The following is a 71,382-nucleotide window of genomic DNA, read 5'->3' as shown; positions in this document are numbered from 1 at the left end:
AGATACTGATCTTACTCGTCATGATTTTGTTTTCACATTCAACATCTGTATTCCTGGAGTTCTTGCTTAATCTGCTTTCAGATAAGCGTGTAAAGTAAGGGTAGGTCCAAACGATGTTTTTGAACGGTGTATTAACAGAAACAGGAAGTGGAGGTGACCAGTTGAAGAATGTCTCTGCTTCAAGGTCCCACCCACAGGAAATGCCTCTCCAGCCTATTTGAGTTTGCCCCAAATAAAAAGAAGTTTCCTCGTAGTGGAATCAAACATGTGATGAAGGAAAGGATAGACAAATCGGTTGAGGAATCTGGTCCTCTGCTCATTTTGGATAAGCAGGCATCTGATAGTTTTCAGAGGTATTCTGATGATCTGGTTACATCAGGGGTTGACTGCGCAGGCAAGCTTAGGACTAAATAACAAACACACATCCCCAAAACTGAAATGAATCATTTTCTGTTGGAGGCATGAATCAAAAAAGCTCCTGAGAATATAAAATGCCCTTCCATCTTCTACCTTAAGTGTGGGTCTGGCATCATGTTCTGCGAGTTCTCATCCAGCCTTTTCCTTTCTCTCTGTTATTATTGTGCTGGAAATATTTTCCACTGCACCCTTATGCCACTGATCTAATTATACAACTTTGTAAGTACTTCCAGATATCTTTGGTTACACTATTTGAGTGCCTTTCCAAACTCAGATGTAAAAGACTAGTGAATTGCTAAGTGATGAGTTTTATTGCTTGAGTTCAATCAGCGTACAAGTCAACTTTACAAAACGGCTTCTTCTATTTCATGGGAATTTTATTGAGACTCTTTTAGATGGTTGTAATTATTTTCAAATCTCCACCAAAACTGAGCAAAAAGCATGAATCAAATAATAATTTTAAGGCCTTTCTGTTCGTTGTGTTGCCATCAGTCTCAAGCAGGTGATTACAATTTTTGTGCAAAATAAACTCTGGTTATTGGTTTGCAGTTCCTCATTATCTAACGTCTTAAGTGCATGCATTGGGACTAAATAAAAGGGAAGATGCGCCCAGAATCTTGCAGGGCTTCTGACTTGCACCCTTCAGGTCATAAACCACATTGGAGCTCTTATTCTTATTCAGTTACTGTCTGCATGAGGCGGGGGGAAAAAAAAAGGAAATTTGTATCACTCATTAACAGAGTAGAATTTTTTTCTGGCTCTATCAGTTCAGTTTGATTGTATATAGGTTAAATCTGCAACACTTAATCCATATATTTTGATGCATTGAGTTCATCCATCGATCCATTTTCTATAGAGCTTATTCGTCAAGGGTTGAGGGATGCTGGGGCCTATCCCAGGTGTCACTGGGCAAGAGGCAAGGTGCCAGTCCTTCGCAGGGCCATCAGGAGCAATTAGGGGTTCAGTATCTTGCCCAAGGATACTTTAACACGGTCACTGGGGGAAATGAGGATCAAACCAGCGACCCTTCGGTTACCAGCCACTCTACCTCTGAGCCATGCAGTCTCTGCCGCAATTTCTGAGGTATCATAAAATCTTTGGACCAAAATAGGATTGCATTATTATTAGCTTGTGATATACAATGTTAATTTAAGCTGAGTGTTATTATAAATTGTAGTAAAAATATTTATTCTTTCAATATTTTTGCCATTAATTCTTTGGATATCTGTTGCTCTTTTCAGTGCCTTGGAAACTTCCAAACTTCTGTTAGATCAATTACAGTGACTTTTCTGACATTTGCGCAGCACGGTGGTCAGCACTGTCCCCTCACAGCAAGAAGGTTCCAGGTTTGAGCCCTGGCTTAAGTACAGGATTTTTCTGTGTGAGTCTCCATGTTCTCCCTGTTCCTGTGGGAGTTCTCTCTGGTACTCCAGCTTCCCCCCACAGACATCAAGAGAGGACGAGGCTGATTGATACTCTAAATTGACCGTAGGTATGAATGTGAGTGTGAATGGTTGTTCGTCTCTATGTGTTGGCCCTGTGAGGGACTGGAGACCTGTCCAGGGTGAACCCCGCCTCTGGCCCAGGGGCTGCTGGGATTGGCTGCAGCCCCCCATGACCCTTAACAGGACAAGTGGTAGAAAATGGATGGATGAATGGACTTTGTTTTGTAAATTTTATTATCAATTTCTCATTACATTTTACATGGTCAGATTATTTTCTTGGGTGGCACGGCGGTGCAGTGGTTAGCACTGTTGCCTCACGGCAAGAAGGCTCCTGATTTGTGCCCCGGCTTGGGAACGGGATCTTTCTGTTTGAAGTTTGCATGTTCTCTCCATGTCTAAGTGATGGATGGATGGATGGATTGATGGATGAATGGATTTCTAACATTCGAAGTTCCCATGAGATAAATCTGAACGACATCCAGAATTACACATCTTTGCGATTTTATTTATATTTAGTTTTGTCTTAGTTCATATTTAAACTTCTATTGGGTGGACTGGCATACAACAGACCCTACCGGTTCACAGAGATATCCTGATGATGTTTATGTACTCAGGATCATTATATCATTTTATTCTTGTCAGAAATGCCATACAGTAGTTGGTTACAACTGTTGTGAATGAAATGTGTGCCTTTTTTGTTGTTATAGGAATTCTCTTCATAGAAATGTGACTTTCCAAAAGGAAACAGGCTGTTGTTTTTTTCTTGAAAGATAAGAAGATGCTCTTAGTTTGATATTATTAATACTGCTGTTATAATTATGTTTTATATATAATTTTTCCATTTTGTTTTGGACAGCACAGTACTGCCGTGGTTAGCACTGTCGCCTCACAGCAAGACGTTTATGGAGTGTGGAGTCTCCATGTTCTCCCTGTTCCTGTGTGGGTTCTCTCTGGTACTCCAGCTTCCTCCCACAGTCCAAAGACATCAAGAGGGCACGAGGCTGATTGATACTCTAAATTGACCGTAGGTGTGACTGTGAGAGTGAATGGTTGTCTGTCTCTATGTGTTGACCCTGCGAAGGACTGGTGACCTGTCCAGGGAGAACCCCGCCTCTGGCCCGGAGGCAACTGGGATAGGCTCCAGCGCCCCGCGACCCTTAACAGGATAAGCGGTAGAAAATGGAGTGTGTGCTCTTAAAGTAGATTCTAAACTGAAAACCCCTATGACAACATACAATGTTGCCATCAGTTTCACTTGTTTTTTGCATTGTGCTTAATTAGCTCACGAACTAATCTAGATGGTACAGTAACTGCCAAACCTCAGCATGGTTCAATTGACGTACTGCTACGACTACCACAACAAATCATTATCATCATGATAATTAGACTAATGCTAATTACATCAGTTTAAATCTATTATCATTATTAATGTTATCATGATTATGATAATACTATTGTTATCATCATTAGTATTATCATCATCATAATACTGATGACAGTAGTTTTAAACTGATGTAATTCACTGTTTGTAGCGTTTTCTTTTCATGAAATTCAAATTAGCGAAATTGTTTTGTAAATATGTACGATCACTTATAATTTTTTTATTTGTTCATAATTCAGTTAGGCAGTTAGTTAGGCAGCAGAATAACCCTTTTCACTGAACATCAGTTTGGTGCAAGTGGATTAAGAAAAGAGGAGGAGAGGCAGAGGTTGTGGTTCAGATATGTCGACAGGATATGCGTTTGCTTTTGGCCATTTAGTTTGAGTGTTGGTCCTCAAGGATTTTTTTCCTATATTATTTTAACTGTAAATGACCTTTCATTGAGTTTAAAAAAATGGTTTTAATGTAATAAAAAGGAGAGAGAGAGACAGAGAGGGAGAGAGACAGAGAGGGAGTTTAAAAAAACAGGGGGAAGCTGAGAAAGGTCTGTATGCGTGGCTCTTCTGATCCAGTGTGGCTGGAGTTGCAGACTGAGCCAAACTTTGTCCTTCCCTCTATACCCACAGTCTGACTGCTGCATCTGCCAGCTGCCATGAGAGGAGAGCAGAGAAGCACACACACACACACACACACACACACACACACACACACACACACACACACACACACACACACACACATTCCTGCAAGTTTCACCACTGACGTACACACATGAATTGAAGTGCTAAGAAGAAATAAGAGCTGAAGAGCAGGGTGGAGTTCATTCTGCTTTCTCAGCAAATCCTTCTTTTTTTTGGGACCTCAGCAGCAGGATTATAACTCACCTTCAGGATTTCTCTTTCCTACTGTGAAATAATAGAAAATGTAAGCATTTGTACGCTGTGTGTATTTCCATGGAGTCCTACATGATCAAACTATGTGGGCATATTGTGGTCTAAGTTTCATGAGCATCTTAGAAGGAGCGGATGTGACTATAAACAGAAAAGTAAGGTTTATGTCGCGGGGGCACTCTCAAAAAGCTGGAGACACAACAAACAATTGCACTTGTGCCTTGTCACTTGAGCAAGGTCACAGCATGGTGGAGCGGACATACAGTACAACATCACTCTCTATGTCAGCTGTCATTGACCTTTCTCCCATTCACTCCATTTGTTTGTTTCTTTCTTGGTCTCCTCCTTCCAATACCCCTCTCTTCTCTTTGGCTCAGGGTAAGGAATGCTACCCAGTGGTGGCTGGGCATCAGGCCATGAGGAGATAGGCAATCACAGCAGTGGAGCACGAAAGCAATAAGGAAAAAAGAAAGGAATGAAAGAGCATGGATGAAAGAGTTATGATGTGCACATCACCTGATTTTTTATTGTAAAGCCTCAGTAAACAACACACTGAAAGACCAATCCTGTTGTGGTTGAAAAATATTCTGATGCATATGAGTACAAAACAGGAAATTTAAAAAGAAATCTAACTCAAGACGTTGAGTGTCTTGGCATACAGTATAACATTGACCTACCTCAGGCAGATATATCACAAACCTATGAGAATATTTCTGGTGAGACAGCTTAAAATGCAATAAAAGCACAAAAGTTATGGAATTAACAGATGTGTTTCTGGTGAAATTACTGCAGATAAAACAAACAATAACAATAAACAAGTAAAAGCAAAAATAAAGCAAAGAAAAAATGAATCATGGTGGTTGGGGGCAAAATGAAGTTAAAAGGAAAATGAATATTGGAGTGTTATGTATCACACAACTTTAAGGGTCATATTTGTCATATTGCCTTGATCATTTGATGTTTTGCCCAAAGTGCCACAAATAAGAAAGTTAATAATTGAAGTTTTTTTTAGGAAAAGTCATTGTCAAAGACTTTATCTGGACACTCAAATCAGTTGTTGATTGTATCTCAAAGTGATATACCATGTTCACTTGCAATAACAGAGAATGTGAGACATCCTCCTCATTCACAGAAAACCTTGGGCCTGAAAAATCTTTCTTCATTGATCTTAAAGACACACTGTCCACAGACAATTATTTCCACACCTAAAAAAATGTCCACAGCCACCCCCCCCCCCCACACACACACACTGCTGGGATAAAAACAAGCAAAGTGCATGAAATTGCAAAATATCATTCCCACTCTGCATAGACTGACTTGCATCAGTGTCTACTTGTTGACGAATATGTGCACACAAAGAAAGGATGGTTTACAGGCTTTTAGTTTCCATAAATATTGGGGTTGGTTTGTGTCTGAGGTGTGTGTGTGTGTGTGTGTGTGTGTGTGTGTGTGTGTGTGTGTGTGTGTGTGTGTGTGTGTGTGTGTGTGTGTGTGTGTGTGTGAGTAAAGCCAGGCACACATGGGGTCAATCTCTCAGGTCAGTCGTTGATGCCCAAAGAACACAAGGTCAGATGGACATTCCTCAAACCCCCCCCCCCCACACACACACACACACACACACACACACATACTCACACTCCTGTCCTGACCTGTCTTCTTTTAGGGCCTTGGATTCCACTGACAAATGGATTAACTAAGTAAAAACACAGCACAGTTTATATAATCACCTCTGTTACCACACCTCACACTGACAGGCTTTGGAGAGAAAAATCATACACACAGGGACACCTGTTTGATTGAGTTAATACTCTAATCTGAAGCTCACATAACTTTATCTTAACCTGAAGCTAAAAATGCACCTATTACTTGGAGATTGACAATATATGGCCCCTGAAGTGAAGTGAATCCTCACAATGATACATAAAGTGATTTATGCTGCCTCAACATGACGAATTCAAGTACACACACACACACACACACACACACACACACACACACACACACACACACACACACACAGAAACACAGTAGCAATGGAAACTGCACTGGTCTGGGATGTACTTCCAGTTTGGTAAATAACGTCTCCTCTACATTTTTGCCTCTTTTTGACAGCTGGTGTGAATCCATAGATCATCCGACCTCAAAACCCACCATTCCAAGCTGAGCTGAAAGGTTCAGAGGTTACAGGCTGAGACATGGACTTGGTGAACAGGGAACTGTGTGTATGTGTGTGTATTAGACAATGGCAGTACTATGTAGAGAGTCTACCCAAAACTACTAAAAGCTTTTTTTTCCCATGGATAATCAGAATCAACATCAGGAATAGGAAGCACAGTGGTGCAGTGGTTAGCACTTTTGCCTCACAGCAAGAAGGTTTCGGGTTCAAGCCCCGGCTTGAGCTTGGGGTCTTTCTGTGTCAAGTTTGGATGTTCTCCCTGAGGAATATCAGGAATATCCACCCCCCCCCCCCCCCCCATTTTCTATACCGCTTATACATTAAGGGTGGTTATGGGTGTCCCAGTTGACATTGGGTGAGAGGCTAGGTACACCCTGGACAGCTTCCCAGTCTGTCACAGGGAAATTAGGGGCTCAGTATCTTGCTCAAGATTGATGACATGGTCACTGGGGGAAGTGAGGATCAAACCAGCAACCTTTCAGTTGCTAGACAGCCACCTCTAGCCATACCGCCCCTGTATCACAAATAATCTACTCCTCAAAATGTTTGTGTTTGCTAATGTATAGATTCCTGTTTTGTAGATGATATTTTCATAGGGATGGACATAAATAAAATCCTGCAAAATGTGAACGCTTTGCAGCTATTCATTTTTTTAAAGTTTATTTTTACTAGGGTCTTTAGCTAGGATGAGGGTTTTCTTTCATGGTCACTTTAAAGATCAAGATTAGATTTAGAGAGGTTAAAGTAAAGGAAGGCACTCATTGCAAACTGAAGGCAATCATTGATATAGCCTTATACAAGTCAATAATTCTAGACATGATTGTCAGGTGGAGGTGGCAGAGTAGGAACCACATGCAGGAAACAAAGGGCTTCAGTTACTGAAAATACAAAGTCAAACATGTAACATGAAAACACCAGGCCAATTGAAGGCATACAAGTCAAGCTAAATCAGTTTTATTTAATCACAACAAAAGTTATCTCGTGATATTTCACAAGTAGAGCAGGTCTAGCACCAGACTCCAATGAATTTACACCAATCGTTCTCCATGAGCAAGCACATCTTGCAACAGTGGCAATGAAAACTTTCTTTTTAACACACGGGAACTTTGAGCACATCCAGGCTCAATGGAAACGGCTATCTGCTTTGACCGGCTGGGGGGAAGAGAGCAGGAGAGCGGGAGAGCAGGGCAGAGAAAAAGACAGATCATGGAGAGAGACAGATATGCAGAAGGAAAGAGAGGGGCAGAGATAAGAAGGAAGAGAAAGGAGAAGAGAATGTTTGACAGATGGGGACGTGAACAAGTGATGCTAAGGATGGCAGCTTGAGCCTCTTCAGGTCTGTAGCCCCCTCCAGCAGCAGCATCAGTCAGGGATCTAGAGGAGTGATGAGGAGACATAAGGCTCTGACAAAGACTGACATGAGAAACTGAATTGAAATAATTACTCTCATTACCATGCAACAAGAAACAGGTGGGAGAACACGCGGGCAGGGAAAAAGCTGATAGAGCAAGAGATGCTGCCAGTGGCTGACAAGGACTGATTGTCAACCTTGTTGACAATCCACAGGTGATTCACTCAAAAAAAGGGGGAGGGGGGCAAAGACAGGAAATGTTTAGCACAAAAAGACATCGGAGGGAATAGCTTTCAAAATAGTACAGGCACTAACAAGAGTGCACTTAAATTCATTGATAAACAGACAGCAAACAGACTGAGGAAAACAAGAAAACAACTGGAACAGAATTACAAAACTTAAGACCACATGATGATACAAACTAAAGTCCAACACTAAAGTCCACAATTAAATTAAACACGCTCCTGATGGGACTGTGTCAATGATGGTCTTAGCTCAGGGAGTGTGTGCCTCTCTTAGTGTGTTTTCTTTTTTTAGCCTCACAATAGCCCATTGTCCCATCTCCCCTCGACTCTTCCTGTTAGGTCAGAATTCACGGAAATAAGGACACAGGGCAAATAAACAGCGGTGGCTACAGCTCTCCATCGACTGGCGGGACCTCCAGGAGGAACCCAGCTTCAGCTCGGAGGGTGGGTGCCAGGAAGCTAATCAGCATTGCATCCCAGTTTAACAAATGCAAGAGAGCCAAATGAATGTGATGTGTGCAAACATGGAATGATGGGGACTGGAGTAGGTGGTGAGTTTTGGAGGGTGGAGAGCAGATAAGTTGGGTCATGAGAAAGCAGACTCAAAGTAGAGGGGATTTCCAACAAAGGCTTTTACACTTGGTAAGACATCTGCAGAGTCGTTTTTTTCGGTGGGAAAGTGGACCTTTATATTTTTGGCTCGTTACCCAATATGTTCACACATTTTTCAGAAGTCCGGGTCAAATATAAATAAAATAAGTTGTTGATAATGATGATGATAATAAATTTCGAAATAATCACATAAATCTAATCACCTTGTGATCATACAAATCTGACAGTGCACCAGGAGTTTCATCCATACTTCAGTGGGAAGAAAAGTCAAGGTTGTTATGTCAAGTTTATCTCACACCTTAAATCCCAAATTGGGGTACACAAACCAGCACCCAAATGAGAAAACTACCCTCTAGATGCTGCACAGGTGCATTTCAGCTTGGCTACTTAGTCAGTCAGTCAGTGACCACAGTTTGGGATGTTTGGGAACCACTGCGCTTGGTGATGTATTGAGCAAGCATTCCATTGTTTTGGAATAAGCACGAAATACGGGCAGTAACATCCTTGTCTTGGCAGCATGGCTGTGCAGTGGTTAGCACTGTCACCTCACAGCAAAAAGGTTCCACCCCTGACTTGAGCATGGGATCTTTCTCACAGTCCAAAGACATCAAGAGGGGACGAGGCTGATTGATACTCTAAATTGATCGTAGGGGATCGTGAGTGTGAATGGTTGTCTGTCTCTATGTGTTGGCCCTGCGATGGACTGGCGATCCATCCAGGGTGAACCCCACCTCTCGCCCGAAGGCTGCTGGGATAGGCTCCAGCCCCCTCCCCGCGACCCTTAACAGGATAAGCAGTAGAAAATGGATGGAACATCCTAGTCTCAATAATTTGCTCCAAAATGCTTGATGCAACCACAAGTTTTCTCTCCTTTTGTATTGCCGTCAGTACATCACGCTCAGTCAGGGCAAATTTCTGTCAGTTAATGAGACAAAAAACCTGCTTCACTTCTGGTGTTGTCAAGAGTGGCAGTGGTGATGGAAGAACCTAAATGCAGAGATATGGAGAGCAGGCAAGGCGGGACTAGATTGCAACTTAGGGCATGTTTCCACTGGCTCACTTCGGCTTGGGTCTGGTGGGATTGGGTTGTTATGGCTTGGTACAGCTGTGTTTCCACTAGCACTGGGTACCATGTCAACATGGGTGGACTCAACGGCCATAATTTGTGTGCAACACAACAACAAAAACAATGAACCACATGGAGGCAGTGGCATACCTGTTGCTCGGTCAATGTTTTTTCTTAAACTAAAGGAAGGGGAGACAGACAGGCAAGGCTTCAAGCGGTGAAACCAAACACTCAAGAAAAATATAAAAGACTTCACCAAGAGTCACCAAGCCATCGACCAGTATTCCGAGGCCAAGATGATATGAAGTCGACGACGTAAGCGGGTAAGTTACCCAATCAGCAAGCAAAATGAATGAAATTGCAAAATGTCATTCCCACTCTGCACAGACGGTGTCTACTTGTTGACGAATATGTGCACACGGAGCAAGGATGGTTTACAGGCTTTTAGTTACCATAAATAATAAATACCATAAATTGTAAGTTACCCAATCAGCGGCCGGCTATGTGTTTACATCACATTTTAGCCCGACTCGGCTTGCTTGGAACCCCAGCGGAGCAGGGACCAAAATGTAGCGGTTTGTATCGTGTTGGGACCCGTGGAAACGGGGCCAAACTGACCTGACACCACCTGACCTGAAGTAAGCCAATGGAAATGTGCCCTTTGATTCATTTCATACATAAACATATGCAGAAGCCAAAGTGAAAAACTAAAAAAATTCAAAGATACAAATTTAATAAGAAGTAGGTTTTTTTCCACATATACAGTATGTACTTCTTGTTCTGTTGTGAATTTGTAGTTAAACTAATAACCCCAGCTTGTTGAAATAAGGGCATAAGCATAAAGGGAAGTTTAATTTTCACAGCTCTCATAATCTAAGGATTAACGGCGCTGTGAAATAAAACACATATATATTTTCAACATGCAATAACTGTTGAATCAACCAGAATGTAAATAATGGAGATGTTATGAGCAAAAGGGCAGAAGAGACATGTATAATCTGTAAGTTTGATGGACATTATGCTTTAGTTGTAACTATCAGTATTGGGAATGTCTCCTACATTATACCATACAAACATACACTTGAGATCTGGTCAACTTCTAATTGCAGCTAGGCTAAGCATCAATGCAATGGTCGGGCTCATTTTCAGCTCTAAAAATGCATGACACATTTCCCAAAAAGTTGGCATGTTTCTTTAAATGTGAAAATAGATATCATTCACACATGTAGGACAACTGGAAATATGACACTAAAACAAACGGTTGGTTAGCCTATCTTCGCAAAACAATGTAACAAGGAGGAAAAAGAAAACCTGGAAAAAACATGTACCAGTAGAAATAAAGGTCATAAATATGTACGTTTGTTTTATGACTGCTCTCATGTATTTTTTTCGACCAAGGAAAAATGTCTTGTTTTAAATTTCTGACATGATATTTTTTTTTCTCCCCAGAAAAAGTTTTCAAATTTTTTCTCTGCAAATTCAAAACAGTTTTACCCAACTCCAGAGCAGGTATGGCATGTAAACAGGATACAACGGCAGTACGCTCCTGCCCAGAGTAACAATATATGAAAAATACTCATTAGCACTCACAAATGCATACATTCAATTTGGCAAATATCCCGACAAAAGCAGTCTCTCCTGAGCACATAATATAAATTCATCTAAGTCCCTGAGACGGAGAGAGACCACTCCTGTTTCCATTGAAGACAGACACCCCAGACGGACTTTTGGTTCCAGACTCCTGGAAAACACAGAAGCTGCTGTTATTCTAGGAGTCAGATTAGCAGCCAGGCTGCTGATGGTCAGAGAGGTCTAATTTAAACCATTCTGGCTGCTGGGGAGCAGATCAGGCTGCAGAAATATGATTTATCAATGTTCTCTCTTTTAATGTACGACTTAAAAAGATGTGGTTTAAAAGCGACCATAACACTGTGACTAAGTGGTTCAAAAAGGTACTTGGCTGTCTTTGAAAGTGACAGTGCGTACCATTTAGAATCTTTGTAACATTACTCCTCTCCCCATTGTGCTTTTCTGTGGAAAGTCACCAAACATCAGAGACGTGACACTGATATATCTCACACACACACAAACATATATATATTTATATACACACACACACACACACACACACACACACACACACACACACACACACACGTATCTACCCACATATATATCTTTAGCTCTGTATCTATATCTCTATCTATATATCTATCTAAATATCTATATGTCTATATTTATCTACATATATATGGGGTGTATTTGATCAGCAGTTAAGTTTAAATATCAACAATCTTTCCAGACCTGCCCATCTTGGAACCCCTCAAGAGGGCCAGTGGTTGAGGGTTACGGTGCACCCACATTGGGAGCAAGACTTCCTTTTTCCATATTTTACAGCAACTTGAGACATTTGCTCGGGGTTGAAAGATGACAAATATCAACAGATTGTGTCAAAAGTAGCTGTTTATGCTCAGTTAACAGTTTAAAACATCTACAATAGCTATGTTGCATTTTCAGGCGACAGCCATTTTTTAACCTTGCATTTGGGCGAGCGCATTCTTTTGCATTCCATACAGATTGTCTAAATGGACATAACTGAGGCCCGCTCAAATGTCCTAGGTTAAAAAAGAAAGAAAGAAAGAAACTGATGACGGAAACCAGAAGCTTCCCAGTCCCAACATTTCATCCCTTGCCTCCAGATTCTGTATTTATATTCTGAATCTGTTCATAGAGATTATATAAATGTGTAGCTGGACTTCAGTGAAAGGAAGCAGTGAAGGTTGCCTTATTAACGTCTCAGTATGTGATTTGAATATTATGTTAAATTGTGAAATTATTCTGATTTAGCTTAATTCATGCATGATAATTGGCTCAATTTGCAACAAAATGTGAATAAATCACTCAAAACTGAGCTAGTCAGACATTATACCAATACGTTTTGTCGTACAATTTGATGAGACTTCTCCTTGCCACGGCTGAGAATTCCAGTGGGCTGGTGTTCATTACTCCAAAATGTGTCAAATGGAAATACCAACACAAATGGTTCAGCAGTGGTTTCATTCAAAAGACACTGGTTATTGGTTTCACTTCCTTTGCTTGTGCTGCTGTAAATGGTTCCAACATAACCGGCAGACGTGCAAAGGTTGAAAGTCAACTTCCTGGAAAGACCTCACTCCCTCCTTTCCGCTTCCAATCCACTCCTCAGCATGCTTTTCTTCTCACCAACTTCCTGTGCTTTTCTTCTCCCCTGGTCTTCCAACCATATCTAATTTTTACAAACACTGTTTCAAATGAGTTGCAGTCGCCTGCAAACCTTCCACCTTTGCATAAAACAGATTCAGCTCTCAAATTTATTTGGTCTACCTTCATCTGATATGTGGTGGACAAAAACTAGAGTTACAAAGTTAAACTCATGCAGACATGAGAAATGACCGTAACTTTTTAGCACCATATTCCATTCAATAGAAATTCAATTTGGATCGTTTTGTCATGTTGGACGCAAAATCTCCAAATCATCAACGCTATCAATGCCATTATTGAATGTATACACTGTTTTCTCTGGTACAAGTATGGTGTATGAAAGTATTACTATTTGAATGCACTCTATCTTAGCTCACATAATCCAGCAAATGCCCATCGGCCTGGTCTCACAGCACACACAAAACACACTCTGCATACATTTACCTATCCATCTACTCACTCCTCTCTCGTTAGCATGTCTTTTTTACCTCACTGTCAGGTCGTTTTGTAAATTTTCAATGAGATCGTCTGATACCAGAGTAAATAAGCCAACCTTATGTCCACTAGGTGGTTGAAAATTCTTTGCTATATTACAGCCCATAATAGGTTAGGAGATGGCTGTAAAGTCCTACCAGACTCTGCTTGTAACTTTTTGTTATAAATTCAACCCATCTGGGATCAAGCAACAGTGTGCTCTAATATTGTTTAGTAAGTGTTTGGTTTGAAAAACTGACTGGAGCGAAACATACGACAGACGCCCCATTAGTCTTCCGCGCAGTTTTTACTTGCGCAAGCCCAAGATACTATACTTCAGTGCTGTTATGACAAAATCTTTCACCTTTTTTTGGCATAGTTACTGCATTTGTGAATGGCTGCACTGGCGAAATATATCTCCAGAAAGGGGCCTCCTCATCTACTTGCAATGGGAACAGGATGAATCTGATTTTTAAATTGGGTTTACTCAGGTTGGTAAAAACCTGCATGTTACGGGTGTGTGCAGTAGGAAAGGGGAATAAATCAGCCTTAAAAACTACTGCTACACCCGCCGATGTATTACACAGCAAGACCTTCCACACTCCATCTGTCATGGTTGAATCGCCTTTCTTCCAGATCCCACGAAGAAGAACTTAGCAAAACTAAAAGCCAAAGACAGGTAATTTGATGGTGGAAAAACCGCTTTGACACTGTTGGCACCATGTAAATCAGAGTGTGAAGCTGTTTGTTGTGACACACCTGCATGTGAGGTGGGTTTAATCTTACTGCCAGACACAAACTGAACCTCAATATCACTGCTGCCACTGATGGCAAAAAAGATTTCCCATCGTACATGCTGACTGTTTGGCCTGTGATGTAAAAGGCCTCCTTCTTGCACACACCCCCCCCCCCCCCGCCACGCACACACACACTTCACCTCCCTGTTGTTTTCCCTCTGGTTAGATACAATTACCCCTTCATCATGCTCAGGAAAGCAAAACAGTGATCTGTATCTCCATATAGAAATGGTAGCCTAGTCTAAACACTGTCGTTGCGCATATGCACGTACATGCGTGCGTGCGTGTGTGTGTGTGTGCGTGTGTGTGTGTGAGTGTGTGTGTGTGCGTGGATGCAAAAAGAAACAGATTGCAGTGTCACCGGTAGCTTTCACATGATTCAGAAGAAATAAATTTGAACTTTTACGTGTGTTAATGCACTGTGTTTTTGTATGTGTTTGTGCTGTTTGCTCCTGCAAAATGTTGAAAAGGGAACATCAAGCAAAAAGTGTACATGCTGCTTTTAGAAGAACAAATAAATAATGACACATGAAGGATAAAATACTTCAGTGATCACGAGGCAGATATACTGTACATGCATGAATTTGTGTGAACCAAAAGGCATCTTATATCTTATCTTGCAATGGAACATCACATCCTGATTCCAGTAAAACACAAACACACTCTGCCAGGTACCAAACGCTGTGTTGACATTAGACAAATGTTCATTTCAGGTCATTACTCTGAAAAGCTTTCTCAAAAAATTCAGCAATAAACGAATGCCAAATTGGGAGTGTTTTGCCACAGAGTCACTCAAGTGCGAGTTTATATGTGCGCGTTTCTCAAAAGGGGACTTGACGCAAACAACCCACAGGCATGACAACTAGTGTTTGGTTCTCCCCTTGAGCACTCATCAGAGGAGAGTGACGAAAGCTCTTGACAGTTAATAAATTATGTTTATCGAGCATAATGGGAATTTGAAGACCCTTTATGGACAAACATGTTGGAAACAGGAAGAAAGTATGGTTGAACATGAAGATGGTAGGGTGTCGAGACTCATTTCTGGAATTCAACAAGTTTCTTATGGACCACTAAGAGATGTACATATTGTGAGAATGTTGGAAAAAGAACAAAAAAGAGCAGCCACAACCAAGACAAATGAAAAACAGAGGGAGAGATTGTGAAAAAGCACTAAATATGTGATCTTGCCTCCAAAGTGGGACTAAGCACTGAACAGCATCCAAAAACTTGTGCGCTTTTTTTTTTTTTTTTTTTTTAACAAATAGCTGACATGCCTCAGAGCAGAGGTTGTTTATCTTGGGTTGGAGTGAAGGCAAACGAGAGGAGGGATGTGAGGGAAGCCTGGGAGAGAGAAGAGGGGAAGACAGGACTAGAGAGATGGTTGGACGGATTTGAGATTGTACAAAAGAAATAGACGAGAGGCAGAAGAGAGATGAGATGCTTGGGAAACTAGGCAATAAAAAAACAAATGACAGTTTCAGCTAAACTGCAAAAATATTTTGCTTCACGAACAGCCCCAGGCACTTCACACATACACACACAGACATACACACACATATATACACACACACACACGCACACACACGCACACACACACGCACACACACAGAGGAAAGATGATTTAATACACTGAATATATCACCTTTGGTTAGACATTAAGCATGTCAGTACAAATGCACACCTTGCCATGTTAATTAATTAATACTCCACCATTGATTGGACCACATCAAGTTTTTCCTTTGTTTAAGTGGGTCAGACTTTTGAATGTTCTTTCTTTTAATAGTGCATTTGTGGTTGTTAAATTTTTTTTGAGTAAACAATCATATATTTCAGGAGTGAGTATTTCCAGAGGTAGGAAAGTGAAAATGATCAGAGCATGGCTAAGCCTTAGCGTTGACTCAGTCAGATGTCTGTCAAAGGTGAAGGAGAGAAGGTGTGCTAGCCCAGGAAGAGACAAAGCAAACGAAATACAGACATATTGTTCATGAACATGGATTGCACACACACACACACACACACACACACACACACACACACACACACACACACACACACACATTCAGCTTCTTTGTCACTAAACAAACCATGAATCACTGTTAAGTATTGAGTCAGCTCTCCCTCCTGGTTGTTTTAACCTCTGTTGAAAAATGTACATTCCTCACATAGTCATCCGTGTGAAAAATGCCACTTTGGAGCTGTCCATTTTTGCACTTGGTTATATGGTGCCAAAACTGCCCACAGACCACAACATCTGTCACTGTCTCTCATCTTGTGTTGGGACAGACCAACAACAGGTATCAGTGCCTCGAGTTCCAGTCAGTGGGGTGGAGCCCAGAAGTTAGGTTGTCATGTGGTCCCTTTGCCACAAGAAAATGGGATTCAAAATGGATCAAAATGGGTCTGTTCTCCAGGGGTGCTCAAGAGCGGTGACATGCACCCTTAATACACCCATTGAGGGAGAAAGTTATGAATTGCAATCCCTGCATCACTGTAACATTTCGTACAACTTAAGAAATTGTGATGGGTTTTGGAAGAGAAGAATGAGGTTTTCATGATGATTAAATAATTTCAAATGATACTGAAATGAATTTAACCAATTTGACTATTTTTTTTACTCCATCTTCAAAGATGTTTTTCATGCAAACACTAGTACAGTGAAATGAATTTCTAGGATGTAAACACTATTCCCTAAATTGTAACATTTCAATATTAGTCTTCAAATGATTGTGAAGACACTGATGAATTTTAGCAGGAGAAGATGGAAAATATGACGAAAATTAAGTCTCCTCATTTGTGCTGCAAACATGGGGGACATATGCAAGTCTGTCTCAAAGCTGAAACTGTGGTCCCTTGAACACTGTGTTGCTGAAATTCACATTTCGTTCATGTCAGTAAAGGGAGCGCTTCGAGGACTCTCAGGGCTCCTTTTGGAAACGGTCCAAAGGAGTAAAGCTCTGGAGTGAATAGTCCAGATTAAGAGGAGGATGAACTACAAGTGTGAAGGGAGAAAAAAAAACCAACCACAATCTTGACCAAATACGTGAACTAGACAGAGCACAAGTTTCACAAAGGAGGAAGGGTGTTGTCTGACAGAAGCAATGATGGCGGTTTTCCAGACAGTGTATGATTGTATTTACTTCCGTCTGCCTGCGTGTGAGCTGGATGTTTGCATGCGTGTGGGTGTAGCAGGGAAGTACTAACTAAAAAGTGGCATGTGGCCACAGTGTCACTGGTCCTGGTTTGCACTGGCAGATTTACAGGCAATCTCGCAGCTTTAATGATCTACAACCTGTTACAAGCATTTGAGGATGAGGGTGAGAATGCTTCTGTTACTTTTGATAAGGCTCAGTTTCCTGTAGGACCGGTTGGCCTAGGATGGGTTAAGGGAGCATTTTATGAAGTATAGAGCTGTGATGCCTGCTGTTCACTGAGAGCTGAGTGAAGCTGTGAAACAGCCAGTCGTTCAACAGTTCATTTTATTCTTGTCAAGACGGACAGGACAAACTCTTGTAGCCTCCTTACAGGTGAAAGAAGTGAATCTTCAAGACAGGAAAGTTTCCCATTCCCACTTTTATGCATTCTGTTTTACATTAAAGGTACAGCTCAGAAAAAAGTTCAGCTTTTTTGAAGTTCTTCATGAAGCCACGCTGCCAGAGGAACATGCTGGCATTTGACACTACAGCAAATCTTGACACATATAGAAGGTCTGTGTTTTCCGACCAAAAATATGCCACTTATCAATTTTTCTGACGAGAACAATGCGATAATATGATCTCGTTCATATAACGAGAAAATTTGCATTGGAAGGCAAGTCGGACTGGTTAATTGAACTGACAAACATTGTTAGCATCTCTAACCAAAGCCGCATGTTGAAATCTAACCAGACCTTTAATGTAGTCTTTGATGCATCATAAAATGCGATTATTTTCAGAAGTTCATTTCGTTTCTACCACCGGTGGCCCCACACAGCCTTGTCAATGCAGTTCTGTTTGTGGATATTGTGCTTTATTACTGTATGGAGATGGAATGGAGGAGCAGAATATTCTGCTTCTGCCCTGGCAAGCTCTGTATAAAACGGGAAACTAGACTGGTGAAAGAACTAACTCAAAACAATGTTGAGTTTTCATATTTTGCAGGTACTATGGAATGGCAGAATAATAATAATAGTGGGCCCTTTGTAATTGCCAAATTACAGAATCTCAGCCTAAAAGAAGATTGTGTTGCAAGTACATGTTCTCCCAGAATGCAACAGTTTTTTGGTCATAATGTGGCCGGCATCAACACCACAAGTGCGTCTTCAGTCCTGCAAAATATGCCTGATAGATTATAAGTCAAATGTGCCTTTAACTGGGGTGTGTCGCCTGTGAAATCAACTGACATTCATTTGTGAGGAATTTATGGTCAAAAAACTACTGTTAGAATTAATGCATATTTGATGAAAGCAAATACTTCTCGTCTACAACATGGCTTTTGCCTTTCAAGTACAGCACTCACAAATAGGTGTCTGAGCTCAAGAACAGTTTTATTCCATTCTGTTTTACACCTTTGTGACTCCAGAATGGAGAAACAGTGAGTCATGTATATTAAGCTTGAAACTAAACAACAGCTGCAGCAAAAAACTGCTCACAAATATCGATTGAGAAACTCTCAAGTCTAATATTATCCACGCCTTCTTTATACAACTGTGTGCTCAGTAGTTGACATTTTGAATTTAGCACGAAACGATACAACGAATAACGCTTTCAGAACATTTTCACTCATTTTTTTTTGTTTTTAGTCATCATTTGCCATTAACTTCAAGGTTATTTGGTACTAAATATAAAGTAACTGGTATCTCTAGTTGAAGACCACATTGTGCGAAAGCAGATAAGCCTGAGCAAGTTGGCTCAACTGACTGTGTCGGTGGTCACTGGGAAGGTTTTTGTTTCAAGCTTCAATCAAAGTGTGTAATTGTGGATTATTGATCATACAGCTGGCTGATTATACCAGATGATAGGCTGTGTTGTTTTAATTGCTGTAGCTGTTGTTAGCCATCTGTCACCATCAGCTTCAAGCGGAATCTTTGTAGCTGTCTTTTTCTGCATTCTGGGCTCACAAAGTTGGAGGAGGGAAAAAACATCTTCATGAGCTACAAGCATCTGCTCGTGAGTACTGTAAAGGCAAAATACAAGTTTCAGATGAAGTGTTACTTTAAATGTGAAAGGCCAATGTTTTATTTTGGTGACTGCAAAGCTCTATGGCAGTAATCACACATGATGAGACTGTGTACTCGTCATCAGGAGTCTTAATAAGTTTATGGATTTAAGTACAGCTTTTCAGTCTGAAATCACTGGTGCGATTTCATCAATGGAATGGTGTCATTACGTTCAAATTTATGAGACGTTAAGGTGTCGTGAGGCATGAAACTGTTTCATAATGACTGATGACATGATGAGCATGTATATATATATATATATATAGAGAGAGAGAGAGAGAGAGAGAGAGCATCATTATTGTGTCAGCAGATACTCAGCCGATATGTCTGATAATTTGCACTTGATCCAAGTGTCAAAACCTTCACCACACAAAAGTGTTTTCAAGCACATAGCTGACGTCATCGCAGTTCAAATCTCTCATATGTTCAATTGCCCTCTGGATTGCACCCCATTTCTGCTTTAAAAGGTGTTGACAAGTCAATTTGCGTGTTGCAGCGAGACATCAATTAGAGGTGCGGACCGTGCTGGGAGCCCCTGCTGCGGCCCTAAATTATTCCGTTGGTATTCTGATCTATGTCCCGCCCCTTTCCCTGTTCCTGCCCGCTGCTCGACTCCGCACACCCGATGCTTCAGCGGATCAGTTCGGCTGCTCCACCAGCTCTCTCCGGCCGACCGACATCATTTAGGTTCTTAGTGGAAATTTAATAAAAATTTCTACGTGGCACGTTGTCTATCGGTGAGTGTCCGTTCCGTTTTAGCTTAAATGCCAATATAATATTCCCTTTAGAGACGTGCAGAGAGTCTGTCTCTAAGCGGCACAGATTACATTCTGTAATAATAATTAACATACTTTTGGTGAGGTTGCAATTTGTCGGTGGCAGTTGTGCTTCTTTTGAAGTTTACATCAACTTAATAAAACCTCAATCAAATGGCATTAATGTACCGATGGTATTTCGTTTCACTTTACGGCATATGCTGCCGCTCTGTAGGTTACAAAGAAAAACTTCATTTTGCAAATTAAAAACCTTGTCGATTTCAGTGCGGCAGTATTTCGATTAATGATCATTAACGTTATCTTTTTCTAACTAAAATTAATTCTTACTGAAAGATCTTTGGGCAGGAAGGCCCCCTGCTGAGTAACCGTAGTGCCACATTAGCACATTAGGGTTTTTTTTTTCACGTAGGTCAAAACATTTGACTGTGTAAAGCTGAAAAAAGTCCTTATTAGATGTGTTGTTAATGGTTGCTTTTGTGTTAGTGCTGCAAGAGTCCATTCTAAAATCTGACATTCCTTCTCTACAACATATTTATACTCTGCAAGCAGCAGGAGCAGCTGCAATATGTTATTACTATTTCCTGCAAGGCGGTCAGACTAATCTCTGACATTGCTTTGATTTTTGTCACCCCACCTTGTAAGTACTGCAGTTACATGACATAACCTATCAATTTTGTCACTTGAATCACCATGACACCCTCAGAGTGAGTGGTGAAGTTGAGGTTGGTGGCCCTAAGTGTTCTAATAACTGAGACAAACATTCAGCACAGTGTTGCATTCATTGCAGGTTGGGGGGTTGTGGCCGACTCACCCCTGCAACCTGCTCGCGTGCCATGAGAGAGGCCACCATGTGAAATATCACACACACACACACACACACACACACACACACACACACACTGATAAGCAACTATCGTCTAACTAACAATTAAAGCAAACATGTCATCAATAAAAAGCCAGTCTGCTTCTGTGATTATACTAAATCTAATAAAGAACATGCAGTGGCAGCGTAGCTTGTGTGTAGCTCTGTAATTCCCTCTGTCACCAGAGGAGGCATACACTATATCCTCACGGGAGTAATCTTGATGTTTTCTACTCCTGCATGGATTGCATGAGTCACAAATGGATGTAATATTTCGTATACTTCATATAATTAAATCTCATCCCTTCTCAAAACATTTGATTTTGTCAACAAGTACAGTCATTCCGTGTAGTTTTCATTTGATTCGATTTTTTTTTTTTTTTTTTTTATACCCCAGACCCAAATTCTTTTTGGAGGGACCGTCTGTGACCTTTGGGTGTCATTAACGTAACCGAGGGTCTGTTGCAGAGGTGCTAACTTTGAATCAAGGTGGTGCATTTGATTCTACACCACTGGGTTCCATGTTAATTTTGTTTTGTGTTTTATTTTTATTTGGCTTTTTAGACCACATATGGTGATGTGAGGAGAACCACCACATTTTGTGGTCACCAAATGGTCAAAACTCCCTCATCTATTCAACATCACACTTAAGATGGATGACCAGTGACTACACAAATGGCTTGCTTCTATGCCTTGTGTGCATTTACATTTACTCATTTGGCAGATACTTTTATCTTAAGCAATTAGTAAGTGAAGAACAAGTCAAGTCCAAGACCCAAGCTATCTATTCAAGCAAACTGGTTAAATAAATGCATCGAGATTGAGTAACGAAGGGCACAAACAAGCCCTTTTCCCGCTGACCCAAAAACTTGTTAATACTGGCTAACATCTGGCTTGTCCACAATGGTTTAATCAGTGTTCGATCTAGAGCCAAATGACCCTCTGATTGGTGTGTATTTATCGAAACAATTTTCTTCCCGTTTCTGCTGGTAACGCCTGCTTCTTTCTGTCGTCTTGAGCACAAATCCAACACAAGCACATTCAAGCATGGATCTAACATTGTTCATTTGAGTTTGAAAAACTGACTTCAGCAAAATATATAAAATCACAACCAGATACGCCATAACTGCCCTCCATTCAGCCATTAGACTGTTTGCTCTATTTTCAGGAAGTAAGTAGCAACTGTGATGCACAACAAAAAAACAAGCAGAAAAGCAACTTGTTTACTCTAAATGGGAAAGGGGTAAATCTGCTTTTATATATTTTGTATGTATGTGGGTATGTGCAGTGGGACAAGAGTACAAGTTTGAGTGATGCGTGTTAGTGTTGTTCAGAGAGGGGGTGCTCTTGGAAGAGATACAGTATACAGTAGATGTGCTCTGACTGGATTTCATGGTACCTTGGACCACCATCAGGGAAACATAATCAAGAGCATAAAATGTTGTCTCGTGGCTTCCTGTTTTATTTTGAAATTTAACTCTCCTTGCATTTCTGGTCACTTCCCCTTCCCCCTGGTGTGTTTCCCACCAGTCTGATTGTCTTCCCTGCCCTGATGTGTCCACCTGTTTCACATCACCTCACGTGTATACGTGGTCTGCATTTCCTTTTGTCTGGTGCTAGTTCATCTTGTCCTTGATGTCAAACCGTGCTAAGCCAATCCATGTCACGTTCCATGTGACACTAAGTTTGTGTTTTCGTTCCATGCTTCGTCAAGTTTGTGCTTTTGTTGATACTTGGGTCTGGTTAGGTTTGTTTTGTCCATGCCATGCTCGTTGCCTTGTTTGAACTTTGAATTTCTTTGTTAACTTTGTTTAGCTAAGTATTCCTCATCAGAGTTACTTTGAGTTTTTGCTATATAGCCTTCTTCCCTCATTAGAGCGATTTTGATTTGATACTTTGTTATTAAACTTCCTTTGTCTTGAACCTTGCCTGGGAGTCGCGCATTCAGGTTCTCCTCCAAGCTCAAGTCGTGACAGAAACTTCGTAGTAGTCAGGGTTTGAGTTGCACCAAGAGTTGAGTGGTAAACCTGGTTTGTTTGTTTTTTTCTTCTTCTGTGTTTTACAACTGGCAGACCCAACATTGTCAGAGGAGGAAAAACTTATCCCATGCTCCAGGTGAGGCTTGAACTCTCAACCGTGGCTCTGCTTGGCTGAATACTGTCACTGAGTGATTGAGCAGCTGCTGATTTGCTTTACTGAGAAACATTCATGATCAGCTCATCACTTTTCCAAATATTTTAGTCCTCTTTGTCTGTAAAAAAAAAAAGTTTGACAAAGCCACTTTTATCCTACAGTTCTGAAACTGTAAATCGGCTCTCTTTGATGATTGGCTGTTGAACCAACGGTGATTGCATGTCAACTTTTCAGATGAAGATTAATGAAGACAAAATGGTTTGATTCATCTCTGGCTAGTCTGGAGTGATGATAACGTTTCCATCGTTTGTTTCGTGTGTGTTAGTAGAAGAAAAATAGAAGAAAAGTCTTGTAGATAGAAGCGGAAAGAGCAAGGCAACAAAGAGGAGATGTAGGAAGCTGTGAACCTCATAGCGTATGGATATTTGTTGAAGCATGAAAATGTTTTTCTAGGCTGAAGAGTCACTGTAGCCATGTTTTGCTTGGATTCAGACTGAGCATGGATGGTGAAAATAGAAGTGTAATAGAAAATCAAAGGGTGAATCCAAAAAAATGTGGCCTTATCTTGTATGTTTGTTCACCTGGTTAGTGGGGTTAGTCACTGAAGGACATGAGAGGAGTGAGAGAGAGGAAGGAGAGGGTGGAGGAAGACCTTTGGTGAAGCCTGCTTTCCTTTTCACTCTAGCACATTTTTAGCATGAACAAACTTGTGTTACAGTCGCGACAAAAACAGTGTTTTCAGTGTTTACAACAACCTTTTCAGTAGTCCAGGAAGCAAAAAAACAATTAAAAAAAACAACGAGGGATAATTAAAAAAACAAAACAAAGTGCAGACTTACAAATAAGAAAAGCAAGAAAAGAAAAGGAGTTAGGAAAAGGATGAATGAAAAGACACAAAGACCAGGACTGAGTCTTGAAGGAAAGGATGATGAAATGAGAATCATTTAAAGAGGGAAGATGTAGAGAGCCAGAATAGAAATAAGAAAACAAAAAAATGTGAGCAGCAGTGCGAGAAAAGGAAGGTAAGAGAGAATAATTATATATTCAGGCCCAAAGATGGTTTCAGTCAATGAGTTCAAGAAGAACAATATGTAATGGCCATAATCAGGAGTATGTAAGGTGTGTGCAAGGACACAGACGCACACACACACAGGCGCGCACACACACACACACATGTTATGTAATGTTCAAAAATCATTTATAAATATATAAAAGCATTATCCTCTAATACAAGGAGAATTTGAGTGTTAAAAAGCCTAAAGACTCAATAATCCAAAAGACAAGCAAAGCTGTGCTTTGAGCTCAATGCGAATGTGGGCATGCTAACTTGATCACAATGACATGAATATGTACTGAATTCCAGCTGCCACATTACCCGGCGTGTTATCAGGCGAAAATACATGTTTTTCTTTGAATTCATTCACTTTGATTCAGTTTCATGGAAGATCCTCTGGGGATCAAGTAAACCTGGCCGAAAGTACGAACGTAGAAGATCCACAAGAAACATGAAGAATGTGAAAGCACCCGAAGTGTTCCCAAAAAGCATCTTTGCTCTGACTGCACGTCTCTGGTGTTTTTGGCTTCAACCTCAATACTCTATCCTCAGTCTATGTTTTCACTCTTTTCTCTACTCCTGTCCTTCCTTGACATCATACCATTTCATATTTGTGAAAACCAGAGTTTTTGATCTCTGGCCTCCTTCCATTCCTTACCTTGCCCTCAGATGAAATCAGCTCCTTCCATTGTGCAAGTTTGCATTCCTTTTGACTTCTGTCTGACAGTAGTCAGTCTATGCCATGGGAGAGCTAGGGCTGGAGTGGTCAGACTGTTGCCCAGAGAGGGGTGCCATATTAGGAGTAACAGAGGAGATAAAGAATTAGGAAATAATCCCTTATTTATCATACGTTAAAGTCCCCCTTGGAGAGTCCCGCCCATTCTCTTTCAATGTCAAAGGCAGCCTTCACTTAGAATAATAGTATTAAATTTGCTCGCTAAACTAAATTGAATTACCTTTTTAAAGAATTTTCAGACTTGTTATCCTCCTCAGACAATATCTGTGACAAATTAAAAACTCAACCACAGTATATAGGGGGGGTCTGAATACAAGAGGAGAGGGAGGAAGTGGTTTGCTCACAGCTGATGTCAAAGGTACATCAAAGGATCACAGGCAGAGACAATAGATCACAGCTTTCTGTGAACACACCGTCAGAGTGAGTGATGGCCCTGTGTGTGCCCCTGTAATCCTGTATATCAATTAGAGTTTCTTTGGGTTTAACCTTGATATAGCAGAAGAAACCTTTACTTTGCATTTAAGTCTGGGGGCTACAGTACGTTCACGATGTGTTTTTTTTAAACCACAGAGATGGGCTGTCACTTCAGTGCAGTTCATGCGAACATGCACATGGTCCCTGCAGGCTCATGCCATCTCAGATTCAGTATCACAGCTCAGTATACTGGTCCCTGGTGTCCTTTTATGAGCCCTGATATGGTTCTTCTCAGCACTGGTATGTGACATGTTTCCACCCTGTTCACTCCCCCATGCCCCTCTTAAAACACTAGCCAGGGGAAGTAGAATGGAGGGCCTAGGACTGTGGACTGTGGTGGTGTGTACCACATTAGAAGGACTGCCTTGGATCTGGCACAATCCACATTGTATGAGTCATTCATGAAAGCGGACAGGGCTGTGCATGGGAGGCCAACCACTGTTTAGATGCAGCGGGGAGCTTTTAAAGCAAACCAGTGGTCCTTGTCAGGGCTGCCTGATGCTGTTAAAGTATTTTAGAATTGGGATGTACACTAGTCTGCTGTCAGAGAGCAACACATGAAAAAAGACAACTTTTTTTGGTTGAAATAGTGTTTGAAACCCAACAAGACGGTAAAAGCTATCAGACAAGTCACATCTATAATCAGATACAGCAATTAGATAAGTTTGACTCAGCATGATGATGCTAATGAGGTATTAAATTCTTCCTTAACATCCCTAACCTCCTCAGATAATATATTTGAGGGCAGCTCATTAGAGCAAGCCGGCTTTGTTCGTTTTTTTTCTGTTCGCTTGGAAGTTGACATTGTCTCACTTTTAAAACAAAAATCGAGTATGCAACTGTCAAATTTCACGTATCTATGGGAGGTATGTAGTCATTTTTCATAAGTAACATTCAGTTGTGAGCTAAAATGTCAACAAACACACATCAATTCCTTTCTCACTGGAAGAAAGCTGTCATGTTCCATGTCATATTACTCCCCACCAGAGAGTTGACAATTAGAAGGTGGATGCATTCGATCCACGACTGTCCAAGGAAGTTATGTTTTCAGTGCTGTCTGTTTGGCAGCTGTGGGCAGAATTATGCAAAAAGCTATACAGGTGAATTTCACCAAAGCTCAGCTGAGGAAAAACTTAACTACATTTTAGGACAATTCCACTGAACATGGCAAGAAAAAAATGCATTTATGTAAATTGAGTTTGGCAGGTATTACCTTGATGGAGGTAAGTGTCCTCCGAGTACCCTCTTGTCTCCTTTATCATCCAAGATATGCAATAAATTAATTTTGACATCCTAGAGAATATGGAGGTTGCTGTCCAAGGGCAGATCTTGTCTGTTTGACTCCACCCAGGCAGTAGTGGTGCTCATTGCATTGCGTAACCTATGAACAAATGCTGCTGCGCCTCTTTAAAAAGCATTTATTTTCTGTGAAAAGTAAGATGAACTTTTGACCTTCATGTCTGGCAAAAATGGGACAAAATGGAAGCAGGAATCCCCTGAAAGTCCTCCCATTTCTATTAATATGTAGCAGACATTGGGCGTGTTGCAAAGAAGACTGTCTATGGTCTTAATTTAGATGGACCAGTGGATCTTTGGAACATCTTTGGAAAACCTGAGGAAAGACAGATGAGGTCAGAATGCAGTGAGGTAAATATAGTATTCGGAATAGGAAGGCATCTCTCAACTTCTCAACTACTGCTGTGGTACTTTACAACTTTTCTGTCTACATTTTAAGATAGATGTTTTGCCTGGTTTTATCCTCCATAGATGGTTCCGTGGTACAGCTGGATTCCAACCTACTCCTGGGCTGATGTTGATAAAAGGACAGCCCAAAGCAAGTGGAGGAAACCAGACAACTTGACTACACTCCAACTGGCTGCTTCCAGACTCATCTCTGGACAGTGTTCTCCTCAATTTATGTCAGTTTAATTCAGCCAGTTATGCATAACAATGACTTGTGGGTTGGAAGAGTGGGAAAGATTCTGACGAGATAGTATTCCAGTGAACTATTTTGGTGCTGAAACCTCTGAGTTCATTTGTTCGGCTGTTAAAATCACATGCAGAGCTTGGAATAATTACCAAGAGCTATTTTTTGGATCAGTACATTGGACTGAAACTAAGAAACTAGACAGCATCCAGTAGGAATAAAGGCAACTGACTCTATTTCAGGTTTATATCCAACAATTATTCACCCTTTTTTTTGTGTGTGTGTGTGACCATGAATCTTCAGGAGAAGCTCTCAGGCCTAAAAGGTCTGGTGTCGCACTCCCACAGTAAACGCCGTTTTAAAAGCGACCTCACGGTGGACATGATCAGTCCCCCGCTTGGTGACTTTCGCCACACCATGCATGTTGGCCGCGGTGGCGATGTGTTCGGGGACACTTCCTTCCTTAGCAACCACGGCGGTACAGCTAATGGGAGCAATGAGGAAACAGATTCTGTTTCCACCCCTGACAACAAGCTCGGAGCATTCTTCTCTCGGACACTTCGACAGATCAGGAGGAGCTCTGACAACCGGCCCAGAGGAGGATCCAAGGAACTGTCATCGCCACCTCCTGCCATTTCTCCCATAATCAAGAACGCCGTCTCCCTTCCAAGGCTGGATGTTGACATGCATAATGGGCATCCCACAAACAAAGTGCTCTTCCCCTCTTCTCACAGCACACCAGAAGAGAAGAAAACCTCCTACGGTGAGTATGGTGGGTTGTTGTTGTTGTTGTTGTTGTTGTTTAACTAAAATCACAGTTTTACATCAACAGTTGATTGGCTGCATCCAGAGAAAGAATTATTATTAAACTTTGGAGTTTCCCACAGCTCTGTGGAGCTTTTCAACTTCAGCTAACTGTTTTGTTTTTGTTTCCACATGAAGCTGTTTTTAGCAATATTTCCCCTCAGGAGTTGGTGGGGACCACTGAGCCAAAAAGGACTCGCTTTCATGAGGTGGACAGAATCACAAGTCAATTTCAGTAACACTATTTTAACTTTACAGGATAACATTGTGTCAAATTCTGTCCTCTAGAGAACACGGAATCTTTCTGTGATATTAACTTATCCAAAAGTACTTGTGTATTTAATATGAGTGTGTAACACAAGAGGCATCAATTTGAGTGTCAGTGTATTGTGTAGCGCAACGGATATCCCTTCTTACCAGAAAGACACTGGGAAACATTTTGGATCACTGAAAAAAAAAAAAAGGAAATTTCCAGACATGATGTCATATCATGTATTTATGTTCAAGGATCAAGCCAAGTGCACATCCAAATCCCAAACACTCCCTTAGATTAAGGCTGGATGTTTTCCTTCACCATAAATGTTGCTGTAAAACATAGTCAAAGGTCAAACTAGTTAACTCGTGTTAAAATGCAGAGAAGAAGCAACTATTTGTTGTACTGCAGCGATACTCACATGGGATTTCTACCCAATGATGTAGATAGATTTGCCCCAGATGTCCTTGTGAATTACCTTGGCTCCTAATCAGCAACACTGATAACATCCAGAGAGCCAGACAGAGCTGCCAACAAACTGTATGAGCAGCTCTTTGAGTGACCCACATTAACACCAGACTCATGGCTCATGCAGTCTGACTTTCCCTGTGCGTTCCTGTGTTTTTGCTGCGCTGATTAAAAAAAAAAAAAAAGTTTCACATATCACACTTACGTCACTGGATCGCTAACTTGTTTGTTTATCTCTCCATAGTCCAGCTAAAAGAACAGTTTGACATTTACCAGTCTGACAGGAGACATGTAGCTTGAGTGAAAAGATGACTTTTACTTGACTTAACAACCTAGCACTGGTCCATCACCTTTTGTCCCTCAAGAAATGATAGTGAGTCACTGGAACATGGAAAAGACATGGCTGCACTGTGTTTCCATTTCATTGACAAGCAAGTTTTAAGCAAAATGTTGCAAAAAGGAAATGCAAATTTCAGTCAAGTAGTTTAGAGCTAATAAATGAGGCAACACAGTGTATTTTTTTGTCAGAAGATGGCAGTATTGTCAACATTAGGCGTAGCTGTAACATCCAGAGTAGAAGCAGAGATTGAAACCCTGCAAACTACTCATCTTGGCCATGTACAGTTTTTTTACCAGCAAAAAAATTGAGGTGATCTTTAGGAATTAGATTCAGCTGGGCAAGTTGTAATTCTCTATGAATGTGCCAGCTAGTATCAGCCATACTGTACACTTTCTGGAGACAAACTCAAAGAAATACATGCAAGACTCAGTCAGTCCTGTTTGGGTTTTGCCGCTTCAGAGATTATTTGTAAAAATGCTCTCCCATTTTGTGCACTTTTTTGAAAACAAACAAACAAACAAACAAACAACTCAATGGAGAGTAAAAAAAAAAAAAAAGCTTTTTACAACTTGTTGCAAATTTTGCTGTGTCCATCAATCTTTTTGACTGTGCATCAAAATACATTGACAGAAATACTGAGGTTTCGGTATATAACTAACTAGTGGCTGTAGCAGCGGCCCTAGCCAGTCACACTGCAGACAAATTTATCAGCTGGTTACGCCTGCAATCTTGTTCTTTCAGTAACAATAAAACTTGTTGTGGCCATAGATGAAACTTGGAGCTCAAATCGACGAATAAAATATTTAAGGTTCTAGCCTCCAGCTTATTTAAAAGAAGTTGGGATTTCCATGTTTTTCATTTAAGCGGTAGACAGAAAAACTTTCTGGTAGTGTGCTGCCACCACCATGATGGAGTGTGAAATATAAAACACAGGTTTGATCAGATTAGCTGTAAAATGAACATAAAAGCAGGAAACTGGAAACAGCCTGAATGTCAGCTCTAAAATGACAACTTTATTATTCGTATACGTCAGTTTGTAAACGCTAAACAAAATATATGTTAATGAATAAACTTTTAAGAAGTAGATAGGTTTGTTTTACCTTTGAAAGAGTCATGGAGGCTGTACATTTAAATGAAACTAATCGGAGCTAAAATGTCAGCAGCTGCATATTAAACACTGATACATGGAGAGCATTGTTGGCCTTTTTACTCCACTCCATAAATAAGCGTATTAATGCTCTTGACATAAGTAAACTCAGAGATGTGAATATTTGACCTTGTTTTTGTAATCCATGAAAACATGTTTACGTTTTGATATGACAATTATTGTGTGTGGAAAAATTTCACAATTCAGTCAGTCTTTTTATGTGGACGTAAGTGTATTCATGGCTATTTTTTTCACTCAAATTATCAACGTGTATTATACATTCTATTTTTTAAAGGGATTTTGAATAATTCTTGAGTATAATAGAGTCTAACTGCACCAGGACAAATAGAGAGACTATCTATCTACTATCCTAATTTACCTGTTTGTCACACATGCAGTGTTACTCATTAAATGAGATATTAAAGATTACTCAATGTCAGGAGAGCAGAACAGCTCAGCACTTAACAAGCTAGAGATTGCTGGTTTTGTTACGTTTATTTATTGTGAATGGGATGTTCACTGATAGAGACACACTGCTGCCTGTTGGAACAATATGCCAAATAATACTAAACCTGCAGTGGAACTGCATGTGGATTTAAATGATACTGCCTTCATACAAGACGTCGTACCAGATGTTAAGATACTGTGCTTAACGTATGAAGAGAGAAGCAGGTAACAGGAAGAAATATAATGGTGATTAATAAAATCCAGGTCAGTGCCACAGTGTTGCAGTGATTAGCACTCTCATCTCACAGCAAGAGGGTTTGGGGCTGGAACCCGGGGTCTTTCTGTGTGAGTCTCCATGTTCTCCCTGTTCCTGCTGGGTTCTCTCTGGTACTCCAGCTTCCTCCCACAGTCCAAAGACATCAAGAGGGGACGAGGCTGATTGATTCTCTAAATTGACTGTAGGTGTGGCTGTGAGTGTGAATGGTTGTCTGTCTCTATGTGTTGGCCCTGTGATGGACTGGCGACCTGTCCAGGGTGAACCCCACCTGACATCCAAAGGCAGCTGGGATAGGCTCCAGCCCCCTGCGACCCTTAACAGGATAAGCAGTAGAAAATGGATGGATGGAACGAAAATACAGGCCATCCAATGACGATGAATCACATCACAGATTAGGTAAAACATTAAGTCTGACTAAGTGTGGCATTGAAGTTTTATTTTTGGGTCCTTATGCACCAAGTAGATATTCATGAACCTAGAATCCATGAAACTTGGGGGCCAATGTTATTATGAATTACCATTAATTTCTCAGGTAAAATTATATGGTCCTTGTTAAAGTTTGCATTGTCTGAGTGACCTTCTGATTTTAATTTCTGAAAATATTTTGATGTTTAAATCCTCATATAGACATGCAAGGGCTCAGAGGTAGAGTGGCTGTCTAGCAACCAAACAGTCGCTGGTTTGATTTCCACTTCTCCTGGTGACCATGGCAAAGTACCCTTGAGCAAGATACTGAGCCCCTAATTGCCCTTGATAGCCCTGTGACGGACTGGCAACCCGTCCAGGGGGTACCCTGTCTCTCACCCAATGTCAGGAGAGCTAGGTTCCAGCCCCCCCCAATTCGGATAAGAGGTATAGAAAATGGATGGATGACTGGATAGTCCCTGGATGCGTGAACTCATGTTTGTTTGCTTGTTATGAGTGGTTTCATACAAGATACATGAAAGTGGTAAAAACCTTTTCAATGAAACCTGTGAAGTCACTTCCCCAGAATAATATGACCAAAAAAGTGCAGATCACAACCCTTCCAGTGTGTATTCATGGGAAATAATGTTTGTGTGTTTCCTTCAGGTCTGGAGTCTGGCTTTGTCACGCTGCCTCGTCTCTCCCGCTCTGAGCGCCAGCAGGCCTCTGTCTCTATCCCCACCTCCTGCTTGCCTAGCATCCACCGCGGGTCCCTGACTGACCCCACCGATGCCATCTTATCCACCTGCTCTGCCACCAGTGTGACCTATGACCCCCAAACTACCACCTACTCAGACTCCCTTCCCTCCCTTGCATCTTTGGATGCCTTCAATTTTGACCTTGGCCCCTCCCTCATGAGCGAGGTTTTTGGCCTGATCGATAGTCACTTAGAGGAGCACAGCCACACCTGGGAGCGGGAGGAGATGGGGTCAGCATGTGGGCTGACCAATGAGGGGTCGGAGATGGACTCAGCTACTATCTCATACGTGGATTCCCTGCTGAGGGAGGATTGTAGTAGCAGTAAGAGCCCGAATGGGGCTGAATTGGAAGAAGAAGATGGGAATATGATGGCAGTGAATGGGATTCCCATTAAAGTACAAGATGTAGTGAGAGGGTCTCCTGAACAAGTGAGGTTAGGGATGATAATGGAGAGCGAGCGGTTCCACAGTGCAACAGATGTGCTCGCACGCCATTACGGTGTCAATAGCCTCTTACAGGGGCAGAGCATGATAGAGACTGACATGACCATCAGCCAGCCAAAGAAGACAATGTCCTACAGTTACATGGATGATGAGGATGAAATCAAAGTCTAAGAAGAAGAAATTGGACATATTTCAACAGTTTGCCTAACCGGCTATGTGGGTCTTCTGTAATTCCAATTCAATCATTAATCTAAAATTTTACTACAGCCATTGAAACTGGCTCTGCTGACAATAAACAGCAAACTGAATCCCTAAACCAATTGCTGAGTAAAAGGGGGATATGTCATGATTCCAAGCTTGCCACTGACAGGCCATGTTCTTTTTTCAAAAGGTCTCCAGTTAAAAAAGGCTAACATTGTATGGTGGAAATCAAGGCTTTACCAGAAATGGGGTCTGACTGTAAACACCACAGAGTACCAGCACCAGTATTATTCAATGGACGTCACCAGGCCTGCCATTCAATTAGAATTTCCTCTCATATAAGAGAAAGAGATTCTTAATCCAGGCTACCAATAACTATATTTTTGGCATCACTACAGTCTCTTGTTCAGGAATACACTACCAGGAAAGACAAAGGGAAGACAAATAACCAGCCCTAAATCTCAGGATTTGGAAAGGACACCAGAAAACATCTCAGTTATTGAACTGCATGGACAGAGGAGCATGACGTGTAATTCTGAAATTTGGTGGAACCATATGATTGTTCATTTTATGCTATAGACTTTCTATATAAATACTCTGTGCACCTTTTTGATTTTGACTCCTGTATGGTTTCTTATAGAAGAAAGTGACCCTTGTTTATCTTCTTTTATACAACTGACCTCCTAAAAACATGTATTTACAAGCACCTTCAATACGCGTCGCATGCACGTCACCTCCATATGCTGCACTCCATACCAGCAATATATTCTGATGTTATAAATTGAAAATAAAGATGCTTTTAATTAGGATGAACATGACTTTATTTCCATAGATCTCCCAGTCGCCGTTGGTAGACAGACTGAGTGAAGTATCATTAAATAAGTACCAAATCCAAACCTGAATTCTACCTCAACAGTTCTAAAATACATTTGCGGGGGTCAACCCCCCCAGAACTGACTGCTATATGCCCCCCCCCCCCCCCCAACAAAGATTAGCTGCTCATGCTTTGAATTCTGGGTAATGGGATGGCAACTGAAAATAAATTATACTAATGACAAAAAGTGGGGTGACCAAAAACTACAAGCAAAGTTGTAACACGTGTACTGAATCATAAAAAAAGCATATAAAGGCAATCCACCTTGTTTTTTTTTTTAAAGATCATATGTTAAATGAAAAGCACAATCTTTCTCACTTGACCATAGAAGGGATCTCTTTTGCCTGTGACTGAGGTGGCAGTGGTGGGGGGCAGTTGGGTGCTCTGATTCCAGGCTTCTTTGGAGGAGGCCTTTTGGGGCCGGTGGGCTGAACTGAAGGAGGGGCTGTCACCTGGATCTCAGGATTCACGGATGCAGTTGTGGTCAAGGGTGATGGAGGTGCCTGGAGCTTTGGAGGCACTGGGGCTTTGGGTTTGGTGTAGTGGACAGTCACTGCTTCATCAGCTTGGTTAGCTTTACTTATACATCTCTTTGCTGTAGAAAGGCAGATTAAAGTCAGTGACAGTGAGAGATAGAGATGAAGAGGACTGATACACAATACTGCAACAAATTCATGCACGCATAATAGATGTATCGATGGTGTAAATTGAAAAATAATCGAACGATATTCTCTCAAAGACTGTAGTAGTTGCAGTCTCTATCATAGTCACCATTAAATGTTTTGTTCTGTTGGCGTGGTGGTCAACACAATGAGGATCCTGAATTGCGGTATGAAATCAATGCACCTAGCTTTTCTGTTGGGAAAATAGATCTGGCTGTGTTTCTGATTTTTGCGGATGATTCAATCAACAGGGTCAAGAACCAGCTACAAAATGTCTAATTTCTGGAATATGTATCAATATTTTAGATCAGGAAATAGAAGCCAGAGCTGAAGCCCAACGTTTTGACTTGCAAGAGCATGTAAAAGAGTTATGTATCTGATTCCATAATGACAGTAATGTTTTTCCTAACCCTGCTCATATTCATGGAAGTAAGAACTTTTTAGAGAACAGCGTATTTGATGACTCTTGGCACTATTATGCTAACACTAACCATCCACTAACATTACTGGCAGGAAGCTTAATGTTGGTTTATTTGAGCCTCCTAAAGCACATGCAGAGAGTAAAGAGTATCTATCTGCTTGTCTGGCCTTATGGAGGCGGGCAAACGAGGGTACTTCCCCCAAAAAATTGACCCTGCCCTTTAAAATACAGCAGTAGGATGGTAAAATGAGTTTGTAGTTATTCCTTAACAGGGCAATACCACTCAAGGCCTAGAGTGTGGCTGAAAAGACTCACGAGGGAAAGTTTTTCAGCTTCAGTGACAGTGAAGCAGTTAAAACAATGCAGGAGATGATGCATTACCCAAGAGATATTTTGGTCAAAGGTGTGATACTTCCTGTTTCCTGTGTACTTCCTGGTTGTTAACACAGGAGCCACATATTTATTTTTCTCTCTGTAGGTTTCTTAGTACCTGGCAGAGACTCAGGCTATGTGAGAGGAAAGGGGTCTAAGTCAAGAATCTGTACAGGACATTGCACAATACAATAGAAAGAGATATAAGAAGATGGGGGGTTGGCTTGCCCTCTGCCCAAAATCAACAGGAGGATGTTTCTCTTTGTAAACAACTTCACTCTCGTGAGCCACAAACCAAATCAACAATTAACTCAAAGAGTCTGAATGCACCTTTACGCTGCCATTGATCTTAGAGGGGTTTGACTCACGTTTGTGTGATGAGGCAATCTTCACAAATTCCTTGGGAGAATCTAGGGGTCCCTCCAAGATGGCCTGCAGCTGATCTGAACTCTGCTTCTGGAAGGGAGTTTTTCTCTGCTCAGGGCATGGCACTGTTCTTCTTGGAAGTGGGGATGGGTTTTGGTTTGTCATAGACCTACAAACAGGGCTGGGATTGAGGGTGGATGAGCTTCTGGGCGTTGTGTTGGTTTGGGTTGGTGCTGCCTTTTCAGGTGCAGGGCTGGCCCACTTGGAAGCACTGCTGCAACTCACGGATCCAGATTTCACAGAGGAAACGATGACACTGTCCTGCAAGTTTGCGCTGATGGGAAAAAAATAGGGCTGTCAAAATTTGCATGTTGACACAAATTATTCCATCATCATTATTAATCTGATTAAAAATTTGAATCCAATTAATTCATCTACCCCAATGACTCAAAATCCCTGAAACGTCCCTGGCAATGTATTTCGGGCAGTTTTTCCTAGTAGAGTTACTGTCGCGCATGCTGCCGCGTCTGTTCACAAGGGAAGTTGATGTGATAGTGACAGGCAGCAGAACCAACCAACTCGATATGGACGATGAACCCTCTTGAAGGGAAAATTTAAGTACAAAAATAGAGAGAAAAACAAGACAGAACAGTCGACCGACATAAATTATTATGTACACTACAGGAAGGAGTCTGTTTTGTTTTTCATCGTAGCACCTCCAGCTTAAAATACCACATTAACACGAAGCATACGTTAGTCGGGGATTCACTCTGGCTAACACATCGTCCAGTTTGCAACAAACCCCCCTCAAGGAAGGCCGGGGCCTCTGTAAGTCTACCTCGGACAAACTGACCGATAAAATTGCCAAGTAGATTGCAACAAACTGCAGATCCATTGATATCATCGAGGATACGGGCTTTACAACGGTTTTGCAAGTTGCCTCTAAAGACGCGTTGTAGTATGAACAATCCCCACCTCGCCAGAGTTGTGAAGATTAAGCACCCGGGAAAATGAGTCTTTTACAGATGGTCTCAGAATCAGATGAGGAGTGAACACATGAATCATGCAATTGTACAGAGCAGAGCCTATCATCAGTATGTAGAACTGTCCCTCGGAGTGGTTGTCAGGTCATTCAGGAGCTCAAGCTGGCACAGCTGGCTTGCTAATATCTCGCCAATCCTGAAACCACTGCACAGCGTGAGAGACCATTCTCAGCTGAGAACCGTAAATAAAAAGCGGTCAGGTCTCTCTGTCTGTCTCTCGGACCATGTAAACAAGTTAGTTTGCCTGGGAGGCTGGCTGAAAGAGGAGTCACAGGGTCACATTAATGTGGATAAATATTTATTTGGAAAAAGAGAAGTTTTTGTTAACATGAACTGTGAAAGGTGTTTAAAAAAAACACATTAAGTGCAAATATGTTCCCTTCTTTCTTGAGTCTGTTTGCTTATGCAAAATTAAATGCAATTAATACAGATTGAGGGTGGATCATACCAATTGCCCCTGGTGGGCTAATTAAAGTCTGTATCTGTATCGTGATGAATCAAAATTAATACACAGTGACCCTGTGATCAATCTGATTAGAATTTTGAATTGTTTGACAGCACTGTTTGAGTTTAAGTTTGAGACTTGATGACTATCATCAGTAGGTATTTTCCACTACAGGAAAAGATGAATCAATTAGCAGTGCAGAGACTCACTTTTACTAGATTGCACAGTATCCTCCAGTGTAGCAGAATGAACATTACATGTTAATTCAAAGCAGTAATCTTGCTGTTCTTTTATGAGTGATGATTTAGAGCAGTACCTGTTTGTCTTGGAGACAGGGAGATGATAAGAAGAGCAGGAGGAGGCTGTAGAGGAGGACGAAACCTTTCTGCTCAGTTTCTCCTTTTCTGTGATCAGGGCCTGAGACAGAGTCACATCTTGGGCATCAGGAAGGTCTGCTGTCTCAAAGGATACATCTGAACATCAGAAAGAGTTTTGATGTGGATTAGACAGTACTAGAATACATTTTAAGGATATGTTCTCTTTGACTTTATTGTTTTTGGGGGAGTTTGGTCATCATTCCATCTGGTAATAGTAAGTATGGTAAATTAGAAAGAGGGTTGGGAATAGAATGTTGATAGTTTCATGGCACTGACCGAATAGCTTCAGTATTATTGAGTATTAAAAGATGCCTTCTCATTTCATAGCAAATTTTAACACCAAGCAGTATTTCTCCAAATGGTGATGAATTTTTTTGGGGGGGGGGGAAATCACTTTATATTTTAGTTGTCAAATTAGTTTGCGTGTCTAAAAATACCAAGGAGCTGAGAACTTAAACCAAAGATTTGACAGATAATGGAATTTTCATTTTCCCAGAAATAGACTTTGTACCAAATAAAGCGTAATACAGGAATCCGTGTCACAGTCAAGGCACCAGTGGAGAAAGTAATTGAACGACCTCAGACCAGAAAAAATTTGCCTGTAACTTAGGTGTCAAAATGCCGTATGAGGTGACGACAGACGCAAAGTTAGCACTGAAAAGAATTGGCTTATAATGTCCACATTTGCAAACTTGTGTTCATGTTTTAGAGTTGACTTGAAGATCAATTTGGTGAAGGTTGACTTGAGTAAAGGAATGATACTTTGTAAGGTATGAGTTGATGGCAAATGTACTGAAGCAGAAAATGCAGTTTCCACAGTTAAATAATCAAGTTAAGCGGAGAAATTACTTCTCATTTACCGTCCACCAGAGACTATCATTGTCAAGTAAGTCAAACAAAAAAAATTAAAACCTAGATGGCTTGTTTTTTTTTGTCACAGCTGCTGGACCAAATGCACTGGTTGACTTCGACTTTGTATGTGTCATGTAAGAGAATGCTCGGTGCACTGACTTTCAATGTTGCCTGCAAATAAAAATGTGTATTGAGCGATAAGGCCACCTGCCACACTTGTTCATTCCCATTCTCGTTAATGACGTATTGGGAACGCCTAGTGGAATTTCTTCTAATTTGGCACGAACATCTACAGGGACTCAAGGACAAAATGAAAATATTTTGATGGTTGAAGGGCAAGATTACTGTCACCTCACATGTGCATGATATATGTCCCGCTCTTGTAATTTGGGACTTTGGGACAGTTCCTTCAAATTTTTAACACATATCCACTGGTAAATGTAGTTGGAAGGAAAATATTTGCGGGTCAGAGGTCACTGTAATGGGCACACAGGCATACATCTGTTTTGCATTTCTGTATTTCTATTTTTGTGTATTTGTATTGTATTTGAATTATGTAAAACATTTTTACATTTACATTAATTGCATTGTATATTACAGTTTCCAGCCACAGCATTCAGAAGTGTCATGTGACAGGGAAAACAATGCTATAAAGAGTCCTATGGTTAAAAAAAAAAACACTGGCTTAGATAAGATGACTAAACATTACTTGTCCACCTGAGGTGGAGAATATCACTCTATTTGATTAAAAAGGAATTTTGATGACTTTGGAAGAATTATTTCTTATTTGTAAAGATGATTTTTAATGTTGTGTTTGTGAATACCTTCGGGGAAGAGGCTTGAACTGTACTGAATAAGAGGTTCAATGACCATCACCACCTGGACCGAAGACGCTGATGCCATGTCAAATGAAATACTTTCCCTAAAAAGGCAGAGCAAAAGACCCATGAGGGCTCCAGCAGCAGAATATGGTAACATTATCCCTGTTCCTCAAAGTTAGAGAAAGCAAATTACATATGTATAATTTCTTATAGTCAATTTCTAACAGTAAAGTCGTTTACGGTAATCTAGTAAATTCAACCCTGCTCAAGAAGGTTCAACCACTGAGAGAGTTTCCACCACTAAAGTGGCTCTTTCACAGGTTCATGACATAATCGTCCCTTTGCCCAGAAATCATGAGGAAGAGCAGATATGAAGGGCAAATGAAAGAATGAGGCTTGTTAAATCCTGAAACACAAGCTACAAACCCTTCAGCTTGTGGCCAGAGCAGGTTGGGCCCAAGAACAATGGCGATGTTACTGGGTGTCATCTTGTTTACAGCCTGCTGCTCTGACAACAGAGACAAGAACTGGACCAGATACCTAGCAAGGAGGAAGAGGAAGAACCAGGGTGAAGAAAAGAGGAAGTAGTGGAAGTTAAGGAATGTAAAATGGTTTCAGAACGTGACAACATGATCAACCAATTGGTCATCTTACACATTTTACATATCTGAAGCTATTGCGTGTATCAAATGGATGGACATAGCGTGAGTGTGACGTCCCTGTTGGTTTAAAGGTTTCAATTTAAGATTTTGATTGTCACTGTCTTGCTTGTTGTAATCACAAGTATTTGGACAAGCTTGAAGAACTGAAGAGAAGTATCGCCATGATGGCGACTTGTCAATCAGGTAACCCCACTCAAAAGCAGTGGTGCCCAACCTGGGGTACATCCACCTCTTGCTTGGATGGAATTGTGGATGGATGGGGGGGGGGGGGGGGGGGGCTGGAGCCTATCCCAGTGGCTATGGGTGAGAGGTGGGGTTCACCCTGGACAGGAATTAAATGTTTGTGTTAACTGTTAATTAATCTTTAGCTGGTCTAAAAGTTCTCACCTGAGGTTGTTGTAGTTTTCAGGAGGCAGTTTCTTTAGCAGTATTCTGAACATCTCCAGCCTCTCATCCAAGCCTTTTTCCCTGTTAAAACAGCTACCATACTCAAGACACACACATGAAATGACAGAAACTATATAAAGGCAAGGTAATATACATACCCTGCCGCTTTAAACCAGTCATTGTAGAGTTCAAAGGTCATTAGAGGTTCAGGAAGTTCTCGCAAGTAACACTTCAAGGCTCCTATCACAACACATTCAGAGATAAACACGTTTTATTTACATCGATACTTGAACTTGTTATATTTAAATCATTATACGTAAGAGTGGAAGCTCAAACAAGGCTGATTTAACAGAATGGAATCTGTGCAGTGAAAGTCCGGAAAGCTGCAAAGACAAGAAAGTATACACACAGTACAGGCTCAGACTCCATCAAGTGAAGATCTGTAGAACAAGAAGTTGACATGTTGTACCGGCCACTGCATGGGGGTCCATGTTGAACTCGCTATGATTGAGCAACCCTTGATCCAGACAAGTCTTGAGTCTCTTCACAACTGAAGCTGCTGCTGTCAATCTGAACAGACCCTGAGGCATGAGGAGGGGGAACAGGATTATTCACATGGAAAAGAACAGTGACAGACACAGACAGCAAAGGGGCTGCAGTTAAAATGAGCTTCATCAGGTTCGCATTACATCTAAGAATCAATGACAGAAGTTCTTATTGTCATCATTAGTACTGTTTTTGCATCAAGACTGTATTCATGCATCTTGACATGTGGACAAAAGTGGTTCCTCTTTTATTTCTCATGCATGCCTCTTTTAATACCTCTTTTGCATATGGTATTACTTTGTTGCGAGGCCCTTTTTTAGTTCATATCATAATTTCATGGCCATATGTCTGTAATCCTTATTATGTTTATTATCAGTGTTATAAACCTTTTATTGATGATCATTTTTATTTATTTTATTTCGAGATTTTATGTTTTTATTATAGTGTGATTATTTTTGGCAGAATTTCCAAATTTTGTTTTTATTATAATTTGAATTCATACGGTCTTTTATTGGGCGGCACGGTGGTGCAGTGGTCAGCACTGTCCCCTCACAGCAAGAAGGTTCCAGGTTCGACCACGGCTCGAGCTCAGGGTCTTTCTGTGTGGAGTTTCCATGTTCTCCCTGTTCCTGTGTGGGTTCTCTCTGGTACTCCAGCTTCCTCCACAGTCCAAAGACATCAAGAGGGGACGAGGCTGACTGATACTCTAAATTGACTGTAGGTGTGACTGTGAGTGTGAATGTTTGTCTGTCTCTATGTGTTGGTCCTGTGATGGACTGGTGACCTGTCCAGGGTGAACCCTGTCTTTTGCCTGAAGGCTGCTGAGATAGACCCCAGCCCCCCCGTGACCTTCAGCGGTAGAAAATGGATGGATGGATGGATGGATGGATGGATGGATGGATGGATGGATGGATTGGTTGTATTATCTATGTCTTACTATCTTACACCCACCCTTTTTGACAAATGATTCAATCTGAATTTGAATTTCTAAGATCCTATCCTTTGCCAATCATTCAAGTTGTAAAATCTGTCAAATTTTACAGATTGAACGAGATGAAAAACCTTTGCAAAATGAATCCTCTAAGGATGAGTGTTTCTGCTGTATTTTTGTCCAAGTGCCTGCAGTGCATAAAAAAGACAGTTTGTTTGTATTGAATCTTTCAATCATTAGGCAATTCAAATAGAATAAATAAAATGATAATAAAAAAGAATAGAATAGAAACATGAACTAAAACAAAAAGCCACTGATATGGGATTAAGTGTTACGGCTTCGGCTTCCTCATCCGCACCTTCACCTAAACATCACTCTCCCACCCCTGGAGCTGTGGCTGGGAGCTGCAAGCGCTCTTCAGCGTCGGCGAGCGCGCTCACGGGAACGGCATTGCTCACTTCTCTCCGTTCAAGTCTGATTACCACCGCACTCCATAAAAGCCCGCTTCTGCAGTTGACTGATCGCCAGATCTTGCTCGTAGCTTCCTGTGGCACGTATAGCCTTCAGCCTTGAGTCCATAGCTATCTGATAGCCTAAAAACTTAGTATCTCCTTTATCCTATTCGAGTTTCTGATCACCTCTGTTTTTTCCCTGCCTGTTCTGTCCCTACTTCTTTGGACATCCTGAATTCTCCTTCTTCACCACATCGTTGGACACCCTGAGTTCTCCTGTTTTTACCCACTCCGGTGGACACCCTGAGTTCTATTAAACGTCTGACCAGGCAGTTAACCCTTCCCCTGCCTCCTGTGTGGTTGCACTTGGATCCTGCAAACTAAACCCATGACAGAGTGCATACAAGACCATTTGAATATGTCCATTATAAATTGTTAATACTATTTTCTCCAAAAATAATATTTATGCCTTTCATCATGGAAGGCTAGGAGTTAGAACACTACATAGAAAGGTTACTGGTTAAAGGAGAAGTTTTACATCATTACTGAGAAAAGGTTGAATCCTCATGGACAAAGAGCTGCATAAGAGGAGAACATTTGTGCAAAGGAGCCCTTTTGCCTCATCAATGTCAGTCTTACCTCCTCTCTCATGCCTGTCCTCAGCAGCATATAGATGCACTCCTGGATGGGTGCAGCGATCTCTCTGTTGCTTTGTGACAAATGAGAAACCAGAGGCTCCCCGTATACCTTCTGGCTTGAGAGACTTCGTGGCAACCCTGGAAAATATCACACACACACACACACACACACACACACACACACACACACACACACACACACACACACACACACACACACACACAAAATCTTGTAAGTAAAGCAGTATTATGTAGTTTGGCTGATACACATGGTAAAACAAAGGATGTTGGTGCATTTTAATCTGTTAGTTTCAGAATTGGCAGTGTACTGCACAATTGAAAGATAAGATTAATATAAATTAAATATATATATGATTTTTTTTTTTAAAAATCGGTTAGACTATGACTTTTTTAGACGTTTACCATTAATCTCATTTCTGCGAACTCTGGACCCAAAATGGTCATGTTTGTGTTGAAACACAGTTACTAACGGGTAGCATTACACCAATTCAGCACACATAAAAGTCCTGTACTGTTTTCAAGTAATAATCCCAGTTAACTTCGAGTGCCTGAAAACAGCACCACAACCTGGCAGGAGTTGAACAACACTGCAGATAAATGCACAGATTTGTGCAAATTAAGATCACCTTTTTGACTGTGATTATCTTTGAGCTCGCTGATGTTTTCATCCAGAAACTCATGGGAGAGTTTGTGGTATTCTGCCTGCAGCTCCAAAAGCTACAGTTGACGGAGCAAGAGAGGACATACAGATACTTTCTACAAAACAGGCAACAAAATCTGACAGTGTTAGCACATTTTATAATCACAGACCCTGCCATATCTGAGTAAACTCACACGAATGAAGTAGTTTGAATAATCATCTTCTTTACTTGCAAAGTGATATAGGTCTGCAGAGTACTGGTCCTAAAAAGACAAAAGGAGAGGTCAGAGAGATGCCACAGAGATGGCAGAGGGTCAGCCTTGAAGGACTCGCTTCTTGTACCTTAATACACTGTAGCTTCTTCCACGCTTCCTCTTCTTCCTCTCGGAGACCATCTTGCTTTGCCTGGGGACCAGTGCTAGCCTGGCTCCTGAGAGTCAAAAAGGCTTGTAAAAAGGTGAAATGGATAAAAAATATGTGATACTGTTACACAAGGGCCAAATCACCCACCTGGCTCTGGCATTGTTCCAGTCTGCATTGAGCTTGGCAAACAGCTTCTTGTTCTTAAGAATCTCTGGCAAATCATCCTGAATGAAAAAGACAGAGTATACATTTTGCCATTTTAATTGGATACTTATTTAAGCAGACATAAAAACGCGTAAAAAAACTTCTTTTAGAATTGCAGACAGAACAACAAAATACAGGAACTGCACTAAATTGAATTTATTGTGCTGGGCCCAAAACACCTTCGAAACATCTTACCTAATGAGATAGGTACCCTGGCTGTCAATACCCTGGCCATCAGCACTACCCTAAGCAGGGGTGAAAGCCCGGAACGCAGTTCCGTTAAAAAAAAAGGAGGAGAAGGGAGCTGTCAAAATCCGATATTAAATAAAGAAAACAACATCTGAAGGCGGTTTCACACTGAACGCGGCAGACGCAGCGCGCTGCGCGGGGTGGGGCTCAAGCATTTGCTTACACCCAACAATTCTCCATGAGCAAACAAATCTGGCAACAGCGGCGAAAAAAACCTTCTTTTTAACAGGCAGGCAGGAACGTCGAGCCGATCCAGGCTCAATAGGGACAGCTTATCTATCTTATCTCATTAGATAGGGTGTCTCTAAAGTGTTTCTGGTCCAGCACAGTAACTTCAGTTTTGTCAGAGTTTAATAAAAAGAAATTATGGGTCATCCATGTTTTTATCTCCTCTACACAGGCCTCCAGTTTAGTCAGCTGATTTGTTTCATGCGAATGCATTGATAAGTACAGCTGTGTGTCGTCTGCATAACAGTGAAAATTAATTGAGTGTTTCCTAATAATGCTACCCAGAGGAAGCAGGTATAGAGTGAAGAGGATTGGTCCAAGCACAGAGCCTTGTGGAACACCATAAGTGACTGCAGTGGTTTCCGAGGGTTTATCATGAGTTAGTACGAACTGCGATCGACCTAGTAAATATGACCTAAACTATTTAGTGCAGTTCCTTTTATGCCAATGACAGGTTCCAGTCTCCGTAAAAGGATATGGTGGTCAATGGTGTCAAAAGCTGCACTAAGATCTAATAGAACCAGCACAGAGACCAGTCCCTCATCTGATGCTAGTAGGAGTTCATTGGTAACTTTGACTAGTGCTGTTTCTGTGCTATGATGAACCCTGAAACCTGACTGGAAATCCTCTAATAAGCTGTTGCTATGGAGAAAGTCACACAGCTGTTTAGCAACTGCTTTCTCCAGAATTTTGGAGAGAAATGGAAGATTTGATGTTGGTCTGTAGTTGGCCAAGACTTCTGGATCCAGGGTTGCTTTTTGGAGAAGGGGTCTAGTTACTGTCACTTTAAAGGACTGTGGGACGTAACCAGATACCAGCGCCACATTGATCATATCTAAGAGGGAGGTGCTAACGAGGGGTAGAGAGTCCTTAAGCAGCTTGGTTGGGATGGGGTCTAGAAGACAGGTGGATGGTTTAGAAAATGTATGTCTGGTCCTCCAGCAGCCTCTAAGGCTTCTGAGGCTATAGGTGCCATGTTGTCAGCTGATGGCAGGAGGAGGTGAATTTTCTCTCTGATAAGGAGAATTTTGTCATTAGAGAAGTCCATGAAATCTTTGCTGCTCAGGGAAACAGGAATGCTAGGTTCAGTAGAGCTGTGGCTTTCTGTCAGTCTGGCTACAGTACTGAAGAGGAACCTGGGTTGTTCTTGTGTTCCTCTATTAGTGTCGCGTAGCAGGCTGCTCTAGCTATACGAAAGGCTTTCTTATAACTTTTAAGGCTATAAGAAACTACAGTTTTCCTGAGTGGAGTGAAGATGTTCAGCTTCAATTCCATATGTTAGGACAAGGTCGAGGGTGTGGTTGTGACGGTGAGTCGGTTCATGGACAGACTGATGGAAACCAATTGAGTCTAGAAGAGAGAGAAATGCAGCACCCAGACTGTTGTTATCAACATCCACATGAATATTGAAGTCACCTACAATCATGACTTTGTCTGATTTGAGAACTAAACTGATATAAACTCTGAGAATTCAGATCAGAATTCAGAGTCAGGACCAGGAGGACGGTACACAATAATAAATAAGAGTGGCTGTATTGTTTTCCAGGCTGGAGGAGACAAACTGAGAATCAGGCTCTCAAATGAATTGAAACTTATTTTGGGTTTGGGATTTATTACTAAACTTTTGTCAAAAATGGCAGCAACTCCACCTCCTCTGCCAGATCCTTGGGGAATGTGAGTGTTCATGTGACTGGAGGAGTGGATTCATTCAGACTAACATCCTCATCATCACCAGCCAGGTTTCAGTGAGACAGAGCAGGTCAATACAACTGTCAGATATCAACTCATTTACTGGTTCAGTTTTTGGCATCAGAGATCTGATATTTAATAGTCCACATCTAATTTTTAGATTCTTTTGAGTTAATTTAGTGGTTGTGTTCATTTTGATTAGGTTTTTGTAGAATTGAGGTGAATAAACTGACGTAGTCAGGGACACTTTTTGGGTGGGTAAGTCAACTCTGTTTTCTGGTATTAAATCTCGTTATTATGTGTATTACAAAATCAGTGCAGAACGAGCTGTTCTCACCTCACTTAGTTTGTTGAGTGGCTCCAGGACTTCCTTCTCCACTTTCATCTCAAAGTCTGCCAGCATGTTGGCCAACATTTTCTGCATGAAACAAGACATCTCCAACACCCTCCTATCACACGCGCACATGCAAACACACATCCACGTGCAAATTTGCACACACACACACACACACACACACACACACACACACACACACACACACACAGTACCATTAGTAAAAGCACACATACAGTATATCTAAATCTATATATATAATATCTAATATCTAGATATAAACATCTATTTCTATATACATAGATATACATTTGTATATATATTAATGTGTGCACATATATGTATATATTGTTTATATGTATATGTAAAAGCGTGTGTGTATATATACTGTATATATGAGCACATGGGTCAAAACATAAATGGGGCTCAGAAAGGAATTGGCACTAACACCAAGCCAAGCACAAGCTACTGGCTGACAGAGCAGTCGCCCAACACTGTAAGAGCAGACAGACCAACCTGTGCACCGCCTGGATTGATGACAAGCCGAAAACTCACACATGTATACAAGAATGTCTGGAACTGTACAACATCAACAGTAAACTGAGAGCCTTCACTCGAAACTCGATGGGGATGTGAGAGATGACTCTCTCTCTCTCTCTCTCTCTCTCTCTCTCTCTCTCTCTCTCTCTCTCTCTCTCTCTATATGTATATATATATAAAGATAGAGATAGATACACAGATATAGATAAATAGAGTGTATAAAGCCTTGGTCACAAGTTTCTCTTCCTTTTTCATCCAGAAGTGAAAACCTGAAAGTCACGAGGTGTGTGAAATCACATGACTCTTTCAATGATCTAACTTGTCACCTGATGGAGGACTCTGCATCCAAGTCTTTGAGGCTTTCTGCCATGCTGATTGACAGTAGCATCAGTGGAAGCTTTTTCTGTGGAGGTATGAGCACAAATTAGTGACAAATCCAAACTTTCCCATCACAGATCAGCAGGAAGTTCTTTACCATCCGTTTTTCAGTTTCAAGCCCTGTGTGACTCTGCAAGCAGCCAAGCAACTTCTTGTGCAGCACCTGAGCCACCTTCTTGACTGGTTCCACCCGTTGTTCCACCTTCATTCAGACAAAGAAAGGCACATCTGTTAAGTGCCTGCTCCTGGTTTCACAAGATGAAATGACATACACTGAGAATCCGTACTGCCACACAAATTAGTCCTGTCAATCTTAAGGTATTTGACATGACAACATACATGAAAACTTCTACGTTCATCTAGAACTACAATTGCATAACTAGAATTATAAACTATTTGGATCGAGCAGATTCTGCTCTTTTTTTCTTACCAAAACAAGGTCCTCATGGAGAAGCTCAGTTGCATCTTGTGACCTGTAGATGTACATGTGAGCCTGATTGATGACCAGTACAGGTGAACAACACTGATGCTGCACTGCATCCATGACTCTACATAAGATTCACACTCAATGACCATGTTATGAAATCACTCAGAAAGCTAAATTGCAAGACATAACACTGATGAAAAAGATTTGATAACTATTGTTTATCAAACAATACATTATAATGTGGGATACACACTTTTGAATTTGAGTGATGACAATTTAAGGCTAATATTGGTTGCAAATTTTGACTGACACTGGGAAAGTGAAATCCACTGTGTGTAACAGACAATGATATAAAATACATAACTTAATGAAAAAAAAATCAATTTTAGCAATGAATGCAAATACTTATTTGTATGTATTTATTTTATATGAATCTATGTATTTCTGCATTTATCTATTTGTGATTTTTCTATGTCCTTAACTTAATAAAGTGGGTGATCCTTATATCGAGCTGAAGCAGCATCACACACTTTGCTAAACTAAGGACACAGAAATACAGAAATGTGGAAATGTAGCTATACACATAGCTACATAAATAAATAAATAAAGTAATTTAGAAATATAGACATGAATAGATAAGTAGATTTAGCAGTGCAGAAGTATAGTTATAATAAATACAGACATATGCTAATACCACAAAGATAAATGTAGAAACAAATATTCAAAATACAGCAAATGGAAATATAAATAGCCATTTTTATTACCAAAATTAAAATAGATTTCATTTATTTGTGTATTTTATTAGAGGTGTTGTGATTCATCTACTACATCGATGTATCGATGTATATTCCTATGGCCCAACTGATCTGTTGGCTTTCCAGACAACATACATCAATCTAACATCGATTTGAAATGTAATCAATCGATTTTATCGATACAATGAAATAACACACTAGATTTAAGCACAGTAGAATTCAACCATCCATCCATTGTCTTCTGCTTATTCCTATTGAGGGTCACGGGGGGGGGGGGGGGGGGGGCTGGAGCCTGGAGACAGGTCGCCAGTCCATCACAGGGCCAACACAGAGAGACAGACAACCATTCACACTCACAGTCACACCTACAGTCAATTTAGAGTATCAATCAGCCTCGTCCCCTCTTGATGTCTTTGGACTGTGGAGGAAGCTGGAGTACCAGAGAGAACCCACACAGGAACAGGGAGAACATGGAGACTCACACAGAGAGATCCTGTGATGGAGCTGGGGCTTGAACCCGGAACCTTCTTGCTGTGAGGTCACAGTGCTGACCACTGCACCAAATGCTGCCCGATTATTGTTTAGTATAGTGTATTATAGTGTATTACAGTGTATTATAGTTTCTGCTATTTATTGCTCTTGGATTTTTTCTGCTGCTACTTCTCTTCTGCTGCAGTAACAGTGCTCAATTTCCCCACTGAGGGATGAATAAAAGTTTATCTTATCTTCCCTTATCTTATCTTAAAAAGGGGCGCCACTGCCTGTGGGAATGTCGTAGAGACATTGAACCAAAATTCAATTATTTGTAACATCAAGACCTACAAATCATATGCCGACACCCCTGACCTAAATCCAACAGGAAGTTCACAACATGCACATGAAAGTACAACTTTTTTGCCAATTATGGATCCCAAACAAACACTATCTCCTCCTAAGGCATGAAAAGTATTGCCTTCACACTTTAATACATGACTTGTGACACTGTGCTTCACAAAAGTCATTAAAAACTTTGTAATAACTTAAACGGTTTGGATTCTGGAAGCCCTGAAAGTTGCTGTGCCACATTGCACCTTACAATGTAACCTTCCAATGGGAGGCAATCACTGAACGTATACTTTGTGTCAAACTGTGCCTTCTGACATCTAAACTATAAGTATGACCACCTTCCAATCTGTATCATTGGATCCGGGAGAAATTTTTCTTCTGAAAGAAGAATTGTAATCCAAGATTTGGCCAAAGTCAAACTGACAGGGCAAAGTAGGGAAGGAAGGGGGCGTGGGTAAAGTCAGAGCTGTCAGCCCAGGTATGAAAACATCTATGTGCCCATCACATAAACACTTGCACTGTGCAGCACCCCGACGCACTCGAAGGCCCTTTCAACGCTGCTTGCAGCTTTAATTTACACCTGATTGCCAAACAAGAAACAAAAATAATCTAGGAACTGCACTGTCCAGGTATTTATGTCACAGTCACACTGGTAGAATGTTTGACTAAAAAGTGACAGAATCAATTTCAAGTCACTGAATTGTTTTGGATCATATCATCCTTTGTATCGTAACCACGACTTGTGATACTTGTGATACGAATCGAAACATTGTTTAAACAAATCGTTACACCCCTGTATTTTATTGCTCATTTCTGCAATTTATTTGTGTCATTCGTTGTTCTTCATACAAACATAATTAGTGTATGTCAGAAAAAGAGAGGAACACAACACAGAAAGTATCAATGTCGACAGACAAACAAGACTTGCTTTGTGAGGTACTTTTAATTTTTCAAAAAGAGGTTGTAGTGATGGGAATTATAGCTCTTTGACAGTTGGACCTTCAGTGCATCAAGAAGGCACCAGACGAGGCCTGATGTGTGAGGCTGTTGTGGTTTAGTTTGGTCTCTGTGAGAGTGGGGGGGGCAGGAACACCAAAATCCTCCTCAACCTCCATTACAAGATGTAATCGTTTAAAAACGAAGGGGGGGGGCTGGCATCAACAGAAACGTGTAACGCTTCAAACTTCTGTGGCAACGGAAGGAAAACAGTTCACAGAAACTTGACCCAACTATCGACCTGGTGTTGTTTCTTGTTTCCATAAATGAAATTGACATCTGACGCATGAAAACAGAAGAGTAACGATAAATCAAAAGCTAGTTCCTCATTTTAATGTTTCCTCCAGTTTATGAGATAATTTTGGAGGTGTTTCTGATCAGTAATTAATCAGAAACACTGATTTTCAGTCCTGAAATTGCTCATGTCCTTGGCATAAAGACTTAGTCCTAAAATATGTGTTGTTATAACGTGCAATGTCAAACTAGTGTAAAACTTGTATCCCTCCGCACTGTCCTTGTATAAAATTATGGTTGCACATGAAGTGTAAGTGAGGACAGGATGAAACGCTGCTGTGGTTGTTCTTTTGCAGATGCGTGTGTTTATTATCAACCCAGAATGACTCAGGCAACCTGCCCCCCCCCCCCTTCTCTCTTTACGCAGTTTTGTACGAGGGGTGTTTTTCTTGATCATAAGACAAAGAAAAACTAAGGAACAAAAATTAAGAATTTCAATCAAGGGCATTCCGACAAATTCTTATTTCATGTTCAGTTTGTGTAAATGTTGAAGGATCTGATGAAATTATGAGTGGAACGATTTATTTTAAGATAAATACTCATGATGTAGAACACATCAGCTGCTTTTTTGGCCTTTTGATCTCTATTGCCAACAGTGAAAAGTAGCCGAAAGTATGAAGAGCAAATCATAAGATCAAATAAGACGTTGATGGGAACAAGCAGCCAAACTTTGCATGATAAAGTATGCTAACATTAGCAGCAGTAGGCTATTCAAATGCATTTGGATTGTTCAGGATTGGATTACACTCTCACAGGCCACTCCGTGGTCTCAACTCAGTTGTTCTTATCTGTACCGGGGCAAACATACAAGTACTACCACACTGATGCGGTTTGGGAAATCAATTTAACTATACTTCTCTGAACAAGGGTGCATTCAATTGCTTAGAATTCAATTTTTTTTATCGACATAAAGCTTTCCAAATAACACTTTGATGATTATTGGAAAAACAAGAGCTTTCATGTGCACGTTACAGATTCAGAGAGGAGCATGTTTGACAGAAGTCCTGATATAAGAGAATGATCTTTAAATTACTTACTTTGCTGTGGAGCCTAACTGCTTCAAGATGCTCAGAGATTGTCGAAGCATTTTGCTTGTGACCTACTGTGTCTGGGTAAGCTCCTCGAGATATACAGCACGCCACTGTGCTTCATCAGAAACGGGGGTTTGCGTTGGTCTGTTCGTGCATTTGTGTCCGTTTCTGGCTGTTAGTTCTCGTTCTTGTTTCAGGAATCAAATCTCACTTGAGTCAGTTGATGAGGAAGTTGCACAGAGGCATCGTGAGCAAGGAGGAAGAGAGGTTTTATCGTCACTACGAGACTGCACAAGTGCAAATTCACAAATGAGACAGACAACAAGTGATAATGATAAATGTTATGTAGTTACCTTGGATTTGATTGCTGTTTTGTTATTCTGAAAGCAAGCAATTCTCCTGATCATACCACTGGATAGTATTAATCTGACATTTATAGCATGACAGCTAACTACTGGTATTAAAGTGAAACTACAGCTTTATCACAGCGATGCTTTTACGACATCCTTTAACAACCCCTCATCTGTATGACTTAGGAAGTTAAGATGTGAAAACACCCAAACAGGAAACCAGTCATGGTGCTATAATCCTTTTAACGTCAAAAAGTTGTACACAGATCTCCTGTTTTTTCTACATAGTTCTTACACTGTGAAGTAGTTTTTCTGTAGAAATTAAAGAAATTCCATCGATGTCTTCCATACATACTGCATTTACAAATGCAGATGGAATGAACTCGAAAGCATAACGCCTCTGGGCTGCGGCTTTCACCAGTGTTGAGGCAAACAAATGTTAACGTGAAATATAGACATGCTGTCAGCAAGGTATATTTTATGATGGTGATTAACAGTGTCCAAAATTGTCCAGGTTTTCTTCCAAACACTTAAACTGTGTAGTTATACACATTACACACATTTCAAAATTATCAGCACAAAGGTCATCCAGTCAGATGCATTGGTTTGTCAGCTGGCAGGACAACTTTAAAAGTCATGGATGGATTGGGATAACATCAATAGTCAAACTTGTGCCTGAGGATCAAACCAGTAGATATTGGAAATGACCTGAAACTGCATCGAGATCTGATGAAGTAGGAACCCTTGGTAGAGCCACTTTCTGTTGTTGCATTCTGCTTTGCTGTAGCAAAGTGCCAATACCAATCTCCACCCATGAGCTAATGTTTGTCTGTCTGTCTGTCCGGTTCTTAAACAATGGGGTCCATTTTCACCAAAATTGGTGAAGGTGTGGCATCTTTTGGATTTTGGAATGAATCAGTTTAACATGGAGAAATAAATGGCATTTTGTTACATTAAACAAATTTAATGAAAAATACCTCTCTTTTTTTTTTGCACAGAAAAAAAAACATGACAGAATATGCGACACAGTAGTCATTTATGAACCTATTTATTTCTAAAAATTACTTGAAACATGATGGAAAACTTGAGGAATTGGTTTGTATGCAGTGGCTAGCTAAATTTCCCATGCTATGTGGTTTCAACACTTTGAATTTATTACATATCATAGGCAACACCATTTTCCTGTCAGAAGCATTTCCAAATTACCACGCACTTAGCTGCTGACATATTGGGTACACCTGAGCATTCGAAACTGAACAAACTAACAACCTGCATGATCGGAGAGAAGTGGTCTTTGATTGTTTGACATTTCATGTGAAGTGTACTTATTAAACCAACACATTTGGTTTACTAAGTACACTTCGAATCAAATATTTGTATCGCAACAACTTTCATGGCACATTTGACTCGTCGTGGCAGCAAATGTTATGATGGATTGAAGAGCATGACTGTACCCGCTCAATTGGCAAAGCAATTGCACCCTAACTGACTATAGTCATTTACGGCTACGACAGAACCACACATGCTGTGAAAAGGGTCTATTATAGGTCAAAGACAGTGAGCTGGTCTTGTGTAAACTTTGAAAAGGCAACAAAACAAAATCACTCCTTCTTAAGTTCAGAGGATCCCATCAGAAATAGTCAAGGCTACCGTCACTGAGGCAGTTTGTAAAAAAAAAGGCCTCCAAACTCGAACAGAGCTTCTTATATGCAATTCAAGTAATACCGATGCATTAAGCAAAAGGATTACAACGCACATTTGAACTGAAAAAAATAAGTGGATTCAAATTGAGCAGAGGGTACAATTAGGAAAAGATTCACAAGACACCCAAAGGAGCAACTATGGGAGGTAGTAAAGGAAATCCTTTCAATGCTTTTACTTGCAAAACACAAGGGGTGCAACCAAGAACTGAATGAAAACCAAAATATTCATATTAAATTCAGATGGTGGGGGCAACTATGTTTTCAAAATGAATCATATGTTATATGCAATATTACCACAACTGAAGAAATTCAATGTGGTCAAAATTCAATTTTTCACCATGCTAAAACTCAGAATATTTCCTACATGTCCTCTGAATCTTCTCTCCATCTGTAACTTACTAAACATGGAAAATGGAAGGTAAAGAAAAAGTCAGTCCTGTCAGATATAAACTCAGAGAACTTATAAAAATGAATGAATCAAAAGGAATGGAAATGACTTCAGCAGCTTTTGAATCAAACCCCTAAGGAATGTTGAACAGTAAAGAGTCTGAAGCACTTGGAAAACCCGCATTTGTCTCCTCAGAGGCATCCCAAATGTTGCATTTCTCTTCATCTTACAATGCTTCACCCGTTTTCCCCGTCCTAACCGCACAGTCATGGAAGACTCAGGCCCCACTGGTTTTAAATGAGGGGCAGGAGCTCTGGAGCACCCTTGATGTGACGCTGTTGGTACTGGTTCTCTCCTCTCTCTTTGCCATCCGTCTGAGACTTAAGTGCATGTTGAAGGGGGTTAGCGCTTCGCTTTGGCCTCCTCAGCTTCTTTTTCTAATGCAAACAAGGAGGAGCATTTAACACATTCAAAGCAGAACTTTGGACCAGAGACATCTCCACTCGATGACTGAAAGCATCGTTGTCATCATTAGCAACAGTTCTGGTTAAGTGATAAGTCCATTGTAATGTTTTAAAAGTGATGCATTTGTGTGAACAGCTGCATGTCAGTCAGCTGTTTATGGTCAGTGTCTGTAGCAGTTTCCTTGACAACAAAATAGAGACTTGTACACAATTAATCTGGCTCAATCAGCACTTATGGACCTCTAGACATGTGGTGGTGACCATCTACAGAGCTGCTGCTCTCCACTTGCATTTCAATGTTGTTTTATTTTTCTTGAGATGTTTCTTTACAGAGAGTGGGTTTGTACACTCGCCCATTGACAGCGCACTGGTGATACTGAATGTGCACAGCAACTAGCTGAAATTCATTCCCGAGAAAATGGCAGATGCCCATCGAGGAGTGAAGAAAAGGAAATAGAGCCCTACTGAGACAAAAAGCAAGCAGATAATGCTCGATCCAAAAGGAGTGGACCTGTTTAGTTTTCACTCTCATTAGTACTACAGAAACGGCTGGGGATGCTGAGTGATGTGGAGTTGGCCTCCTTTCTGGTAGGAGACAAACACTGGCAGTTTGGTTGCACTAGCTGGCCTTTAGCATGCTTTAGCCAGCATTTTGCTTGTCTCAGCAATCACGTTATGTTTATAAGTAACAACTCTACTTTTAAATTAAAAGCTATTTACCGCTTTCAAAAACAGCATGGTGATTTCCCAACATCTGACCAGCATCACGTCACCCCAACCAGCAGCGACAGAGATTAAGAGGTGCTATTCCAGGTTGAGTTTACGTATCTTTTCCAGTCCTCACCTTTCCTGAGTTCGTCTCTCTTCTTTGCTGCTTCTTCCCGCTGTTTCTTGATAATGGCGAGTCTGGCCAGGTCGGCCCTCGCCTGCTCCGTCTTACCCTCGAGATGGAGCTTCATATAACGTTCCTTTGATTTTTGCTTCTCTATCTCTTCTCTGAGAAGAAACAGAACGTGCACATTAAGTTATTTCTATCCATCCATCCATTCTCTACCGCTTGTCCTGTTAAGGGTCATGGGGGGGGGGGGGGGGGGGGCTGGAGCAAAACCCAGCTGCCTTCCGGTGAGAGGCAGGGTTCACCCTGGTAGGTCCAGTCCATCGCAGGGCCAACACATAGAGACAGACAACCATTCACACTCACAGTCACACCTACGGTCAATTTAGAGTATCAATCAGCCTCGTCCTCTCTTGATGTCTTTGGACTGTGGGAGGAAGCTGGAGTACCAGAGAGAACCCACACAGGAACAGGGAGAACATGGAGACTCCACACAGAAAGACCCTTGGGGCTCGAACACAGAACCTTCTTGCTGTGAGGCAGCAGTGCTGACCACTGCACCACTGCACCACTCCATTTAGACATTTCACACTAGGATTGTCACGATTCCTGTGACACGCATTGGAAAGGAAAAAAATGGTATCAGAGATCTTTAGGTAGAACTGCAGCCCACACATCACCATCTTACAGCACCTTTTGCCATTTAGTGGGTCTTTTTTTTTTTTTTTTAAGTGCAGCATTCACTATACCCATTATTACCAGGTTTTTTTTTTTAATCATTTTTTGCAATTTTGTGCCCCAGGGCTACCTATTAGCACCAAATTTGGTACAGAAGTTCGGAGGGCATGGATTCTCATCGTGTATCACAAGCATAGCGAGTTGCAAGGCCTGTCCTGTTGCCCAAACTGGGCTCAGCATAGTTTATTTCTTCTTCTTTTAAGAGTCTTTTAGACCCCAGTCACTGTGGGGCAATTAGAAACAGGGACCATATATATTTGGTACGCTCAAAAGCAACACCATTTGGTCACCACACAACCACAGCAGATCTGAGATCATTTCTTTCCAACACCTGGAACCTGCACCTTCAACCTCTCCCAAGTCTAGGTTGTGGTATTCATATTTTCAAACCTCCAGTCAACTTTTAGCATTGGCTTTAAGTAGGGCCCTATGGAACCACACCTTCTAAATTCCAAAACTCCATGCACAAATCTGTTATCTACTGGGCTCCATCAATAGTCAGTTTCTAGCCTTTGCTGAGCCACCCGTGCGCTGTTGGGCCGCGACTGGGCTGCCAGCCCCTTCAATGGATGCTTGCCACAGGCCCAAAATATTGGGGGGAACCCTTGAAGGAGAGGGTTTCCCCTTCCTACAAGTTTCATGTTGATTGCGCTAACTTAAGCCAAGGCACCTAGCACTTCCTGCTTTGACTGAAAGAGTTACAAGCTTTTTTGGGGGGGGGTCATCAAAAGAACTTTTGATAATTTTTCATATATGGTGTAATTACATTATTTGCAGTTTTTTGTAGAAAAGGGAAAATCAGCCGAAGAGGAGTTTGAAAAAGTAAAAATTTTCATTTTGAACAGTTTTGTACCACAGCGTTTGCTATCAAACAATTGGTACCAAGTTTGATACACATCTTCAAGAGGTCATCTGTACTGTCCGGACCAAGTTTCACGTTAATTGGGTTAACTGTGAAAATATACAAAACTTGTGTTTTGACTGCAAAGTACAGTGAGTAGAATGATTATACATTTTGCAATTTCAATGACAGCAAAGGGTTTTGAATTTTATGGAATTTTTTTTTCAGCATTTATGGGTGAATTATATATGATTAAGTGTACGTCAGGCAATGCAAAGATGACTGTTGGGGTTCTGGGCCAAAAATTCTTTATCCGTCATTGTAGCACCGCCAACTAGTAGGATTTCATGTCAGTCATGATAGTTCACTCGACAACCCTCCTGCAAGTTCAACTGCATTTATAATAGGTGATTAGTTAAATAACGGAATCAATTTATAGAGGGAAAAAAGGAAAAGAATTAGGTTTTCATGTACACACACACACACACACACACACGCGCGCGCACGCACACAATCACAAACCTCTCTCTGCGGGAGAGCTCTCTTGGACCACTCTCCTCCAATTCCACCACCTTCTTGCTCTTCTGAGACACACGGTTGGGATTCTCGATCTCTATGAGGCCCTCCACTCCGCTTCTCCTCTTGGACTGTGTAAAGACACAAACAGCTTCCTTATGCCAAAAAGAGAACTCCAGCAAAACACTTCACACCAGTAGACCTGCAAAGACTTTTTGGCCATGTGAGTGTTCCTAATAAAACATATAACGCTGCTGTTATTCAAGTCAGTTCATCAACTATTTACTAACAGCAGTTTTTCCTCTGAAAAGAGTGTTTGCAGTCTTCAACAGTGATACGTCACATTAAGTACAGGTGTCACAAAGGACTCTGCCCTTAAAACTCAATAGAACAAGGTTTTTTGATGAAACTCAACAATTATAAGACAACTTTTGTCACAGAAGAGGCAGAGAAATAAATCTCTTCAGAGAGGCCTGGAGATCAGAAGGTATCCTTGAGCATTTGTGACTGGAAACATCTCAAATACAAAATCAGTTTTGAAATGTTAAATTTCATGCAGAACCACAGCATCTTCTCTTACATTGGCACACACCTCATTACCAAAAACAAGTCAGACTAATGCCCATTCAACAGAGCATTACCGACTCACCTCAGACTCTTCATCACTGCTGCTCTCTTCTTCAGAATCTGAAGAGCTCCCTTTCTCAGCACCAGCACTTTCCTCCTATTGAAATCAGGGTTCAGTGTTAAGGTGGTGTTGTTGTTTTTTCCCTTTTCTCCTGTCTGATTGAGAGAGTGAGACAAAATTCTACATGCCCTAAGTAAAACAGGTTTAGCTGATCTGCTCTGACGGCAGGATACCAAATCACAAACATTAAAGCTGCCATGCTTAGAGGATCAAAACAGGAATTATTGTGTCTAATGCCCAAATGATATAGGATTCTGTGGCCTATGCCGATTTTAGAGCAGGGAAAAAAAAAATTAAAAATCACAGATAACGGACATCTGAAACCACTGTTTTTGTGCTGGACTGAAATAGGAAATTTTAAATCATATTAGGCATGGTTTTCTGTATTATATGTGCTGTTTAAAAAGCCTTTAATATCAGTGTATACCAGAAAAATATATGCTGTTAGGATGTATTAATGATAGGCCTGTAGCAGGCCAATGTATGTATATATGTACTTCTTCCTTAATTGTTTCACAGTGAAAGCAGCATTCTGCAACAGGGAACTGGGACAAAAAATAAACAAGCTATTTATTGAGAAATACCACATGTTCAGGAAGCAAAATGGTCCAAAATCTAAAGACAGAAAGTACATGGGGAAGAACTGCTTTTACCATTTCTTTCCTTCATTTTTACAACTAAGAAACCCAATAAAAGCAATACTTAACCCAGAACACACACAAAGCGGAGAACATTTCACGTCTACCCCAACTGCCTGAAACGCAGGGGAAAATATCAAACTAAAAAAAATAAATAAATAAAAAATCAGATTTTTAGATTTATAGATATATAAAAAATATCCTATCATATTTTATCTTATAAAATGTAACATTTTTAACAACCAAAGCTGAGATGTGGTGAAGTGAAGAGGTGCCTGACTTCCCATACTAAGAGGTGCAGGTGATGTTCTTCCACAGGCCTAGAAAGATGCACCGTAGTGGGAAAAAAAGTTGCATGCTTTGTGGATAATGTATAGTCCTGCTAAGTTACTGGATCTGGAACTTTAAAAACCTGAAAAAAATAAGTAGTCTCCCACTGGAAAGAGGAGCAAATACATTGTTTTCTGAAAATGAGATGTTGTATATCTGGCTGGGTCGACATATCTTTCATTTATGGATTAAAAGCAGTTGAATGCATCCAGCAATGAAGGATAGGAGAGGCTGCAGGCTAATTCTCGGCTCTGATCTTTGCCTACTAGCCTTAGCCGCTTTTCCTCAAACTGGGAGGTTAAAAAGGGTGATGGACTTCAAAGTGTCTGAATAGATATGTTGTTCGTTTTGGGACTTACATGTTTTACAAAGTGTGAGCTTTGTATATACATTACTAACACTGAAGAACTTCCACAGTCGACTCCAAGTTTCCACTCGGCAAGGCTGCATTGTGGTCCAGCTGCCATCTCAGATAATATCAGAGATCCACACAACGGCAATTTACAGCTGCCTGTGACTTTGTTAACTTGTCACATTCTGATGACTTGGTTGTTGTCTCTGGAATTATGCGTTTCTATCATGTAAAGGTAGAGCTCGTGTTGACGCTGTGTCCTTTTCATGTCTGTTTTTACGATCAAAAGCCTACACATGGTGTTTTATTTTGAAAAATGACAGGATACGTTATGGAATTCATGTGAAGATTTCCTGTCTGGTTCAATCTGCTCTGTGTGCACAGATGTGATGTCCATCAAAAATAGAGTAAAAAAAAAAAGCCACTATTCCCAGCAAAGCTGTGCACAGGCGGGTGACCAAATAGGAATGGGAAATATATGACACTGACAGCCTGGTCATGCCAGTCACGTTGAAAACTGCCCAAATCCGGTCCCTGGTTGTGTAATCAGTGCATCCCTAATGAATATGATTCCTTTAATTTTTTTTTTCCCGCGTGCAAATGCTGTGTAATGGGGTGGGGGCGGTGGTTGTGATTGAGTTTAACACACCTACATTCCTGTACTTGTAAGGCAAAACAGGCTTTAAGTGAAGTATGACTTTCACTTGCCCAAGGTGACTTTCCCTGAACTGACAAATCTTTACTCACCAGCTCTTTTTGTGCTCTCATCTGTCGGTCTATCTCCTCGGGATTGCTGAACTGCTTTCCTCTGCCTTTGTGGCCCTTTTTCCCTGCAAAATGTTCGGCAAATGTGTCACACAAAAAAATCGATAACTAAGAGTTATTAAAGTCTACACACAAACTGGTGTGTGTATGTGTATACAGGTGAGTCTCAAACATGATCAATACCCATGGGAGATGCTGTACAGACAGTCAAGAGAAAACGTCTGAGAGACAACAATCTAGCGGAAAGGACCAACCTCTCACCTGAACAGATGTGTGACCTTCTCGACCTTTGCCTCAACACCACCAATATATATATATATATATATATATATATATATATATATATATATATATATATATATATATATATATATATATATATATATATGTGTGTGTGTGTGTGTGTGTGTGTGTGTGTGTGTGTGTGTGTGTGTATGTATATAATATGTATGTGTGTATATATATATACATATACATATATACATACATATAATATATATACACACATATATATACACATATACACACATATATATACACATATACACACATATATATACACATATACACACATATATATATACACATATACATATAAATACATATACACACACACACGGGCAAAGTAGGATACTTCATTGCGGTGCAAATACTGTTAGCCTGCATTTATTTTCGGTAGCGCATGGACAGTGTTTTTTTAATTTATAGCGTTGAAGAATAAAAACGTGTCTGATCCAAGATATAACGTCATGGAGCAAAGAAAATGTGAACGCACGTTGACATGACATCCGACAGGTACATTTCTAATTAAGTTTTACCAGCGACTTTTACGACGCTTTTTATCCACCTGCCTATTACTTACAGATATACACTTACTGACCTCTTAATTAGACACTGTGCAATGTAAAGCACACCAATAAGAGCCCTTGAAGGACGAGACCGGTACGTTTCAGGTACGTCGAAACAGATGCCTACTGTGTTCAATCCCTTAACGCTACTACCGAGCATGCATGTACACGCAAGTGGTGGGAAGGTGAATACGAACTTGTGGAAAGCTTCCTACACAAGCAAGCGACATCAAGACAACAGCCCCGGTGTAGGGTACTGTACAATTGTTAATCTGCCTGGGAATAAAATGACAGATCATTGAGTTGCTCATGTGAGACAGTCCCATGTGCACATGGAAACTCAATTTATATGTGTCGTTGTGCGAATACGGAGGAAATACATCTAGCAAGTCAACCCGTTTTCGATGTCAAAAGTTAAACTACTAAATGGCTGTATTCTTGACAACACTCACAAAAGTGGTACGTTTGCTCTTTCCTGCGGCAGTAGCTCGTAACCCACTGTGCTAACCGGTTAACATGCTACAAGCTAAGCATGTGAGTTACCAGGAATTCAAGCGACTTTAGCTAACACTTGGCTAGCTGGGGTTAAATTGCTAAAGTAAAATATTAGTGTCAAAAAAAGTTATACTTACCACCCCGTGGCATCGTCAAAGTTTACGTTTATTCAGTTTATTTCCACTTAGATTTGGTAGAATTTGATAGTTGTGTCACTAGCAGTTTAAACTGCTGGAAGAATAGGCTAACTAAAGCCTGCTGGGTACCTCCGGCTTGACGGTAGCTGAGACCTTCGACATCAGCTCCAGTCTGCGCGTGTGCAGCTTGGAAGGTTTAGCCAATCGTTGTACATATAATTTTGACTGACATGTCAACTCACCAATTAGGTAGAAAGAGTACAACTGGGAACTTCTGTAAGCGGTACATTTCATAGGAGTAGAATTTATGATGTAAGCTCTCTTGCTGTTATGTTGGTCATATTACGGTGTAATAGTAATATATTAGTAGAATAATAATAGAAATACATGCAATGCTCTGTGACATAAATCAGTACCAAATGATATGAAAATCACACTACGTCATGTTATCCCAACAGGATTTTTTTTTAAACAACCATTACATTCTCAGGTAAACTTGCTATGATGCACTCCAAAGTCATTGTATGCTATACAATAACAACAAAGGCTTCTGATCTTTTTTGATCTTTTCTAATCAAAACTCACCCTATATAGGTTCGGTTATTATTTTATAAATGATATTAGTAGATTTTCAATGTCACTCTTTGCATTGTCTGAGAATTAGAAGATGAAATTATACTGAAGAATAGGGGAGGGTTTTTTGTAAAAGGCCACAGGTCAATAATAGGTAAAGAGCGACTACATGCAAATCAAATTCAAGAATGGTTGTCAGCCCGCGGTGAATTTCTTTTTTTTTTAATCATAACAGTTCACATTATACATAGATATAACAATGCATTTTCAAGAGGGACATGTAAGCTTGTGTGTGTCATATGAAGGAGTAGAAAAATGTGCTGCACATTGACCATAGATGTTAACTTCTGATTCATCCATCCATCCAATTTCAACGGCGTGGGGGGGGGGGGGGGGGGGGGCTGGAGCCTATCCCAGCAGCCTTCAGGCGAGAGGCGGGGCACACCCTGGACAGGTCACCAGTCCATCACAGGACCAACACATAGAGACAGACAACCATTCACACTCACAGTCACACCTACCGTCAATTTAGAGTATCAATCAGCCTCGTCCCCTCTTGATGTCTTTGGACTGTGGGAGGAAGCTGGAGTACTAGAGAGAACCCACACAGGAACAGGGAGAACATGGAGACTCCACACAGAAAGATTCCGTGCTCGAGCCCAGAGCCTTCTTACTTCTTTACTGTATATATATATATATATATATATATATATATATATATATATATATATATATATATATATATATCCCATTCAGATGTACTGTACAAGGTTTGCTGTAAGATGAGGTTGAGTCAGCTCCCCAGAACATCTGAGTTCCACCCCTCGTAAACAGTTCTACTAGTAATGTCGGGCACTATCACTAATACCTCATTGGAACATCCTGTACAAATGTGACCTTTCACAAAGTCTAAACACAGCTATGCATCTTGACCATGCTGTTGCTGTAAGTGTCAGTTTTACTATCAGTAAGTGTTCTAACAATGAAATTATGATTATAAAAGAATTATGAAAGGCACCACAGGGTTACTCTCTGACCCAGGTCAAGGCCCAGGGTCAGATCAGATATTTTCCTTACAGACAAAGTACAGGGATGAGGCCTAAGAAAGTTAAAACAGAGGACATCCAATGAAATTCCTTATTCCCCTTCAATGATTAATCTTGATATCCTCCACTTCTTTCTCCATCAGGTGGTACTCCACTGTCGTCTCAGTTAGCTAGAACAGAGATTTTCCATATCATAATATTAATACATTCCTCATGGAACTAAGAATTGCATGTAAAATCAAAATGTCCAAACAAGTCTTTATGGCAAAGTCAAGAAGTGTTCTCACTAATCTAAGTTGCTAGAACGTCCTCAGACCATACAGATGCGTTTAACATTTGTCATAGTTTTTGACACCAGTTCTCACCATGTCCAAGAGAATTTCAATCTTCAGTTTCAGGAGATTGTTCTCCTCTTCTAGCTGTATATTTCTTTTCTTCAGCCGCTGCGCTTCTCTACCAGATGCATTCCCACCAGATTCTTGAACAAACAGAAAGTAATGAATGCAGTGCTTCAATATCTAGTAGACAAGTTTTCTGCATTCGACAGTAGTCAACACGATCAAAGATGCTACCGATTATCCACTGTCCATCTTCAAACTTCCAGCTCTGTCCTCCAATGTTCATTGCAGGAGGTCCATACTCAAGGCCTAGCTCGACTTCCCTTGTTGATCTGTCCAGCTAGAGGAGGTGAGACAGAACAATATAGTATGCCAGTCTGTGTGTTTGTTCAATGGGACATTGACTAGCCTCCATTTAGTAACTGATATAGATTCAAGAGATTCATAAGGTATGGAGATATGAAGTATCCGTCAGTGAACTTCAATGAATGAAAAGTTCTAACGCACAAATTTGTTCTTACATACTATGAAGCTTTTTTCAGCCTTCAGCGTGCTCTTACAGATAAGTCTATCACGTACCTCTAGTGTGAATTGTCAGGGCTCGCGAACACTTTGATGTTCAGTGTGTTTAGCGTATAAGTTTATTGAGTTGCAATGCAGCGAAATCGGAGCTGACCGTGTGAAGACTGGACAAAGATGCAGATTTTCGAGGAGGAGTCTTCTTCGGACTGAACGTATTTCCAAACAGTGGCATCTTCAGTGACTTTTTGAGATCCTAGATGGGAGATTGCACACGAGATAGATCACAACCTTTAAATTATAGCGGCACGTAGACACAGCGACAGCATGTGCGGATAATTCTTAGAGAGGCTTGACAACGAGCTACCGCTGAAGCTAGATCATTAAATAGCTCATAGATGAGTTAGTGGGTTACACGGAGAGAGAGAGAGAGAGAGAGAGAGAGAGAGAGAGAGAGAGAGAGAGAGAGAGAGAGAGAGAGAGAGAGAGAGAGAGTATATTTACCTCCATACAGAATGGGTATATAATTTCTTGAAAGCGCTGTTTGGTCGTCCTTCGAAACCAACATGCTCACTACTGCGCATGTGTGAAGCGTTCATGGTTCTCGTTCAGTATTTCATGGCTATCAAGTTTGAAGGGATTTTAAACCCTGTCAAGTTCTGTATATGAAATAGTATTTCTTACCAATGCTTTATGTATGAAATGGTGTTAAATGTTTCGTTAAAAAAAAGAGACACGAGTAAAAAAGAATCCCCCGTATGGGTAAGATAATGGAACCATCCATTAATACGTCATCATTGTGACGCGTCGTCAGTCTTTCTATGTTTTACTTTTATGTTCAGAAAACATGTTGCATGACCTCAGTCGTAAAGAACTCACCTGGTAAAGACATACATTGGTCCTTCAACGCACATACACAGGCACATCCTCGTCATACCAAAAGTGTACTGTCTTAATCTGTAAATGTTACCGATTTTGGCGTAGCCCCAGTGGCCTAATGGATAAGGCACTGGCCTCCTAAGCCAGGGATTGTGGGTTCGAGTCCCATCTGGGGTGAGTGCTTTTTTTCCTCTTCCTATTTGGCTCCCACTTTAAGAACACCACAGTTTATTATTATGGACATCATACACAAATATATTTTTTAGGCAAATAAGAGAAAAATGCACAGGGAGAATATTATCCTTAACTAATCAGAATCGCTCGTCACTGTAAGAGGAAGAAGACGGAGGCACTCGTTGAGATTCATATATTTGTTCACATTCATGAGTGGCAAAGATTTCCAGGACGATATCACATTATGAACATGAGACTGTGTATGCAACTGTGTACTTCGTTTGTATCAGTGCAACTTTAGCGTCAGTAATACGGCTGTGGCATGTCCACACATGATAGAAATTCAAAATGATTCAGTTGAATCTTGCAGTTACATTTTTATGTAATGTATTACTTGGCCAAAGCCCAAAGAGACTGGGACTGACATTATTATTATTATTATTATTATCATTATTATTATTATTATTATTATTATTATTATTATTATTATTACAGCAGGTTAAACCGTCCAAGTTATGGACGTGGGACTATCAGTACTAGTACACACCATCACACATACATCTTGCACAGGAAATAACCCATGCCTAACACTAGGTAGTGCAATTAGCAAGGTTCAAATATTAAGGCTCATTTCACCTCGCCACTCCCACATACAATACCATAAATTATAAAACCTTTTATCCACGGGTCCACTGGAGTGAGCTGAGTCATGTGAGGTAGGCCACACCCATTTCCGTATAGATTTTGCGCCAAATCGCGAAAACTGCAAAACCTACTTTTTCAAACTCATCCTGAAATTTGGCACATGTGTTCTATGGATGGTGCTGACAAAATCTTGTCAAAGGAATTTTTAATATTACAAGAAATGTGGAAGTTATAGAGAAACAACTTCCTGTGTGAAACAGGATAAACAGGAAGTGGTGAAATATTTTGGTAACTTCAAGTCCGATCAGCACCAAATTAGAATCTCCACATGCCTCACAAAACGAGGGGACACAGTTTCGCCACAATTTACCACCAAGTGGTGCTGAAAGTGGAAATGATTCATATCTTAATCACGATAAATCCAATAAATACCAAATTTGGTACAGTAGTTTACCTCCCCTATCTGAGATGACAATAAGAAAATGTCACACTAGTTGGCCTCTTAAGTGGCAGTAATTAACGCATCGTGACAAGCATTCTTCAAAGAACCCCTGTTGTACTTTTGGTCCATTTTTGACAAAAACTGCACACATAATGCAGATGTACCATCAAAAGTAGGTAACAGAAAGATTTCTGATAACCCACAAACTTTCAAATTACAGACCAAACAAGGTTTTAGTCAAAAAATGAAGTGCTGTTTCTCTGCTATCGTGGGTCCAGTGAGCATGAAACATGCACTAAAAGCTTTTCATGTCCCCCTAAACTTCTGCGCCAAATTGGGGGTCATCTGGTCAATTACTGATGTTAAAGCACAAATTTGCGCAAAATGAAAAGATTATTAGAAATAATGCAAGTGAGTCATTGATTCAATAACATACTTAATTTCTTGTTATATCCTTGTATCATTATGCCTATCAAATAAATCATATTCTGATTTGTGGAGGGGGAATTCAGTTTGCTTGTCGTTCATTGTTTTGGTCTGATGTGGTTTGAGTAGGCCTGGACGATAAGGACTGTGGTAGGTTCCACCACAGCGAGCAATTTATTTAGTGGGAGTTTGTTGGTTGTAGCGGTCTTGTTCCCTTCGCAAAGAGCGGCGTCTCTCCCTCTCGGCTGGATGCCTCTGCTTTAGATGTTGAAGTAAGTTCGTTGTGCTGCTGCCTTTTGTTGCAATGGACATCAGACAAACTTTGCAGCGCGCAGTCACTTGTTCAGCGTCTGTCGTCGCAAACCCAAACCGCTGATACGCCAGCGAGAAAGAACACCGAGGAAGCGACGTCGGCGCTGCGAAAGACGCCAGAAGTGTGATAAGTCAGCCGGCATCAGAGCCAGGCAAACCGCTACACCGCATTAACCAGCGGTGCCAAGCGTTTTTTCTCGCCAACGTCCTCTCCCGAGTCTTCTTCTTCTACTCCTTTCTAGAAAAAACTTCTCGCTCGCCATGTTGCTTCTCGCACGCAGGAAACAAGGGGGAAGGGTGAGGGGGAGTGTTATGGAAGCTCTTGGGGCACAAAAGGTGCGCCATAGCAAGAGGCGTAAAAAAAAAAAAAAACATTCAATTTTTTTTTTGTTTTTTAAATCGTTGGGTGGGCAACTTTGCAGATAAATGTCACATCAATTTATTGTAGCGCCAAATCACACCTAAGTTATGTAGATACATTTATTCATATATTTGCTTAAACTAGATTAATCCATACATATATATTTGCTTAAACTGTAGTTAAATTTATCCATATATTTACTTAAAATAGAGAGCAGGAAACACAAGGCGGTGAAGCACAGACCAGACTGTATACGAGTGGACAGGTGAAAAGGTCACAACAGGGAGTAGCAGGAGTGTAGCTCATAGCTAGCATCACTCCCTCAAGCTAATTAAGTCAGAACAGAGTCCACAGAATTTCTTCGGGAGCATGAAGTAGTGGGAGTCAGAAGTAGATAAGAGCAAGGTCACGAATCAGGAAAAGAGAGGTTTTGATCTTCACAGATGCAACGAGAAGTCTACGATGGGAACAGATGGTGCTGGCACGCGGTCAGACAGAAGATTCTGCAAAATAACACGAAGATCAAAAATACACACTTGCACGCATAAGCGATCACGTAAGCACCTCCTTGTAACACATAAAACTGGAGAAGATAGTTCGATCGTTGGACTTCTTGCCCCAACGCCAGGGACGACGCATCTGCGTATGCTGACTCCAGGATAGGGGAAGACCACCTCCAGAGCTCTGTATTCTTTCCTGTTAATCTGAATAAATTCTTTTGAACTAACTAGAAGGTGTCCTCTCCAGATTTTGAACAGCGCAATATATACTCTGTGGGTCCTTCTGACTGATTAATGATGACTTGTTGAAACATTCCTACAGTTATAACATGAAAATTAATTATGAGGCAGGTCTAGAACCATATGATTTCATTTCATTTACAACAAATTCCCCATCAGTAAGCACACTCTGCAACAAAAACATTCCTTTTAACAAGTAGGGACTCCAAGCAGACCCATGCTCATTGGGAATGGACATTTGCTTTGACCAGTGGGGGTGGAGGAAGTTTTCAACAAGGCTAACACAGATAGACAGACAACTATTTGCTCTCACAGCCATATCTACGGTCATTTTAGAGTATCTGATTAGCCCAGTCCCCTCTTGCATATCTTTGAGAGGAAGCTGGAGTACCCTGAGAGAACCCACTCAGGCAAAGGGAGAACATGCAAACTGTACACAGAAATGACACTTGACAGGTAGAGCAGGTCTAGTACCACACTCCTTCAATGAATTTACACCCATGAGCAAGCACATCCTGCAACAGCGGCGACGAAAACCTTCCTTTTAACAGGCAGGACCCAGGCTCAATGGGGACGGCCTTCTGCTTTGACCGGTTGGGGGGAAAGAGAGCAGGAGAGCGGGGCAGAGACAAAGACAGATAATAGAGGAAGACATTTATGCAGAAGGAAAGAGTGGGACAGAGATAAAGAGAGAGAGAAAGGAAGAGACTGATGGACAGACGGGGACGTGAGCAGGTGGAGCTTCGGGTGGTAGCTTGAGCCTCTTCAGGTCTGCAGCCTCCTCCAGCAGATCTGGGATGAGGGGAGCCCGAAGGCTCCGGAGAAGAAGACGAGTTAGTAATATGTATGAGTATGATTTGTATGACAAATATAGGAGGACAGAGAGGAGTAGAGAGAAGCCCAGTGCACCATGGGAGATCCACCAGCAGCCTAAGCTTATAGCAGCAGATCTAAGGGCCAGCCTAAGCAGCCCAACTATAAGCCTGATCAAAAAGGAAGGTCTTAAGTCTGCTCTTAAAGGTTGAGAGGGTGTCTGCATCCCGGACCGAAACTGGGAGACGGTTCCACAGGAGGGGAGCCTGATAGCTGAAGGCTCTGGCTCCCAGTCTACTTTTAGAAACTCTAGGAACCACCAGAAACCCCGCATCCTGGGAGCGAAGGGTTCTAGCTGGATAATAGGAGACTAGGAGCTCTGTCAAATATGAAGGTGCCTGACTGTTGAGGACTTTGTATGTTAGAAAGCGAATTTTGAATTCTATTCTAAATTTGACAGGGAGCCAATGCAGAGAAGCCAATTCAGGAGAGACCTGGTCTCTTCTACTAGTTCTGGTCAACACGCAGGCAGCAGCGTTCTGGACCAGCAGGAGAGTCTTTAGAGACCTACTGGTGCAGCCTGATAGGAGGGAATTGCAGTAATCCAGCCTGGAAGTGACAAAGGCATGGACTAGTTTTTCTGCATCCTTTTGAGACAGGATGTGTCTGATCTTAGCAATGTTTCATAAATGAAAGAAAGCAGTCCTAGAAATTTGCTTAATATGGGGATTAAAGGACTGATCCTGATCGAAGAGAACTCCTAGGTTCCTTACGGTCGTGCTGGGGGCCAAGGTAATTCCTTCCAGGGTACCTATCTCATCAGGGCCCAGGACAATGACTTCAGTTTTGTCAGAGTTTAATAAAAAGGAAATTATGTGTCATCCAAGTTTTTATCTCCTTTAGACAGGACTCCAGTTTAGTCAGCTGATTTATTTCATGTGGATGCATTGATAAGTACAGCTGTGTGTCGTCAGCATAGCAGTGAAAATTAATTGAGTGTTTCCTAATAATGTGACCGATAAATAAAGGGTGAAGAGGACTGGTCCAAGCACAGAGCCTTGTGGAACACCATAAGTGACTGCAGTGGTTTCCGAGGGTTTATCATGAGTTAGTACGAACTGAGATGACCTAGTAAATATGACCTGAACCAGTTTACTGCAGTTCCTTTAATGCCAATGACAGGTTCCAGTCTCTGTAGAAGGATATGGTGGTCAATGGTATCAAAAGCTGCACTAAGATCTAATAGGACCAGCACAGAGACCAGTCCCTCATCTGATGCTAGTAGGAGTTCATTGGTAACTTTGACTAGTGCTGTTCTGTGCTATGATAAACCCTGAAACCTGACTGGAAATCCTCTAATAGGCTGTTGCTATGGAGAAAGTCACACAGCTGTTTAACAACTGCTTTCTCCAGAATTTTGGAGAGAAATGGAAGATTTGATATTGGTCTGTAGTTGGCCAAGACTTCTGGATCCAGGGTTGCATGCAGGTGGACATGAACATGAAAGCACCCTTCACTGACCTGAGGAGGGAACCCCATCACACTATTTTCTTTATATGTCTAGCGCCCTCTAAGGGACATAGTGTGCAATGCCTAGAACAAACGTGGTGCTGTGTCACCTGACACCCGAAACCTTTGCTGTGCTTTTCTCTTGAACACCACAGCTCCTCCCCTTTAGCATTAGACTTACACATTTTCTTCTTTCCTATTCTCTTAAGAATATTTACTCCAACACCAAACTAAAAAATTACAATTTAACTCTTTCACTTCTTTGAGTACAACAGTGGTGCTTATCAAAGAAAAAGAGAATCAGTGATGATAAGACACAATGTCTTTCTGAGACTTATTATAAGTCCAAACGCTGAGGAGGGCGCACATTTCTCTTAGGGCGCTCTATGCATCCTGAACTTAAAGATTCTCCAGAGCATTGTCCATCCTCCCTGAGCTCTGGTGCTCTTTGAGTGTTTCCTCTGTTGTTTCACACACCTCAGTCACAGTCTCAGTGTCTCTCAAGTCATCTCCAGGATCAACAGGGTAATCTGAGTATCCATCAGTGATAATCACAGTGTGTTTTCCTGTCTTTCTCTTTGCATCCACCATCTGATTTACATGTCTTTTTGCACATGTTCCATTTACAGACACCATGTATGTTACAGGACCCAAAACATCATTTATTCCACCATTCAACCACTTCTCTCCTCCCCTGTAGTTTTTCACAAGCATAGCTTGACCTATAGAGAAGGACCTGAGTTTTCTTTTCCTATCTGACGGGTTTGGAAGACTAAGAAAGGACTGAGAAATGTCTGGCTTCACCAGGGAAAGTCTAGAACGGACCTGCCTCTTCAGGAAAAACTCTGCTGGTGTTTTCTTGATGTTTGAGTGTGGCATGTTGCGATAGCTAAATAAGAA

At 41.0% G+C, this 71,382-nt stretch overlaps 4 protein-coding genes and 1 non-coding gene across 8 annotated transcripts; 2 read left to right on the top strand and 3 right to left on the bottom strand.

Moving 5' to 3' along the window:
- Positions 1–17,310: 17,310 nt before the first annotated feature.
- On the top strand, positions 17,311–38,929 carry cdc42ep1a (CDC42 effector protein (Rho GTPase binding) 1a). 3 transcript variants are annotated; one of them, XM_086196193.1, is made up of 3 exons: positions 17,311–17,408; positions 27,091–28,013; positions 32,058–38,929. In XM_086196193.1, exons 2-3 carry the CDS (start codon positions 27,542–27,544, stop codon positions 32,762–32,764), a joined length of 1,179 nt encoding a protein of 392 aa, XP_086052319.1. In that variant the 5' UTR covers positions 17,311–17,408; positions 27,091–27,541; the 3' UTR covers positions 32,765–38,929. The 3 variants fall into 3 exon arrangements, with proteins under 3 accessions (XP_086052319.1, XP_086052318.1, XP_086052320.1); XM_086196192.1 differs by lacking the exon at positions 17,311–17,408 and adding an exon at positions 19,889–20,025; XM_086196194.1 differs by lacking the exon at positions 17,311–17,408 and adding an exon at positions 20,058–26,970.
- Positions 33,730–52,860, bottom strand: sh3bp1 (SH3-domain binding protein 1). 2 transcript variants are annotated; one of them, XM_086196190.1, is made up of 19 exons: positions 51,971–52,860; positions 51,624–51,827; positions 47,720–47,762; positions 47,387–47,491; positions 47,238–47,314; positions 46,375–46,486; positions 43,815–43,891; positions 43,647–43,734; positions 43,499–43,567; positions 43,291–43,381; positions 42,645–42,781; positions 40,546–40,657; positions 40,235–40,316; positions 40,077–40,157; positions 39,454–39,567; positions 39,031–39,128; positions 37,294–37,450; positions 35,492–35,823; positions 33,730–34,263 (listed from the first exon to the last, which is right to left on the bottom strand). In XM_086196190.1, exons 2-19 carry the CDS (start codon positions 51,671–51,673, stop codon positions 33,983–33,985), a joined length of 2,106 nt encoding a protein of 701 aa, XP_086052316.1. In that variant the 5' UTR covers positions 51,674–51,827; positions 51,971–52,860; the 3' UTR covers positions 33,730–33,982. The 2 variants fall into 2 exon arrangements, with proteins under 2 accessions (XP_086052316.1, XP_086052317.1); XM_086196191.1 differs by having other exon boundaries at positions 51,624–52,860.
- Positions 52,861–53,002: 142 nt separating this feature from the next.
- On the bottom strand, positions 53,003–61,865 carry pdap1a (pdgfa associated protein 1a). The gene is made up of 6 exons (XM_086196195.1): positions 61,706–61,865; positions 60,208–60,290; positions 58,102–58,176; positions 57,459–57,583; positions 55,367–55,518; positions 53,003–54,495 (listed from the first exon to the last, which is right to left on the bottom strand). Exons 1-6 carry the CDS (start codon positions 61,716–61,718, stop codon positions 54,461–54,463), a joined length of 483 nt encoding a protein of 160 aa, XP_086052321.1. The 5' UTR covers positions 61,719–61,865; the 3' UTR covers positions 53,003–54,460.
- A 613-nt stretch (positions 61,866–62,478) lies between these two features.
- Positions 62,479–64,808, bottom strand: cby1 (chibby 1, beta catenin antagonist). Its single transcript, XM_086195382.1, has 5 exons — positions 64,686–64,808; positions 64,339–64,437; positions 63,897–64,002; positions 63,690–63,802; positions 62,479–63,494 (listed from the first exon to the last, which is right to left on the bottom strand). Exons 1-5 carry the CDS (start codon positions 64,689–64,691, stop codon positions 63,426–63,428), a joined length of 393 nt encoding a protein of 130 aa, XP_086051508.1. The 5' UTR covers positions 64,692–64,808; the 3' UTR covers positions 62,479–63,425.
- A 356-nt stretch (positions 64,809–65,164) lies between these two features.
- On the top strand, positions 65,165–65,237 carry trnar-ccu (transfer RNA arginine (anticodon CCU)). The gene has a single exon. It is a non-coding gene; the product is annotated as a tRNA-Arg (tRNA).
- The last annotated feature ends 6,145 nt before the right edge of the window (positions 65,238–71,382 follow it).

The sequence above is a fragment of the Aulostomus chinensis genome, chromosome 23 (genome assembly GCF_037954235.1).
Source record: "Aulostomus chinensis isolate RoL2024-O1b breed Wild chromosome 23, RoL_Achi_v1.0, whole genome shotgun sequence".
Lineage (NCBI taxonomy): Eukaryota > Metazoa > Chordata > Actinopteri > Syngnathiformes > Aulostomidae > Aulostomus > Aulostomus chinensis.
The sequence above is the reverse complement of the archived record's forward strand: the minus strand, read 5'-3'. Positions and strand labels throughout refer to the sequence as shown.

What these genes read in the sequence shown, in the direction of transcription:
- cdc42ep1a (XM_086196193.1), top strand. Translation starts at nt 27,542, where the DNA reads ATGAATCTTCAGGAGAAGCTCTCAGGCCTAAAAGGTCTGGTGTCGCAC. An exon ending in AGAGAAGAAAACCTCCTACG is followed by an intron (nt 28,014 to 32,057) that starts GTGAGTATGGTG and finishes TGTTTCCTTCAG; the next exon opens with GTCTGGAGTCTGGCTTTGTC.
- sh3bp1 (XM_086196191.1), bottom strand. Translation starts at nt 51,673, where the DNA reads ATGCTTCGACAATCTCTGAGCATCTTGAAGCAGTTAGGCTCCACAGCA. An exon ending in GGACAGGCATGAGAGAGGAG is followed by an intron (nt 40,658 to 42,644) that starts GTAAGACTGACA and finishes CTCATGCCTCAG; the next exon opens with GGTCTGTTCAGATTGACAGC. An exon ending in TTCAAGCCTCTTCCCCGAAG is followed by an intron (nt 37,451 to 39,030) that starts GTATTCACAAAC and finishes TCTGATGTTCAG; the next exon opens with ATGTATCCTTTGAGACAGCA.
- pdap1a (XM_086196195.1), bottom strand. An exon ending in TGAGAGCACAAAAAGAGCTG is followed by an intron (nt 58,177 to 60,207) that starts GTGAGTAAAGAT and finishes TGATTTCAATAG; the next exon opens with GAGGAAAGTGCTGGTGCTGA. An exon ending in GCAGTGATGAAGAGTCTGAG is followed by an intron (nt 57,584 to 58,101) that starts GTGAGTCGGTAA and finishes GTCTTTACACAG; the next exon opens with TCCAAGAGGAGAAGCGGAGT.
- cby1 (XM_086195382.1), bottom strand. An exon ending in CTTTGTCCAGTCTTCACACG is followed by an intron (nt 64,003 to 64,338) that starts GTCAGCTCCGAT and finishes CACCTCCTCTAG; the next exon opens with CTGGACAGATCAACAAGGGA. An exon ending in TTGAAATTCTCTTGGACATG is followed by an intron (nt 63,495 to 63,689) that starts GTGAGAACTGGT and finishes TCTCTGTTCTAG; the next exon opens with CTAACTGAGACGACAGTGGA.